At 40.5% G+C, this 72,089-nt stretch overlaps 1 protein-coding gene across 1 annotated transcript; it reads left to right on the forward strand.

Annotated features, from left to right (window-relative positions):
• The first annotated feature begins 10,364 nt into the window (after nucleotides 1-10,364).
• NEIL3 (nei like DNA glycosylase 3) lies at nucleotides 10,365-46,483 on the forward strand. The gene is made up of 10 exons (XM_073340082.1): nucleotides 10,365-10,521; nucleotides 15,318-15,442; nucleotides 22,762-22,896; nucleotides 26,066-26,279; nucleotides 30,028-30,102; nucleotides 31,211-31,377; nucleotides 37,713-37,882; nucleotides 39,826-40,252; nucleotides 44,341-44,515; nucleotides 46,003-46,483. Exons 1-10 carry the CDS (start codon nucleotides 10,381-10,383, stop codon nucleotides 46,183-46,185), a joined length of 1,812 nt encoding a protein of 603 aa, XP_073196183.1. The 5' UTR covers nucleotides 10,365-10,380; the 3' UTR covers nucleotides 46,186-46,483.
• The last annotated feature ends 25,606 nt before the right edge of the window (nucleotides 46,484-72,089 follow it).

Raw genomic sequence — 72,089 nt, forward strand, 5'->3', positions numbered from 1 at the left:
ATATTAATATATATCTATTAAAATTTTGTCCAGAAACAGCGTTTGTTGTTCTTACCTGACAATTCTCCCAGATTGATTCTCATGCTGCTCTTTCTAATCAGAAAATGTAACAGTTTAGGAGTACTCCTTAATAAAAGTAAAATATGATTTTAAAAAGACAAAAGTTACCACAGAAGCAACTGAAACAATCAGAAAAGGCTGGGAGGGTGGAAGGGGAATACTTTCTTTTGATCTCAGGATTACAACCCTGTGTTGAAAGAAAATTAATATCCAAATGCCTCTAGCAACAAGTGGTAGTGCTGTACAATGTTTATTTTTAGAATTTCCCAGGTAATATAGGAACACTCATTTTGTTTATACTAGAGAAATAACACATTATGTAGTCTGGATAAAAGTGGGATTTACCAGGTCAACTGACCTATTCCAATAAAGCTCCTGGAAGGCCCCGGCGCCAGACCATTTAACTACTGAAAGAGCTATATTGAGAATTACAACCCTGGTATAGAGAGACTCTTCGAGTGTGGTTTAAATAGGGAAATGTCAATATCCTGATTCAAATAAAATTAAGTTGACATAAGATTTGATTATATTTATGAAAGGTGGCTTATGAGGCCCTTACTTATACCCAAGCAAGTTTTAAGTTTATTTCTGAACGAGCAAGTCTTGTCAATTATCAGTTTCAAACAAGATGCATACAGATATTCTGTCTGAGTGTTTTCCTAATGAAATCTAAAATGGTAAGGATACAATCAAGCCAGGTTTCAGATCTAATATCTAAAAAGCACTCAGTCTCTTGGGGTTCACACATAACCAAAGCGTGCCAGACTGAATGAACATCAGTTCAGATATCCTAGTTCAGCAAGGGGACAAAGGAGGTTTACATAGCACAGAGGTCCTTTAGGAAATAAGTACGATTCTCAGTGTTTGAAAGATAATTCACTGCTAATTATGCCAGTTTTATATGCTAAGGTTACCATACTGAGAACTAACTTGTGAAACAAGAATTGATAAGGATTGCCAGGATGGTTATTGATTTAGTAAAGAAAAGACAGAAGCTGAGGTAGAAACATGACTTATACCTATAAATATGATTAACCCTTTACTTAATATAATAAATTAACATTCCATTACTGACATGTCAATATTTAGGGGTCTGAACAATGTACTCACTACTGGTGAATAAGAAGATCTTTCCATGCAAGTGCGGTAGCTCTATCCCTGCAAAATTTCTGCAAAATTTAAGATTACACTTTTTAAAAAAAGTCCCTGGTTCTCATAATTGACTCATCCATTGGGCCCTCCCAAATTCACGGCCATGAAAAACGCATCACGGACTGTGAAATCTGGTGTCCCCCGATGAAATCTGGTCTTTTGTGTCCTTTTACCCTATACTATACCAATTTCCCAGGCAAGACCAGCATTTCTCAAATTGGGGGTCCTGACCCAAAAAGGAGTTGCAGGGTGGGTCGCAAGGTTATTTTAGGGGGATCATGGTATTGCCACCCTTACTTCTGCACTGCTACCTTCAGAGTTGGGCGGCCAGAGAGCGGCGGCTGCTGACTGAGGGCCCAGCTCTTCAAGCAGTAGTGCAGAAGTACAGTGGCAATACCATAACATGCCATCCTTATTTCTGCATTGCTGCTGGCAGCGACTTTGCCTTCAGAGCTGAACTCCCGGCCAGCAGTCACCACTCTCCAGCTGCCCTGCTCTGAAGGAAGCACCGTCACCAGCAAAGTGCAGAAGTAAGGGTAACAGTATCACAACCCGCCCCCCTCCAATAACCTTGTAACCCCCAAAAAACTCCTTTTTGGGTCAGAACCCCTACAATTACAACACTGTGAAATTTCTAATTTAAATAGCTGAAATCATGGAATTTGATTTTTTAAATCCTATGGCCATGAAATGGACAGTGAATTTGGTGGGCCCTACTCATCCGCATCTCTTCTTCTCCTGCATTTCTTCCTAAAATCGTATATGTCACTATAAAAGACAATACACACAATTTTTATAAATAAATCTTTTCAAAGTGCTTTAGTGGACACATTAGATTTTGGTGTTATTTAACATGTAAAGTTTGATATGTTGCAATCAACCTTTTTTAAAAGATGGAAGAATATAGTTAGTAAGAATTTTTTTAAAACTTTCATTTTTAAGCATAAAAATAATTTGAATAATATTTGCTCGGAGGGTTCAAAAAACTAAAAATTCTTCTGTACTATAATAAATGTGTTCAGAAAATATTTTGGTTAAAAACATTTTTTTAGTGCAGCTATCAGGGGTATGAAGACAGAGTCTGTCATAAAACTGGAGCTGCAATATGAACAATGGAGCCGTTACTGAGTGGTTCCATAATCAGGGTAATTTTTGGTCACCTGTAATTCAGCAACAGTTTGACCAGTTTTCTATATATATAAAGAAACAGTAGGTGCCTTTCTGTAATTAATCTAGTGCTAAAAATTAAAAGAAAAACAGCACCATTGCTAAATAAACCATACTGCCCTGTACAGTTGTGACTAGAATCTTGAGCTGCTGGCTTCAAAACAAGACATTAAGATATGAGCTATTGTTTATTATTTCTTTTACCATAGTGCCCATGAATACCAGCCGTGGACCAGAATCCCATTGTGCTATCATCATCAGGGACGTAACTTCCTTGCAGTTCAAGCACCATCCAGTTTGATCTTTATCTGTATATCTATCATTGGCAATCTTATTGTGTCACCAAACCTGTGTGATTGCCGACCATTTGGGGACATTCCTTCGTAAATGCTCTTTCATAATTAGTTGGTCTTCCATCTTAATAATATATTCAAACCAAGAAAGCCACTGAAACCAAACCACTGCTGATGGAGGTTGCTGGTGAGTTCATCTACAAATATCCTCATTGCTGATATTATCCTGGTACTTAATATGAAGCAGCTGATGAAGATGACAAGCATTGAAAAGGTCAGTCCAGTGCTTTTTAGCCTTCCTCAGTGTCCACATTTTACTGCCATACAATAGAGCTGTTGTAACTGTAATCTAGCTTTGTAGTAAGCTTGATGTCCTGATGCATTCACAGAGCCTGCTGAAGGGCCCAGAACATGGTTCTGGCTGCTGCTAAAACAGCGTCCACATCTTTTGAATATTGTGCTAGGCACTGTGCAAATGAGTTATCCTATCAGTTATAGCAGGACCAAAAGTAGGTTTTGTTAAAACTCTTTGAATGAAACCCTGGCTTCACTGAATTCAATAACAAAACTCATATAGACTTCAATGGAGCCAGGATTTCACCCTAGATATTTAGTAATAATATCAAACCCTTACATATACTGTTTTACTTCTTCAAAGAACTGTACAAACATAAACTAATTAATACTCTTTAAGGAAGGTAAACAAATATTATCCCCATGTTACACATGGGGACTTCAACAGGGAAAAGATTTTACCTAAAGAGCAATAATGACTTGACAAGGCCACACAAGGAATCACTAGCAGCTGGGATTAGTCCTGCACTGCATCTCAAGTGTTATATTGTTAATCATGAGCCCATAGCTCAAGGAGGTGGTTATGACAACCACAAAATAGGAATAACTTTGTATTACATAACTGAATGCATATTTATGTTGTATGGGTTTCCCTGTGGGCCCTTGATCAGGGTGGATATATAAACCGTGACTTTTAAAATTAAAAAAGAAAGCTCTTGTCTTTACTATATCAATTAGAATCCTAAAATTATGTTAATCTGGGGCCAGATATTCAGCAGGTGTAAATTGTGATAACTCCAGTGACTTTAGATTATCGCTGTTGTTTATAATCCATTGATGCAAATGAGTTTTATTACTATCAGTGTAAAGTCATATTGAATAATCAGATGATGATATCATGTCAGTTACAGTTACATTTTCTCTCGACTGCAACATTTAAAAAATACAGACTAGCCCACACTCAACTTGAAAATCACAACAGAGTTAAATTCTCTATTTCAGCTATAGAGATTTTACTGTAGTTTACTAGGAACCTCCTATCTCCACTTTTTAAAAAAAATTATTTTACAATAACAACTGTATTAGCCTTCAACAACAGAGTAAGTCAGAATAGTATAGTTTCTGTAATAGAATTAAAATGGCTTTCCACGAACACGGGTTCATACCATACATGCTGTCATTTATATTATGGGCTAATAACCAAAGAGTGATTTAACTTTGCATCTCTGTGGACTGTACATAACCTTCAGCCAAGCAGGGCAGGTTCATGGCTCCATGAGCAGGGTAAACTGCTTTAACACCACAACTTTGGATTAATTGCATTAACAGACTTCATTTAGAAGGATTTGGGAATGTTTTTACAAGGTTTAGAAAGGATTTCAGTAGGATTACATGGTATGAAATGTTGTGTGTGTTTCACCCCTCTCATAAGCTCCCTAGGCAACCATGTAATGGATCATGTCAGCCTTGCTTATGCATTCTTATCCAACATTTTTTTTTTCACCCACATGAATGCCTGGTTTCACTATATACTTTCACCATCCCAGAAGAAAAAAAAGTTATGGCCATATGAAGGATCTCACTGTTAAAATTGCCTTTATGACTGTTAGGTTTGGAAAAGTCAGTTCTGTGTGTGTTGTTTTCAGAGAAATAGAAGTGATTATAAATTATTTTTAAATTATATTAATTTAGATTTGTTTGTTTCAACACATGTCCCTTTGCTTCTCACTACTTCTTTTTAAACTTTTGATAAATTGTACTTTTTATGGATTTTTAATTGTTTTGTTCTTAGGACATTGATGAACTCGAGAGATTCAAAGTAAGACAGTGGAAATTATTCCAAGGTTAGAGGAATTATCTGGCTTTATTCTCCACTATGTTACATGAGTTTTATGCCCGTGCTACATCAACATAAAACTTGTACAACAGAGTGGAGAATCAGGCCTCATATATAAATCTTGGGAAACAGACAACAAAAAGGGATACATACATTTTCTATATAAGCCTGGGAAACATGATTTTAAAAAAGAAAAATTGTGTTTTTTTCCCCAGTGAGCTCATAAATGGGATAACATACTCAAGGTTTGTTTTCAAAAACCACATGTATGCAATTGTGTGTACAAAAATGTTTGTGCAGTGTATGCCTAATTTCTGCATGCAATTATTACAAATGCCTACACAAATTAAGTAAGTGCATCCAATTTCCTGTTAGATACATAAATGAGTATTTGCACAGTTGCACAATTTTCACACACAGTTACAATAATTGTGTAGAATTGTATGCACATTTGTGGAATTCCTCACTTGCAGATTTAAAAAAGTAAGTCCTAAATTTTTGCTGAAATAGTAAATATTTAGATTTGCCACCAGTTTCCACATCTGTTATCACAGTACCTCTGAATGATGTGGTCCTGCTGATATAAGAGCAGAAAGGAAGGATAGCGTTATGTGAAATGGCCAAACAATTAAACTTGTTATTTAAATTCTGCAAGTAGACTTACCCTTGGGAAGGGCTTTTTCTTTTTTCCACTGGATTTTGCAGAGCCAAAATACAGTGCCCTGTCTCTATTCACAACAATATTCTACATTTTAACAATGGACCACAGAAAAAGTTGTCAAAGATGTTTTATTTGTATGTTGTGTTCTGATAATACTAACAATCTGATAATACTAACAATCCCCCTCTGTAGCCCAAGTAAATGGCAAGTACATGGTTAACACTTGAGGACCACAATTTTGAATTTCCTAATGTTCAAAAGTATTGCAGTTATCACAGCAGCTAGGATGATTCTACTTCTCACCCTGTAAAACACAATTTTACATGTTTGATCTTCACTACACCTCCAACGTAATTAAAAAACTGTATGACTAGTATTTTTGCTCAGCTGCTGTTTATAAAACTGCTGTCATTGATGTACTTGTACTTTTCACCGTGGAACAAAAACACAGAGATTTACGAAGTTCAATATTTAGCATTTGTTTTAAACCCAGCGTCTGTTGCAGTGCTTTTTATTACATCCCTTTCATTTAAGGTATTTGTATCCTTAAATGTTTCTCTTAATGAGAACAAACTCCAGACTGTTTACAAAGTATCACCAAATAATATAATACTCACTAATAATGGTTTGGATACATCTAGAGTTCAATTAGAAAGGGAATTAAAGTATATGTGAAGGGAGGGTCACTACAGATCACCTTGTTAAAATAAAATTAATTAGTGTATGTGAGAAGAGTAAGAAAGTAAAGATATCCTTATTAAATGGTTTTTATTGAAGCCCTGGGTACACCTACTTCCCCTGTAATTGGATGTGACAGTTAAAACCTGATCTGTTGTAACATGTCACAACAGGATAGTTAGTGCCATTTATAAAATGTCCAATTATAAACTATTTTTTCAGGGTGGGGGGAATTACATTTTGATTAGCAAGTAAATGGGAGCTGCTGGTCTCAATACTTTTTAAGATGCTTAAATATGAATTTAGGAGCCTAACTTTTTTTTTTTTGGTAAATCTTGGCTGGAGCCCCAAAGTAGGGTGCAGGGAAAGCAGAGGTGGGGGGGGGGAGGGCGGGAGGGAGGGAGGAAGGGGCCTGAGATTCACACATTGAACATTGGTGGTTGCTTCCTCTGGCTAGTGAGTTTAATTCTTTGGCCAATAATTGTCAGTTCGTCAAGCCTTGTTTTTTCAATTAGTAATTAATCTCAATAACTTCTGAATTAGCATGTTTATTAAACAACCAACGATATATGTACATAGCTATGCATACCACATCATACACTTTTTAATTTTCTGGGCAACATGTTGTATGATTTATTTATAGGGGATATTTTTTATATTTAGTTGGGCTTTGTATAATATCTGGCTATGATATAATGCTGCCTACAATGGCTACATAACTTTGAAGTAAAAGAAAACAGACAGCATAACAAAGTTATCCATATGCTATCTTTTCTGACCTGCTTCTTTTGCAAAGTACTGTACTTAGCAATTTATTCAAGCATCCTTAGAAAATTATAGGTATATGCATGGGTGTGGAGAGGGTCAGCAAGTCTCCTAAGGTATGCACAAATGCATGAGCAGTGTTGCCTTGTGTTTAGCATAGAGGACTAGAAATCAGAATTCTTTAGTTCTGTTCCCAGTTCTTGTGCCAGGTCACATACAGTCCAAATCATGTTAATAGTTTCTAAAGTATATTTTCCCTTAGTGATTATTAAAACATATGTGGGATGCTCCTGAGATTGCCAGGGATTTTTTTTTTTTAAATACACATTTAAAGTTTGCCTGTCAACACTCTTGATTTGGCTATGAAATTTGCCTTTCCATGCAGGTGTCTCATCTTCTTTTCAGAGGGCCCGGAGATTGTGTGGATAAATATGTGCAATAGCAGTGCTTATGTAACCATTCAGGGATTCGTGTGATAATATCCGGGAATCATTATTTAGGATACACCATTACAATGAAAATAGGAAAGAATTCATGAGAGAGCCACAGGATTGGGGGGAGAGGGGGAAGAAATGATGTGTTAGGTCAGTAGCTCCAGTCCTTTTTTCTGGAAGCTTTCATTGTGACAGATCAGCAAATGGCTGAATGAATGTGCCTTCCTCACCATGTCCCACTACAGTTTCCACCTTTTCTCATACTGATGGGGGCCAAGACCCAAAAGCTGGATGCTGGCTGACATGGAGTTCTGGTGATGGGAAATTCAGATCCTGCATTTTGGTTTGTACTTTTACAGAGACAGGGAGCATTTAAGACATTTGGACGCTGGCCTAGATTCCAGCTGGGGCTGAGGGTGTGCAGACTGGGTTAGGCGCAGGTTTGGGGTTGAAGCCTATTAGGCCCCTTCATGGGTGATAGGGATGGAGGGATAGGGATCCCATTTGGTCCCTGTGCTCAGATCCAGGGTAGGAAACCATTTTTGACCATTGCACAAAGATTAGGGTTGCCAGGTGTCCGGTTTTAGACTGGCATGCCCATTCAAAAAGGGACCCTGGTGGCTCCAATCAGCACCACTGACCAGGCGGTTAAAAGTCCGGTCAGCGGCGCAGCAGGGTGAAAGAAGGCTCCCTGCCTGCCATTGCTCCACGTTTCTCCCGGAAGCAGCAGCATGTCGCCCCTCCAGCTCCTATGCATAGTAGTAACCAAAGGGCTCTGCACGCTGCCCCTCCCCAAGCACTGGCTCTGCAGTTCCCATTGTCTGGGAACCATGGCCAATGGGAGCTGCGGGGGTGGTGTCTGTGGATGGGGCAGCACGCAGAGCCACCTGACTATGCCTTCACGTAGGAGCCAGAAGGGGACATGCCGCTGCTTCCAGTAATCGCCACCTGTAGCCTGCACCCCTGACCCCCTCCTCATGCCCAACCCGCGCTACCCCAGCTCTGATCCCCCTCCCACCCTCTGAGCCCCTCAGTCCCAGCCAGGAGCATCCTTCTGAACCCCAAACCGCTCATCCTCAGCCCCACCCCAGAGCGTGCACACCCAGCTGGAGCCCTCACCCCCCTGCCCCAGACCTGATCCCCCTCCTGCCATCTGAACCCCTCGGCTCTAGACTGGAGCCCCCTCCTGCATTCCATCCCCCTCATCCCCCTGCACCCCAACCCCCTCCTACACCCAAACGCCTCATCCTCAGCTCCACCCTAGAGTCCACACCCCAAGCTAGAGCCCTCACCTACCCTAGCACCCCAATACCCTGCCCCATGAAAATCAGTATTGGGTTTACCCTGGTGCCAGAAGGGGCCATGGCCAGCCCAATCCCCCGGCAGGAAAGCTGCCCCTGCCCCTGTGCCGCCCCCCGCCCCTCATTCCCACCCCTGCTCCTCCAAGCCTGGGGAGGAGGTGGAGCAGTGGGGAAGGGGCATGTGATGGGGAAGAGAGGGGGGAAGCAGGGGCAGGGGGGAAGCTGGAGCCCAGCATGTAGCATCCCCTTGGCAGAAGCTGGGGCTCTCGTTAAGCAGGCCCATTGAACCCTCACTCTGACAAGCCCCACCTCCCCTGCATCTGTACCACCTCGATAAGCCCCCCCAGACACTCTCTCCACTGAGCCCCAACCACCTGCACCCCACCACCCAAATGAACCCCACCTTCCCTGCACTGTCCTAGACCCCTCCTGCTGAGCCCAAAACACCTTCACCTGGATTCCTTGCAGAGTCCCATTGCCCCTGCACCTGAAACCCCTGCAATGAGCTTCTGTGCATCCAGATCTCCCACTGAGCCACCTGCATCCAGATTGCCCCACAGAGAACTCTCTTACCCCGACCTGGATCCCCCCACACTAAGTCCCTCTGTACTTGGATCTTGCTGCCAGCCTGAGCCTGCTCACCCACACCTGGTGCACCTGGCACAGGGGGACAGGGCCCCAGGGTGTTTCTGGGGCAGGCCTGGCCCTTGCACTGTGTCAGGGGCAGGTGTAGCCTCACTGCCAAATCCCTGTCCCAGGGTGGGGTGGGGGGAGGCTGCAGGGTAATCTCCCACCTCCATGCAACCAGTAGCCTGTGCTCCCCACAGCTATGTTGCAGCCTCCACATTTATTTATTGACAAATAAAATTTGCAGAATTTTAAAATATTGTGCACAGAATTTTTAATTTTTTGGTGCAGAGCCCCCCTCAGGAATATGGGGTGCTGTGCGGCTGTGATGGTGGGACTGTGAGGAAGGTGGTGGGCGGTGGGAGGGTCTATGGGTGGGGGGTGCTAGGCGAGCGGTGTGGTGTGCAGGGTGCTGTGCAGTTGTGGTGGGAGGCCAGTGGCGGGGAGGTCTCTGGGAGGGGTGTGGGCTGGGCATAGAGCTCTGTGGTGGAAGTCTCTGTGCCAGGGGGCGCTGGGCATAAGGATGGGGCACTGGGCGGGGGAGCAGTGTGGGTGCTTGCCCGTCCTCAAGGGGAAGGGGCCTGCTGGCAGCACAGGGATGGGCAGGCCAGTGGGTGTCTGGCAGCTGCTGGTTTGTAAACAGTGCCCTCCTGCTGGGCTGCCCAGAGCAGGGCTGTTCCTGCCATGCCCTTGCCTCTTTGCCCCCCAGCCCGCCCTCCACGCTGGAGACTGACCATCCTACCCCTTGGGGGCCCACAGATGTGTTTAATGCTAGGTCCACAAAAAGTTAACCCTGCCCTGATGAAAATGAGTGAGGGGCAGGGAGGGGTGAGAGCAGGTGGGGGGGGGGTTATGGAGTGAGCAGGGGGTGGCGACTCGGAGGAGGGGCGGGGCAAGGGTGTTTGGCCTGGGGCAAGTAGAAAGTTGGGAAATTCCCTGACAGAGATAGGGGATGCGGCTGCGTGTGTCCCATCTAGAGGGATCAGGCGGGCGTCCAGCTTGGCCCCACCCCAGTCCTAGGCCGCGGCCCTCCTCCTCCTCCTCCTCCTGCAGGGCGCTGCGGAGACAGGGGCGGGGCAGCCACTGAGCGGGAGATTTGAGCGGCTCCGGGATGGTGGAAGGTCCTGGCTGCGCCCTGCACGGGGAGAGGATCCGGGCCCGGGTGCGCCAGGGCCAAGCAGTGCGGGCCGTGCGGGGCAACGCGCTGCTGCCAGCCCGGCCTGCGGCCCTGGGCCCCGCCGCCTGCACCGGGGTGAGCAGCGGCTGTGGCGGGAGCAGCTCGGGCGGCGTGCGCCAGACGGTAACAGCTGCCCCAGAGCGGGGGGCGGCACAGCACAGCTGCTCGGCCCCCCAGGAGGGAGGCGGCAGCCACACGCCAGGTTGCAAAGGGGGCTGGTGGGGGCGACCCCCGGCTGAGCCCCGCATTGTGGGAGCAACTAAAAGGGGGAGCGACGCGATGTTTATAGACGCGGGGGGAGCTCCTGCCAATCCCTCTGGCCCCCTATGTAAATAAAGTACAGCGGGAGAGGCTGTCCCTTGCTGCACTTGTGCATGGCTCTGGCGCTTTTCAGTGTCCTCATTGACTTCCTTTGACTCTTTCAAGGGCCGAGCCCAAGCGCTGGGCATTTTACGACACCAAACATACACAACCTTACACAAGTTTGTGAATGTTTTCATGGAATGCTGAGCCTTGTTCCAAGGTCTCAGGACGTGCTGCTCCCTGGCACTTGAGGAGAATCTATGGTGCTTATGCAAGAAAGCCTGATTTCATCCCCCAAGTGTAAATCTTCTCTATGGCTCCTCCAAACAGGCATTGTTTTAATAGCGCCCTCCATCTGTCTTTGGGCACAGAAAAGAAAAAGCATTGTAATCTTTCAAGTAGGCTGATACAAAGACTAATGCTTTCGCTGCTTCCCCACTAAATACAGTCAGGGTAAAAAGAAAAGGAGTACTTGTGGCACCTTAGAGACTAACCAATTTATTTGAGCATAAGCTTTCGTGAGCTACAGCTTACTCCATTGGATGCATACTGTGGAAAATACAGAAGATGTTTTTATACACAGAGACCATGAAAAAAATGGGTATTTATCGCCTCAAAAGGTTTTCTCTCCCCCCACCCCACTCTCCTGCTGGTAATAGCTTATCTAAAGTGATCACTCTCCTTATTAGTCTCTAAGGTGCCACAAGTACTCCTTTTCTTTTTGCGAATACAGACTAACATGGCTGTTACTCTGAAACCAGTCAGGGTAAAGTTTTCAAAAGTACATGTTCATTTTCAAAAGAGATTTAGGCACTTAAAGGGCCAGATTCTTAAAAGAATTTGGGCACCTGAAGATGCAGAGAGGTATCTAGTGGGGTTTTTAAAAGTGTCTGTACCCCTGATGGACCATTAAAATTATTTCAGTGGGAATTTGTACATTCCTAGGTGTTTTTTGAAAATTCCACTGGGTGCCTATCTGCATCTTTAGGTACCTAAATACTTTTCAAAATCTTGCCCTATGTGCCTAAATCCTTTAAAAATGACGGTCAGGCTCCTAAGCCACTTAGTCACTTTTGAAAACTTTACCTTCTCTGTTTATTGCTAGGAAACCAGATTAAGTGGACTTAATTTTAAATAAATGTTGAGAAGGCATTTGTTGCAATACTGTGCTGTATCTGATATAAAGGTTTTACACCAATACAAGTGATGCAGATGACATTCCTTTTAAGCTTTGAAAGAATGCAAGAGAGCTTTACTAGATTTGTAAAAATTCTCTTATAGTTTTGGGGATGATAAAATGTGCCTGACTGATCTGAACTTCAAGCAAGATCATTAGTGTAGCTGACATACTTGCTTCTGCAAAAATCATTGCAGAGTTAACTACAGCAGAGGTTTCTGGCAGTTGTTTGAGATTTTTCACTTTTTTTTTTAAAATCAGTGTACCATAATATATTCTTGTCATCGATATAATAAATCAGCCACAGCAAATCTGATGAATTTGAAGAGAGAGAGCAGGAGAAACATGAACCCGTGTAGGAAATAATGAAGGAAATCTTTTCAAGTCACTTTTTTGTCTAATCAAAAAGATGGCAATTGTTTTAATATCATTTGCGTTCAGGAAACCTACAAGGAAAATTGTAGAAGTTGTTGCTGACCATTGGTTGCTTTTTAATTATATAGGGTTCAGAAGTGTACAATAAAAAGTCTAGAAGGAGAATGATACGCATTAGTCCACAGAAAAGGAATTTTTACTTAGTTTTTTAAAAAACTAATATATATATACATACTCGTTCATTAGTCTGTTCGTTTATAAGCCGACCCCCCACGATAGGTAAAAATAGCAAAAACTGTATGACCCTTTCATAAGCTGACCCTATATTTCAGGGGTTGGCAAACTTTGGCTCCTGGCCCGTTAGGGTAAGTTACTGGTGGGTCGGGACATTATGAAGTGGTGCACTTCCCACAGTTCCCATTGGCTGGGAATGGTGAACGGCGGCCACAGGGAGCGGAGGGGCTCCATGCCTGCAGACGCTCCAGGTAAACAAAATGACAGTGTATTAGATATTAGTTTAAAATGATTAAATTTTGGTGTAGATCTGTTTATAAGCCAACCCCTGCTCTTTGATGCGTCATTTTTTACCAAAAATATTCGGCTTATGAATGAGCATATACGGTATTTAACCAAATAAAGAATGGGGTATCTGCTTTCCACTTACTCAGTATGTAATATCTCTGCTAATTTTTACCCATTTTTGTTGCCAATATAAAACTATTCAATGGCATACAAGTTGTGGGGTGTTTGGGATCTTTTGGAGAAAACCCCCACAAGTTGTATGCTGTTGAATCTTATTCTATAAAAAGATGTTAAAATATACATGAGCAGGTCTGGTTAATGAGATGTGAAGATTCAGTACTCCATTCCTGATTGCTGAGTTGGCTTTTTTTTTGTCATTTCTGCACAAGTGTGGGAAACTTGGTGCTTCCCTTATGTTCTGAGCAATGGTAAAGTCACAGAAGGATTTTTTTCATATGTTTGATATGTAAGCCTACACACAGATTAATGTTCTGTATTGAGGTTCCACAGCAGTGCTCTTGCCCACAACTTTAAAAAGAATGTAGTGCAGGAGATCATGTAATCAATTAATTCTTATCACCTTCTGGTTTCAGGACTTAAATAGTATTTTCACTTTTTCAATAAATTATGCTCTCATGAGTTTAGCAAAGGGGAAAAATAGTAACAGTCATATTCTCAGCTGGTGAAATTCATCTCAGGGTGAATTTTCTCTCTGGGCAGAGGACCATCACAAGGTCTGTTCTCCACTTAGTCCTTGTGATGGTCCTCTGCTTCGTGGCCCATGCAAGGACTTAAGTGGGGCATAAAGGGCCTCTGCTTTGGGAAGAATGGAAGGCCTTATCTAAACACAGAAGTTGAAATAGTTTAATTTAAATCCTTTAAAAAACCCATTTAATTGAACCTCTTTTGTGAGTGGAAACTCTTGTTCTGGTTAAACTGATTGCTAATTGACTTAAGATAAACTATAATGAACTTTGCATATCTCTAAATAAGTGTCTATACAGGGATTTGCGTAGGCTTAAATATATTGTTTTAAAAATTACACCTTGAGACTGATTCATTTTCTTTTTTACTTTTCCCTTTGTCGACAGGCAAAGTGATATTGAATACAATAAACAATGGGCTATCCAACTTATTTTGATTGAATAGGTACTTTTATAATTATCGTTAGGAATACTAAGTTACAGTTATTTATTTCACAAAGCTATTTAAAAAGAAAACATAGAGTGAGAAATAACAGTCTTGGTCCTGTTAATAACTCATAATTTTGACACTTCTGTACATATCTCAAAAATAGAGAAATTATTTTAAAATAGTATGGCAAATGAATTGACTAAAAATATCAGCATGGAATTGCTTTAACAGAATAGTTTTTTTGTTAATAAGGAGCAATTGTACCAGACTGACAAAATAGCTGGTCATCTAAGGCAGCAAAATGTAGGTCTAATTGTGTATTCTTTATACAGACTTGAAGTTTTGCCTCAGACCTGCGTCATAACTGTTCACTTGGGCTCCTGTCTGTTAGGAGTGGAAAAATGTTAATTTTTTCATAGTAGCACTGTCTTTAGAGATTTTGCAACAATGATGATAGAAGACCTGGATACTTGTGAATTACAAATGTGGCTTTGAAACTAGTCTGATTATGGTAATGCTTGATCCATACACCAAAACATAAACTCTAGAATGCTGTCACTAAAAAGTAGTTCCCTGGGCCAAATTAATTGTTAGTGTAAGTACTTATGACTCCATTTGAATAAATGGAGTAACACTTACTGTGTGAGTAGTTTCAGAGTAACAGCCATGTTAATTTTTTACTCAGATCTTTAAAATGATCCATTCCCTTCATTCCTTCACCAGTGTCCCCTTCCCAACACCCTTTTTTCCTAGCTGTTGAAAACCTGATCTTTGAAAAGAAACGTACTCCTGTGGGGCTATATGCAGATTTTTGCTGGACAACAAGAGGTCTCATCTAGTACACAGAACATATATCAGCACTGTCAGTGGCTCCAGTCAGAGGCATTTTGAAAAGGTTTTTGCATTTAAAATACCAAAAAATGGTATCACACACTTTCTCCAACAAAATACCCTTGTCAGAACTTCTGAATGGCATTGATCTGGCAGGACACTCTGTAAGTGTCTGTAAGAGATTTAAGGTGACATCTGTCAAATTATGTTTTTATACAAATAATCAATTACTTATCTTTTTTCTAGGATAATATTTTCTGGAAACCAACAGGTCAGAGTAAAATGGGCCAGTGTTTGATGGCCTTGGTTACACTGAATAGCAGCTTACTTTGCAAGTAGTTCCATTGATTTCAGTTGGATGGTTGGAGGAATAAGGTTGTACTCAGTATGATTAAGGGTGGCAGATTTTGTCTGTATAGTTGGGTGTTAACTGATGACTGCAAAATTTTGATATTGACTTTAGGACTGTTTCTTTCCTAAACATGTTTTGTGTGTGTGTGTGTGTGTGTATGTGTGAATTTATTTTCAGAATGCTGTGACTGGGAATAAAACCTCCTGTCAGGATTTCCTGAGATTGCTGAAAGGATGTGTGTACACTGGTGTAGAAACTCTGGGGAAGGAGCTTTTTATGTATTTTGGACAGAAAGCATTGAGGTAAGAGAAATTACAGTATTCCCTCTGTATGTATTCTCTAACCATGTACATTTTCAGGGTTTTTTTCTCAGTACTATCATTTTCAATTATGTGAAAGTTAATTAGTATTGTAGAGAAACTTCTCTATGCAGTTTGTATCTAGGTGCTGGATATACTAGACAGTGTGATTCTGCTTTTCCGTCGTGAAAGGAGGTGATAATGATAACATCACAACCTACTGCTTTATTCTCCTGAAAGCAGAGGGTAAGTGCCACTTTATTTCATGAATTGTGTTAGGTATTTCTTAAATAAAATATTCTTAATGAAACTGCAGTTTGTTGTAGGCAGAGCTGGTAGCAGTGTCTAGAGTTACAGCTGCCTAACACTTTCATTATTAGCCCCATTTTCAGTTGCTTATAACGCCCAAACTTTAACTGTTTGGGCTGCAATTGTGCATTCTAGGTGTCTGTCTCAGGCTGATGTTTTTCTGAAAAGTTTAAGTGAAAACAATTCAGTCATTTCTGAGAATGAGGTTAGGGAGAAATAGGTAGCTTCACTAATGTTAAAGACACTTTTTTAAAGAGCTCTAACATTTCCTTGTTGTGGTGTTAGGACTTGAACTTTGGCAGGGGAGGTCTTGTGGTCAGAAAAGTGTCTTGCTGTTCTCATAAAAATCCATCCTGATTTGGCTGAGTTATATTGCTCTAAAAAAATGACCATTTGTAGACCCTCAGTTGAGCTTGTTAGAGGCTTGCTGATAAAATCTTAGAACATTCCATGTGCAGTGCTGATGCTCTGCCGCACAGAGCTCTCTTCAAGCCAATTGTACTGAGCAGGCCGCACGCCTTCTACATGGTAGGCTCAGAGCTAGAACTGTGGATGGGAACAGGCATTCAATAACAATGCCACTGTTCAGTCTAGGGGAAATTACTAGAAGGAGATTATTAGCTCTAGGCTCAGCTCTTCCGCTAACTGGAATGTTTAATTCTGTGCACTTCACAACCCTTATTACTGAGCCAGACCTCAGGCAGGCAAGTATTGTTTCCTAATTTTATAAATGAAGGAACTGAGGTTGTACAAGGTCACTTCTGGCAGTGCTAGGAATAGAACCCAGGGCTCATCCACTTAGCCATACTTTCTTTAAGAATGAATGCATCAAATATATGTGCCTGCCTGTGATATCTAAGCATTAGACCATACTCCCTGCCAGCCACAAGACTAGAATTAGGATTTCCGATTCATAAGAAAATAAGAATGACCATATTGCTTCATCTACCCAATATCCTGTCTTCCAGCAGTGGCCAATGCCAGGTGCCTCAGAGGGAATGAACAGAACAGGTAATCATCAAGTGATCCATTCCCTGTCACCCATTCCCAGCTTCTGGCAAACAGAGGCTCGAGACACCATCCCTGCCTATCCTGGCTATTAGCCATTGATGGTTGGACCTATCCTCCATGAACTTACCTAGTTTTCTTTTTTTTAACCCTATTATAGTCTTGGCCTTTACAACATCCTCTGGCAAGGAGTTCCACAGGTTGACTGTGCGTTGTGTGAAGAAATACTTCCTTTTGATGTTTTAAACCTGCTGCCTATTAATATCATTTCTCCACACCAGTCATGATTTGATTGATCTCTATCATATCTCTCCTTCGTCATTTCTTTTCTAAGCTGAAAAGTCCCAGTTTTATTAATCTCTCCTTGTACGGAAGCCATTCCATACCCCTAATCATTTTTGTTGCCCTTTTCTGAACCTTTTCCAATTCCAGTATATCTTTTTTGAGATGGGGCGACCACATCTGCATACAGTATTCAAGATGTGGGCATACCATGGATTTATGTAAAGGCAATATGATATTTTCTGTTTTATTATCCATCTCTTTCTTAATGATTACCAACATTCTGTTCGCTTTTTGAACTGCTATGCACACTGAGTGGATGCTATCAAAGAACTATCCCCAATGACTCCAATATCTATTTCTTGAGAGTTGTAACAGCTAATTTAGTCCCCATCAATTTATATGTATAGTTGGGATTATGTTTTCCAATGTGCATTACTTTGCATTTATCAACATTGAATTTCTTCTGCCATTTTGTTGCCCAGTCATCCAGTTTTGTGAGATCCTTTTGTAGCTCTTTGCAGTCTGCTTGGGACTTAACTATCTTGAGTAGTTTTGTATCATGTGCAAATTTTGCCACCTCACTGTTTACCCCTTTTTCCAGATAATCTATGAATATGTTGAATAGGACTGGTCCCAGTACAGACCCCTGGGAGACACCACTATTTACCTCTCTCCATCCTGAAAACTGACCATTTATTCCTATTCTCTGTTCCCTATGTTTAACCAGTTACCAGTCCAAGAGAGGACCTTTGCTTTTATTCCATGACAGCTTAGCTTGCTTAAGAGTCTTTGGTGAGAGACCTTGTCAAAGGCTTTCTGATAATCTAAGTACGCTATATCCAATGGACATTGTCCACATGCTTGTTGACTCCATCAAAGAATTCTAGTAGATTGGTGAGGCATGATTTCCTTTTACAAAAACCATGTTGACTCTTCCCCAACAAATTATGTTCATGTATGTGTCTGACAATTTTGTTCTTTACTATAGTTTCAACTAGTTTGCGCGGTACTGAAGGCAGGCTTACCAGCCTGTAATTGCTGGGATCACCTCTGGAGCCCTTTTTAAAAATTGCTGTCACATTAGCTATCCAACACTTCTAGTCATTGGCAAAGCATGTCACATTCCCTTCTAGTGGCTGGTCCACATACAAGGGAACAGCATACTGTTGTTCCAACTTCTCTTTTACCTCAAGTGGTTGAGTTCTGTGCTGTGAATCTAAAGGTCTTGGGTTCCACCCATACTGATCACTGATAGAATTTCTGTTGATTCAGTTTGCTTTAAAAAAAAAAATCACACACCTAGAAAATGACATACAAAAACATTAAAAGAATATTAAGGTGGTAGAGTAAAGCACTCAAAAGTTAGGAAATAAATGACAGAATTGTGATTGTCCATATAAACTGGACAGTGATGAGGCAGAGGGTTGTAAGAAGAGAGAGAATATTTTCTTGTGGCAAAGTCTGAGAGTTGGCAAAGCTGGGTTCTAGTCCTTGCTTTGCTCCAGACTTTCTATTTGATGTTAGGCAAGACTGGATGATATTACACATGCACAAGGAGGTCAAATCAAGCTCTCATAATCAATATTAATTCTGGTACTTCTTAAATAAGTGTTTGGCTTTGCATGCTTAACATTCATTTTGTGTGTAATAAACAAATACACTATAGTATTCCCACGGGATGGTAACCAAAATGAGCCCACCCAATTTTTTAAAAAAAGTCTTCCACAGACTTCACAGCACAAAAGTAAGACTTCTAAAATTGGTAACACTTACATGACATTTGTTGTAATTTTCTAAACTTTAATGGTTTGCTCATAATCAATATACTAAAGAGTCTAAAAATACTTATGTAGGTAACTCCCAATGATTTCCATTCAAATAGTGGCTACTCAGCACCTCTGAAAATTGGGCTCATACTGTCTAAGGATCTAATTATAGTTCTCCCTGTTTCCAGTGTGGTATGCGATATGTGTATTGCAAATGTCTACTGCAATGCACGTGAAATGTGTCAAACCTAAACTAAAACGTTTGGGGTGACTCTTTTGAAAAACGAGCATAAAACCTAGTTTATATGGTCTGTAGTGTAATATAAACAACTAGAGTTCTCAGATATTTAACATGAATATGAAACTTGCATTAACTAAAATTTTCTTTATCAACAATACCATTTTGCAAAAGTTATTTTCATTGTATGTCCATTTAAAAAAAAAAGAGAGTACGTGCCCCCATTGTAGTATAAGAATACAATCCTATGGCACTGCAGGACTGTAAGTAATCTTAATTTTTAAACTACCTTTTAAAATTAGTTACTGAAAGTATGTGATCAAAGCTTTAAGTATAACAACAATTAAAATTATGTAGATGCTTCATTTAACCCTATCTGTTACTTTTGAATCCTGGTCTGAAAATTAAAGGATGTCTAACACTGGAAACTGATGTCCCTTGTTGTTGTTGTTTTTTAAGTGTTGGTCCACTCAATCACATCACTAACTGCTCTGGACTGCCTTTATAAATTGCACCTATGAAATTCATCCTGAAGCTAGCGGGCAGACATTCTTTATTACCATGAAAAAATTACCTTAAAATTGTTCTCTTAAAGCTGGACTAGGTACAGCTCTAACACAAGTGAGTGTGCAAGGGAGGAGCTGGGAAGGGCCCAAGGAAACACTTGCTCTTTGGCCAAGAGCCAAACACTGTAGATTTCTGTCTCCCTCACTTCAGGGAAAAGGAAGATCTGGCCATGAAATCCTCTATGCCGATTGAATGACTTATAGATGAACAAGGTACATCATGGATAACAATTAGCACATGAGGGAAATTCATGTTTTGTTGAATTTGTGATCCACCTATTACTGATAAATGGGACAGTACAATCCACTTCCTGATTGATGAACAATAATGTAGGGAATAAGTCTTTTGAGGAATTTCTTTAGTCTGAGAACAAGCATCCAACAGTAGTAGTAATAGAACAGGTGCAGTGAATTCACCAAAGGCCACAGTGTAAGCAGAATTTGAACTTATCTCCTACGTTTTCCCTGATTTTGTTTTTCCTCTCAGTTGATTTTTGAGGATTACCATTAGATATTTTTGTGTTTATGGTAGTGTCTTTTAAAAGTAAGAAATAAATTAATCAGTTAAAACCTGAAGAGGTGAGTGGTGGGGAATCTTGTAAATTAGCACAGTTTGTAGATGCATTTTACCAGTGACTAGAGACTAATTTGCTCTAGAGTAAAGAAAATGGCATTTAGGGTTGTGAGAGATACTATACAAAAGATGTTCCAACAATCTGTTTTCTTCAGAATAACCCTTGGACCTCACCTGAATAAGTCCATCTGGAAATCTTCAAGAACCTATAAAAATACAGATATTTTTATTTTCTTTAGAAAAGGCAAAACCTAGACACACTCCCATATGGAAAGGATTCTGATTTGTAGAGCCCAAATAAAATGCCATTAAAAGCAGTGGAAAGATTCCCATTGATTTCATTGGGAGTTAGATCCAGGACTTTAATGCACCCTTCTAATAAAATTCTGTTACCAGTTTTTTTCTTGCCCAGTAACAGCACAAACTATGTTATAGGCACAACTATTTTCTAGGAACTAATGAGAGCTTTGCAATTAGAAAACAAACAAACAAAACCTCCAAGAACTTAAGTCTTGCACACAACTGAACAGTTACAACAGCTCAGTTTTTTCTATTAAAAAATATTGAGCTTTTTAACACTAGCTGTCATCAGACAGCAGAACCAAGATTTCAATTAAGGTAGGTCCATCCTACTTTCTCCTTAATTAAAATGACAAAAATGCTATTTTTCATGGTTTCAGCACATCAGGGATAATGAGGCACACTGGGGTAGAATTTGTAAAGTTCTTAAGGCTTTAAATAGAAAAGAAATTTATGCATAGAAGTGATTGTGAAATATTTTATTACTGTAGCTATAACTGAGAAGTAGTTATGACAGCTAATCGTTGTGACAGTAGTGTACCTTTAAACAGGGCCTCCATAAGTGAGACACTTAATTACAAACATGCACATTATTTTTTTTCTTATCAAGAACTTTTGGGAAATGTTAAATGCATTTATGATTGATAACACAACACAGAGTTTAAAGCCTACATTGAAAAAAATCCCCAAAACTGCTTAATCTTGTGTAATGCTATAATATCTCCCCGGAGAATTAGAAGCATATAGCAGTAACAACTACTTCCAAAATAGTTATATTTATTAACTTAACTCAACTGAACGGGAAGAAAAAGCTTCTGAAAGGCACAATATACTTCTTGAGAATCAGTTTACAATACTGCTCTTCTTTTGGATTTGTAATCAATTACTAACAACGTAGTTTGTCAATATTTATTAATTGATACACTGTCACCTTTAAGTTAACTGTAAATATTTTTTTAAAACCATCCTTCCAGTACTTATGGAAAAATAAGAGTAAACAGATGTGTGGCATTACAGGGGACGGATTAAAAACAAATAGATGTTTGCGATGTTGTCTTTGTTCCAAGCCTCTCCTTCTCTTCTCCCCCCCCCCCCCCCCCCCGTCTGTTGTTCACCTCCTTTTAAACCACAAAATAATTAACCTTCCTCTGGGAAAAAAAAATGTTGTTTTTAAAGGAGAAGCTTAGAAATAAGACTTTCCTTTTGAGGTCATGGGGCATATACGATATGTTTGGATTAACTTGTGAAGGAATACTTTAATCAGGGCTGCAAATCAGATTTACTTGTCCTTTGCTCAATACACTGATACCAAGTAGAATATTGCATCAAATTCAAGATCTCTGTCCTCATTTTAAAAGCATTGAATGATCTGCACTTGTGGTACCTAAAAGATACTAAACTCCACTCCTTTGGCATGTTGCTTCAAGAGTAAAACTCACCAGTGAAGGAGGCAGATCTTTCTGTGTGCTGGCTTAAGACTGGAATTTCTGCAGTGTCTAACAACCACCTCAAACGTCTTCACTTCATACTTTTTGTGCCTTCAGTCTTCAACCTCACCTTAACTAATAAACACCAGCACTTATTTTTAAATAATAATTTTTAAGTATTTTAAAAACCTAAACAATCTTTGCCCTGGCGAGAGGTGGGAAAAAGAGAGAACCACCTACACACAGGACAGATGCTAGTCATATTGTTTTGAGAACAACTGGAAGGTGCTTGATATGGTGAAAGTTGTGGTAGTGAAATAGCTGGCAATTTTGTCTTCTATATTGGATCATTATACTTGGCAGAAGAAGAGCTGATAGAATATTCTTTGAGAAGAACACTGTTCTTGTTTTAGTGAGTCTTAATTTTAAAATGAGTCAGCAAGAAAGAAAACAAGTGTATTTTTTTCCCATTGTCCCCGGAGGAGCCTGCCAGGGGCTGTAAGAGTGCAGAAGTACAGGTGAAGAAACTCCCAGGATGCTGCACTGTATTATGGTTGCACAAATGTGTTTCAAATTTAAATCATTAACTGAATGATTGGTTATATAAAGATCTAATAAAGTCACTATATACTTGAGTGCTTCTTAGTTGCTAGTAAACACAGTCCTGTGTGAGAGGAAAGAGAGACCATGTAGACAAGCACTTCATGTCACCCTATTGCTGCTAATGATCAGAATTATTTTATATACTTAGTGAATTTAATTGCCAAGCTAGAAAATAGACTACTAACATGCCTGAGAGTGTTGTTAAGATGCAGATTTTTTTTTTTCAGAAATGTGTTTGTCGCCTAGGGTTCACTTTGGCATGAACGGTTCCATGTGTATTAATCCAACTGCAAGCAAAGACCGAAATGGAGCACCACCAATTCTGGAAATACAGCTTACTGATGATATGGTTTGTTTCTTTGACGCAACAGTAGAGCTTAGGTAAAGTAAAAATTAAAGCATTTCTTCAGTGTTCAATCTGTGTTTTTTTTATAAAAATAAGGTTTTCACCATATAGTTGAGAAAAGATTATTTTGCTTTTATATAGTGGTTTTCATCTGAGAATTTCAAAGCACTTCATAAAAATTAATTAAATATGCCTCCCAGCTTTAAGGAAGGTAAGTATACCTCATTAAAGCTCCCAATGTCCTTACTGGGTATGTAAGTAATTTTAATTACTTTGTGAATACATAACTGAGGTACAGAAAGTGACTTGCTTAAAGCCATCTAGGGAGTCAACAGCAGATTGGGATTCAAACCCATGACTCCTGATTCTGCTCCCTGGTCTAACAACTGAATGTGCCACCGGTATTTTGCCCTTTAAACTCTCGCTTCTGCAATCAGATTTAGACAGGTGGACTTTTGCTTCCGCATGGATCTGATTGCAAGGAGAGGGTCTGGGCCTTTAATGGTTACTGTATATTTCCTATACTTAGAAGTACATGGTATGTTTTATCTTGTGCTTCAATATTTCAGAATCTATCTATCCCAAAAAAATGTAGGCAGGTATTTTTTAGCAGTGCTTGTGACACATGTTTTGGGGCATATTCCCAGCCATTGGCGCTGTTCTTCTCACCTGTGTGGAAGCTGTAGAGGAATAGCATCTTTGTGAGGTTTTTCTGTAAAGCACTGTGAAGCTTTCAGATGAAAGGCGCTGTATAAATTCAAGGTGATTTTAATATATATATTTTCTATTCTAGAATAGGCCTTAAATATAAATATGTGTAAATCTGGGCTTTCTTGCATCTATTACTAAGTTTGTGGGGGTTTTTCCTTTAATTTATGGATAAACTTTATTTTAACATGTAAATGTTTATCACAATAAGGTGCTGGTCTCCTTCTGAGCATTCACAGTGTAATGTGGTGTTGATATCTTAATCCAATAGCTTTCACTTCTGGACACTGAATTCTTTTATTGTTTTATTTATTATTCTATTCAGTATCAGCTGCCCTCTTTGTAAGTAAAACTTTAAAAAGGTATTTTTATTTTTATTTTTTTTTACACTTTGGCTAGAATGAAAAACAAAAATCCTGTCTCAGAACATCAGGAATATTTGCATTTGGAATGACACACACAGTTTTTAAATGGTGCCATACAGATATGTTTGTTCATAAGAATGGTGGGCATTCAAATCTGATTTAGGTCATGAATGAAATGAATCTGATGGTTCCTCTATATCCCAAAACTGTTTTGGAGAACCTGTTCATGAAACAAATTGCACTTCAACGAACTGTGTTTTGTGCTGGAGCTGCATGTTTCCATGAGAGATTTGGGGCAAATTTCCCTAATGCAGATATCTAATCTATCATTCATATTTCTCCCCTGTCACCACAGTATCTGAGCATAGAAACTCAGTCTTTAATTTATTTATCCTCACAACACCCTGTGATGTGGGGCAGCACTAGTATCCCTGTTCTACAAGGGGGGAACTCAGACACCCAGAAAATAAGGGCTAGACTCACAAAGGGAGTTGAGCATTGTGACACTGAGAGTTGCAGTGCCTAACTTTTAGGTCCCTAGCAAATCACAGGAATAACACTGCCCTTCTCAAAGCCTGAGTTAATTGCTTGGGCTCTTTATACAATGAACAGGGAGAGACAGGCATCTTAGACTGCCATTGCCAAAAAACAGCACTCTAAGCGACTTCCTGCCTAAGCTAGTGAATGGGAGATGCCAGTGACATGGGTGTGTCCGAAGTTTCGCCCTTCTCACAGAGACAGTGCTCTTCTCTAGATTGTATTTAGGTGCCTATCTCTGCTTGTGATTCTCAGTTATGAAACCTCTTCTAGAGTTAGGTGCCTAAGACATTTCCTGCAAGAAGCTGGGGGAGGAAGAGCTCCCTCATAACCAGAGGTTAAATTACTCACCTGGGATGTGGGCGATCCTCAGTTCAAGTCTCCCCTGTGCCTAATGAGAAGACGGGATTTGAACAGGGATCTGCCACTCTCAGAGGGGTGTCCTAAACACTTAGCTGTAGGATATTCTGATGTGTGTCTCCCTCAGTCTTGCCTGGAGGTGCTGTTCCACTTGTAAATAAATAAATATTAATTGGGCCAGAGAGAGAATGAGAGTGACTCTGTTGCCTGGTGCTTAGAACACTCACCTAGGAGGTGAGAGAGACAGAGTCCAGTCCTCTTACTCCAGTGGCTCTTTCTTTTATGATTTATCCACAATGGAACAGCTTCACTAGGAAAGACTGCGGGAGCCCTATCTCAGAATATCCCATGCACAATGCCCCTGAGAGGTGGCAGATCCCTGTTCCAATCCTCTTCAGGCAGAGGAGGGACTTGAACTGGTGTCTCCCACAACCCAGTGGTGAGTCAGTTAGGTGAGCACTCTAATCACTGGGCTAAAAGTTATGAGAGCACCTCCTCTTTTTCTTCTCTCCACCCCCCGCCCCCTGTGTTTTGTGAGGAGTTAGGTGGCCTCTGAACATGCCTACTGGATCGGGGCCCACATGTCAGTTAGGTAGATGAACAACTGTCTTCCCCTGGTTTGTGAATCATTTGGGGTTCAGGCAGGAGATAGGTGCCAGGATGCTTAGAGGCAGCAGTACATATGCTCAGAGGCAAAAGCTTAGGCACCTAGGGAACTTTTTAGTGTAAATGCTTAGGTACAGAGCGAGTTCAGGCTTCCCCAGGATTAGGCTGTGACTGAGAGAGAGTATCTTTCTGAATCTTGCTTAAAGGGTTTTGCCACACAGGAAGTTTGTGGTATAGAAAGGGATTGAAACCAAGTCCCAGGCTTGTGCCCTACCCACTGGACCATCCTCCCCTATAGTTAGTTACAACTGAGAGTCTCTGCTTAGGAAATGCATTTAACACTGTAAATGCTCGGCACGGACTGATAATTATTCTTAGAGCTGACTTGAACAAGGATGGGATGCTTGCCTATGCACATGGCCTGGCACTAGTGTATTCTATGTATGTGTTATTAAACCACCATATTTTTGAAAAAGGGTAAGACTTCTGTGTTTTTCTATGCATGTCACGAGTATCTGCGTGGCTTTTTGATCTCTGTGTAATGTGCTAGGGCACTCATAAATACTACACATTGTGTAAGTACTGTCTAGTTACAATGAAAGATAGATTATTTTGTCTTGTCTTGCAGGAATGCTGCTGAAAGTGAACAGAAAGTAAGAATGATGGAAGACTTAGATGTATGCTCTCCAAAATTTAGTTTCTTAAGAGCAGAAAGTGAGATTAAGCAGCAGAAAGGTCGCATGTTATGTGATGTGTTGTTGGATCAGGCAGTGTTACCTGGAGTGGGAAATATCATAAAAAATGAAGCACTCTTTGACAGTGGTCTCCATCCAGCTGTTAAAGTAGGTGAAATATTTTCATGGATTCCCTTCTGTACCAATTGCAAGCAGCTATTAAGACCATAAACATGTATCTACAAGATATTTTGGTCTAGTTTAGATTTTTGTAGGGAGGACCTTGTAAGGTCTTAACAATCTTCTCCACCCTCCATTTCCCCTAATTAATGCCACCCTGGATTCCAGTGATCTCCCAGACTCTACTGTCATGCTTGACCATCCTGCCCTAGGAGGGTTAGTGTGGCACTCTCTGGAGCCTGTCAACACTGCTCATGGGTTGGATGGGAGAGTTGCTGCAGCAGACATGCTATCTCTTTAACTCACATCCCTTCTTGACCAGAAATTAATTTAATTTTCAAACTTTGACCTGCTGTCTTGAATCATGTTGTGCTACCATGAAATTGCCATGCCAGTCCATTATAAAATAGATTGTTCTCATTTTGCTTGATAAATTCAAACACACAAATCTCTGGACTCTAGATAGTTTAAATTACAACATTTTCTTCATCATATTCAGTTACTTTAGTCCCTCAGACTCTGCTCTCAAGCTTTTCCCATGCAGTGCATTCACCATACCTCATGAGACTCTATATGATTTGAGGCTCCAGACCTTCCTCAGATTGTGTAGGCCTTGTCTTTCATGACAGGTATGAATAAATATCCTCAAAACAATCTAAGACCACCTGGATTCTTAGCTAAAACAAGGTTGATCAGAGTGTTTGAGAGAAAATCGTGATAACTCAGTGGAATGAAAACATATCTAGCCTTAGACTGTATGAAATTTAAAAGGTGAGTTACAAATTTAGGCCTTGATCCTACAAAATGAACTCCTGAAGCTAGTGAGGGGATCTCTTGTTCTCTTCGCAGGACTTGGGCCTTTTTGGTTAAAGACTTAAGTATTCCTGTAGGAATGGGCTTTAGGCCTTGTCCTCACTGTGAAACATTACCCCAAAATTCCCACTGGTTCTGTCACTGGCTCATCTCAACCAAGATTAAAACCAGTGGGAACAAGTCTCCAGAAGTTGGAATCAATTTTACCACTGTTTCAGTTAGAGCAAATTTAACTAAAATGGTGGTTAAAAACTGTTTAACTACCAGAGCCTTGTCTACACTCCAGTTCCTGTTGGTTTAACACTGGTTCAACTGAACTGGTGGGCGGAATCTTTTCATATGCTTCCCCAGTGTAGACACAGTTCTAGAGTTCAGGTATTCCTGTCCATTTCTCAGGTACTTTTGTTTACTCCATTGTTAGTTTTGCTCAGGGTTTGAGCCTTGGTGCCCCATGCAGCTTCCACATGATAACTCTGTTCACCAGCTAATGACAGTCACATTCAGAATTGGAAACCCTTTGCCCCTCTCTTCACTTGCTCCCTATGGGTACATCTATACAGGGATAAAAAACCTGTGGCATGGCCATGGCTGGCCTGGATCAGCTGACCAAGGCTAGCGGGGCTCCAGCTCCAGCGCTGAAAAATCGCTATGTAGACTGTCTGGCTTGGGCTGGAGCCTGAGTTCTGAGACCCTTCACGCTCACAAGGTCCAGCTCAAGCCAGACAGTCTACATAGCGATTTTTCAGCCCTGGAGCCGGAGCCCCGCTAGCCTCAGTCAGCTGACCCAGGCCTCCCATGTGTGGGTTTTTTTTTTTTTTTATCTCTCTGTAGTCCCACCCTAAGTTACAGGGGAAACAGAAGTGCTGTGGGGTGTGTCCTGGGAGTTAATAAATCCGGGCTCTGGGGGAGAAGTGCATTTCAAAGTTCAGCGACCCATAACAGAAAATGTGTGGCTCTAGGCACTCTCCTGATTAAACTGAGGAGCCTTTAACTCAAGTGTGTCCGTAGAGATATGCACTGTTGTTGTAGCTGCGTTGGTCCTGGGATATTAGAGAGACAAACTGGGTGAGATCATATCTTTTATGGGACCAACTTCTGTTGGTGAGAGAAATTTTCAAGCTTACACAGAGCTCTTCTTCAGGTCTGGGAAATGTACTCCGTGTCACAGCGGAGTACAAGGTAAACAGATTGTTTAGCATGAGTAGTTAACATGCAGTTCAAGGCACCTTTCAAAGTGAAGGGCCTGATTACACTTCTCCTAGCCATAGAAGGGGGGGAAAAAAGCTTATGGGGGAGGGGGAAGGTTTAAATGGATTACAGATTGTTGTAATAAGCCATAAATCCAGTGTCTCGATTCAGTCCATGATTTTTAGTATCTAGCAAGTTATGAATTTAAGGTGCCAGGCTTGTCTTTTGAAGTTGTCTTGCGGGATTCCTTTGAGGATGAGGACCGAGAGGACATACGTAGAGTAATCGCCTTGTCAAAAGTGTTCACCCACAGGTGATACAATGTTTTTGTCTTTTATCATTTTTCTGTGTGAGTTCATCTGAGAGCATAGTGATTGTCTCACCACATAGTTGTTATTGGTTATTGGTGGCATTTAGTGTACTGGATGAGGTATACCACATGTAGTGATAGGCACAAGTAGCACCCATGGATCTTGAAGTGTGTGTTGTAGGGGTGCTGATCATCATAGCAGTGGAGATAGATCTACAGGTTTTGCATCTGTTCTGGCAGCATCTGGTGCCACTTTGGTTGGTGTGTCCTGGTCTGTAGGGAGCTTGCTTCTAATTAGGAGGCTGGAGAGATTGGGGGGTTGTTTGAAGGCCAGAAGTGGGAGTTCAGAAAATATTTCTTTGAAAATGGGGTCCCCATCAAGTATGGCTTGTAATTGTTTGATGATACCCCATAGGGGTTCTAGTGTGGGGTGGTAGGTGATAACTAAGGCTACGATTTAGTCACAGGTATTTTTAGTAAAAGCCATGGACAGGTCATGGGCAATAAACAAAAATTCATGGCTGTGACATATACATGACTTTTTAGTACAAATACCCGACTAAATCTTGGGGGCTGCTGCTGCGGTGGGGGTAGGGGGGGCATGCATTGGGGGGCTGCTGCTGCGGGGGGGGCGTGCATTTGGGGGCCGCTGCTGTGGTCTGCCTGCTGCTGGGGGGGGCCGGGGCCAGTGGCTGCTCCGGCCGCCCCGGGGACCGCTGCCCACCCGAGCAGTGGCCAGTGTGGCTGGCTGTGGGGCCACTCCAACAGCAGCCGGTGTGGCTGTTCCCAGGGCCACCTGAACAGCTGGCCGTAGAGCCAGCTGCTTGGGCAGCCCTGGGGTCAGCCACACTGGCTGCTGCAGAAGTCATGGAGGTCACCAAAAGTCACGGAATCCGTGATTTCCACGACCTCTGTGACAGACCCGAAGCCCTAGTGATAACTAGGGGTATGCAGTTGGAAGGGGTTTTATTTCCATATTGAAGCAGGTGGCGGAGATGTCACACACGAGAATTAAATTCTCTAATACAGGATTCTAAATCACTGAGGTGTTGGTGTTAACCTATAAACTCCAGCAAGAAACCAAGAGGCAGCAAGTGCAGATTACTACATGAAACTGAAACCCATACTGGAGACCAATAGGTCAACACTGAAGTAAAACACTGACAATTTGTAGCTGTTTTGGGGGCAGCAGCACAAAGTCAGACACTGTAGAATAGTAAATAAGCATATTTGTGTATGTAAATATACAGCAGAGGAGGCAAAAAAGTATGAGAATATATGAGACCAAGTAGCTGTGTAATACCATGTTTGTTGGGGGTATCCATAGAGACACTCTCTAATTATAAATCTCTTTACTGTAGTTGCTCCAGTGTATTATAGTTGTATAAATCTATTTTTTTTTAAACATTTTTGCCTTTTTCACAGGCTTGTCAATTGACAGATGAACAGACACATCACTTGGTGAAAATGACCCTTGATTTTACTCTTCTCTTTTATAAGGTGAGGGCGATAAGTTCTAAGAGAGAAAATGCACTGAAACTTTGCACCAAAATGTGTAAGCTGTATGTAGCCATCTAGTGGAAACAGTAAAAAGATGCAATAAGTCATCATGCTGGAAGTGGGAAGGACTTTTTGGTTCAGCCACTATTAACTGTTTGAGAAAAAGCAAGCAAATAATGTGAGATATTTGAGAGTAATTGGATCCTCACTGCTTTGTTCATAAAGTTTGAAATAAGATGTATGGTGTTATTTAAATACAAAGAGTAGATTTAACCTAGCTTTTTAGATTTTAACTTACATTTTGTAGAAATTCAACAAGGCAGTCTTCTCATTCACCCAGGGATGAGTGGGGCTTTAAAACCCTGAATCCATTGAAACCAGCAAGAGAGAGGTAGTCTTGTGGTTAAGAGACAGAACTGGGAGCTAGGAGATGTGGATTCTGTTCCTAGCTATGCCAGTGATTTTTTGCATGACATTGGCCAAGTAGCTTACCCTTTCTGTAGCTTGGTTTCTCAATCTTTAAAATGGGTGTAATATTCTGAATTTATACAGCATTTGCTGTTGAAGGACCTCAAAGAGCTTTTAAAGAATGAAGTAAGCCCCTAAATCCTCTCTAAGATAGCTCCGGAGCTAACCCATTTTGCAGTGTTATGAGTAAGAGTAGTAACATTTTATCATTGTTTCTAAAATGGTAAATACTGTGGTGTATACAAATTCCAGTTAAACTTTACATGATGCAAATATTTTGGGTCTTGTTTTGTGAACACAAACATTATTGGGCATTCTTAAAACCATACTGAAATAGGAAGAAATGCAAGTATTTAAACAAATGTTACAAATTACAGAAAGAATTGGCTGGTAATGAGAACATAACTCTAAATGCAGAACAGAAATCCAAGAAGAATTGAATTATGAATATTTGAATAAAGTGGTATTCATATTTGAATCTGATGCAAAGACAATCGAAGAGTATTATCTGTGTAATTTTTTTAGCTGCAAAGTTCTCAGTTCGTGTGTGTGCGCTCTCTCTCTTTATATTGGAAGATACAGAAGTCTTGCATTGGATCAAATCTCTTTCTAATCGCATTATAAAAATGTTCTATTTCAGTGCCGCAAAACAGGATCAGCTCTCTACAAACATTACAAGGTGTACAAACGCCCTAACTGTGGTCAGTGCAGTGGAAAGATCACGGTTTGTCGTTTAGGAGAGAATAACAGGATGACATACTTCTGTCCTCAGTGTCAAAAGGATAAACCTCAGCTTGTTGATGTTAGGTATGGCATTTGCTTTATCACTCTTTAAAGCGTGGCCCTACTCTGAAAAGTGCTGAATAGAACTGCTCCCTGTGTGTATTCAAAACTCTGTATGCTGCCTTTACTGACAAAAAGGGGCTTTTATTGTTTGTTTGTTTTCTTGTGAGCACAGCAGCACTAGTTCAGCTAAGAGAGTGAGCTAAATTCAATTCCTATTTGTACATCAGCATAGTTGTTGACTAAATTCCACACCTTTTCAATTATTGGCTAAATTCCGATTCGAAATACCTTATTCAAACTTTTTAAAATTATTTGAACCATCAATTGTTAGCCTACATAATGTGAATTTACATAACTATGTGAATATATAAGTTATCGTTGCTCTCGCTCTAGTTGTCAGTCAATCATCTTTTACTCATTTGTGTCATCTTATCTTAAATTAGATCCAGATCCTACAAATACATAAGCAGGTGCTTAACTTTATACCTATAAGTCCTGTTGATCCCGCTGGGGTTACTTGTGTAAAGTTAAGCACTTCTGTAAGTCTATGTCGATCAGGATCTTAGATCATAAAATCTTCAGGACAGGGACCATGCCTTTCTATATACAATGCCTAGTACGCTGGGGCCCTGGTCCTGACTGAGTCCTTTGGACACTACCACAGCATAAATAACTAATAATCCATTGAAGGCAATGGGACTTCCCAAATGTCACTAAGAACAGATTTTGAAGTCAGTAAGGTTTCACGGTTTGGCTTACAAAATCCTTAACTAATGCTGATGTATATGAAAGAAAGAACCCTACTTGACTCTGACCCCAGGTGTATCTACTGGGGTCACAGTTAAGGGGAAAATAGTTTTACTTCTAAACTAAGCCATTTGATATAGAAGCTGTTAAAAGATAATAGTATAATTCTGCAATAATGGTGGAAGCTCACAGTGCTTTTCAGAACAGAATCACACTTCAGCATTTGAGGAATTTTTAATTAATACATTATTTTATTTAAATAAACTCATTAACCTTTTCGTGTCTTTTTAAATAGATGTTTTTATAACTTACGGTTGAAAGATTTGGGTATAGTAATTTTTTTTTATTTTCAAAAATGTGAGTATAACTGACATACTATACAAATGTACAGTAAAAGTATTTAACAAAGAATTTTATGTAAGATTCAGGTTTCACAGCTGAAATATATTTGAAGTGAGGAAATGGAAAACGTTAGAGAAGATGCTTACAGAAAGTTCCCCCTGCCACAATGTACATATGTAGTGTTTTCTCTTCCTGTTTTTCTTAAAGAGCAAATCTTGCTGTCCTTAGTCAGATGAGTTGTTGCATTGAAGTAAATAGTTGGTTACATGAGTAAGGTGAGCAAGACCTGGCTTAACTGTTCCTTAATATATTATTGTTTGAGCCCAATCCTGTTCCCATTGATATTAAGGGGGAGCAGTGCCGAGCCCACTGTTTAAACAGATTTCACAAAGTACCCAAGATATGTAATGTGGCTGAGTCAATGTGGTGGTAGAAATCTTAACTTCTGTGCTTTCATACCTTTTTATTAAAACTGTGCAGCCTCTTTTACTATGACATAGGTTTTACATTAAATTTCTTTTGTTTTGTTCCTTTGTTTGTTTGCCAAACTTGACATTTTACAGAGGCTAGATTTCTAGGAAATGCGGAGCATCTACCCTCTGCAATTTGGGCCCTTTTTAAACTGAATCAAGTTGGGCACCCAAAGCTCATCTTAACTAATTCGCCTCTCACAGTTTGTATGGTAACTTCCAACTTGTGTATGTGTATATCTTACTATATGTTCCATTCTATGCATCCGATGAAGTGAGCTGTAGCTCACGAAAGCTTATGCTCAAATAGATTTGTTACTCTAAGGTGCCACAAGTACTCCTGTTCTTTTTGCGGATAAAAACTAACACGGCTGCTACTCTGAAATCCTCAATTTTGAAAATCTTGGTCCGTCTTCTTACTGTTACCAGCTAAATGTTCCTAGTTAGCCTTTGCCATTTACATGCTGTTGAGTTGAACAGGATAGGGAGGGAATGAATTCACATCGTTGATGTTCCTATTGGTTGGCTGTGATATATAAAAGTGAATGAACTGGGCAGCAGTATGTTATGTAATTTGTTTCGGCTTTATAGTTATAATGAATAAAATTATAGAAACTTATTTTTTAAATGAAAACTTTGAATGTACAACATATTATGATGGAGCAAAATTTTGCAGTCCTTGTCAAATCATGGGAATCTACAACTCTTTATTTTAATCATGCTTGTGATTTTCCCTCATGAGTTTTGGGAGAATTTTACTCTGTGTGTGCCATTGAGACATTGTCAGGCTTAGACAATTGTGATAGCAGCAGTCTTTCTACTTGGAAAGGTGGGAAGGGAGAAAATACATTGATATCAAGAGGAGCAAGGGATACAATTTTCAAGTGCCTCATTTTCACTAAGCTTTCAGTTCCTTATAGTGCCTTTGAAAATTTTACCCAAGACTTCATTCAAATAAAAATTTTAGCTAAGATTAGAGAACATTTAAATCCCCACCACCATCACCACCTTCTCAGGCAATTATAACTCAAATAGCTGAAGGGATTTTGCTAAAGGTATGTTTGGGGTTTTTTTAAACCTTTGAGCACAGATCAAACAAAGAAAATTTCAGCCTATAAGATAAATATTTCACATGCTGATAACTTTCTGAAAATATGGGGGAAAAGAGTTATAATGAGAAGTGACTAGCAGCAGGTTGGGGTGAGAGTTGTGTTCTGTGGCATCAGGTAAACAGAGAATGATGCAGAAAAAAATCTGCTTTTTTTCTCATCGCCCTCCTAGAACAACTGATATGCTAGGACTCACAGACAACAATAAAAGTAAAGCTGTGCAATATTTTGCTTTTAAGGAAACAGTAAAAGAAAAGAAAGCAACAATACAATTTGTCATTTGAAAAAGCTATCTGGTAAAGGTAGCCATAGACCAAAATAATCTCCCTTTTCTCCCAATGCTATTGTTATTCAAGTGTCAGAGCACACTATATTCCATTGCTTTGTGTTTTCTATTAGACTTTCCCAGAATGAAAACACACTTATTTCAAGTGTCAAGGATTTTATGAAAAGGCTGATTTACTGCTCCAAGATGCTCTGATTTTTAAAGCCAGAAGGGAGCATTGTGCCTTGTTACAGGTGACAGTCTGATTAAAGTATCCTAAAGACTTAAAGGAATTCTTTTAAATGTTCTTTACCTTATCAAATCCAAGCAAGTCTTCAGTCTTTAAGATAATGAAATGACAAAATTCCAGTGAACTAAGAATAAAAATATTTTAGATTACTAAGCAGTCTTCACACCTAGAGCTGTCACAGATCCAGTTAAACACACATCTTGGCCACTCACCAGACTGCTATTAGGAAATCCAACCACTGAATCCCTGGGTGTTTTAAGCCTCAAGAGTCTGAAGAGAGTCCAGGCACTGCTCTTGTCTTGGGGTCCTTAGACATACTCTTGGGGTGCAGATCCTATGTCTAGTACCCACTTATGAGAGCCACAATCATACAGCCAGCTGCCCACTCCTGGAAGGATGCTGATGCTTCAGGCTTCCTCCTGTAGCTTAAACACATCTTCTTCCAGAGCTCCAACACCACGTGGGTGTTCTGGGCCCACAGTTTACCTCTTCAAGGGACACATGAATAGTGTAACATGTAACATTGCTCTTTACCTAATTGTACAAGAAATACACAGGTCCGTGCAAAAATAATAAGCCATCACCACTACCAGAATTGTTTTTTGTGAGAAAGCAATTAGGTAACTCCAGGAGAAGGTTCATGGCTGTAAATCCCATGAAGAGATAGGGACCTCCCTCCAGCCCAGACATAAGTGCATAAGACTCTTTTGAGGGGTGGGACTTAATACCTGCCCCTCTCCTTGGCATTTCCTGTTGGCTAGGTTAGGCAGCTCCACACTCATCTGGCTGGTTTTTTTGGATGCCATTCTTAGGCGCATGACTTTCTCAATGCATTGTACAGAGAGCATGTCTGCCTCAAGGCCGTGGATTCCACTAGTCAGTAGGGTGCCTAAATGTTAAATATTGCAATGTCAAATCTAAATCCCCTTTTTGGATCTAGCCCTTTGAGACTTCTCTTCCTAGCTTGCCCTCTCTGATTCATCCACTCCCTCTCACCTGGCCACACTTCCTGGAGGGGTCTCTGTCATCCTCCTATGAGTCCTTTTTAAAGTGAGCTGTAGCTCACAAAAGCTTATGCTCAAATAAATTTGTAGTCTCTAAGGTGCCACAAGTACTCCTTTTCTTAACACCACCTTGGTGTCTTTGTTCTGCAGCTGGTAATTTTTCAATCTCCAAATCCCTAGTCCCCAGCTGAGAGAAGTTATAGAGAACTGATTTCCCTAGGATGCAGTTACTCTTCTGGTCTCCCCAGAAGGAGGGGTGCTGATCATCCTTAACAATTGGCTATAGTCCCTGGGCTGGGAGGGACGGTTTTAAAGGCTTATCAGCAATGGTGGATACATAAATCTAGATGCATTCCGTGATGCAGCAGTTTTCATTGTAACAACTTCATAATATCAACCAGAATTCAGATTTTGTACAGACACATTCCTCAGATTGTCACTAGAGCTGTTCTTTTTTCCCTACAGACGATTTCAATTTTTGGTGAAAATTCAAAAACCAAAATTCTTCATCCAAAATCAAAAATAGTTTGATTTGGAAATGCTGCCATGGTAACTTACAGGAGTCGTAGTTAGGGTGCCTCATGCTTTCATTTTCCTCTATGAACCAGGCTCCCTGGTCTGACTACATGTCCCATGATGCAATATGGTCTCTCCCCTTGGAGAGGAGAGGTGATATACCAGGGAAGTCTCTGGCCATGGTGCATCATGGAAAATATAGTCTGGCCAGGGAACTGGACTAATGCAGTGGAAAGGGGCATGAAGCAGCTAACTAAAACTTCCATGAGGCATCTCAGTAGCATTTCCAAATTAAAAAATTTCTAATTTTAGATGAAATATTTGTTTTCTGATTAACCTATATTTCTGGTGGAAAGACACTTTTGCAAAAAACTTTTAGTCAAAAACCCAATTTTTTGTCAGTTTTGATGGATTTTTTTTTTACCAGCATTAATAAAACCTTTTAAAAAAATTAGTACCTATTGTATTATCTGCTGCTGAAGTGGCTTCCCAGAATCCACAAGGTAATATCAGGGGAAGAAAGAGAGGGTGAAGCTTTTTAAAAATAAATAATTCTTACCTCTCACAAAATTGATAAATTTATAAAATACAATCCTAGGCATGCTTAATATGGTAGCAGAGCTCAGAGGGGCTTGCTGCTTGTCACTAGCAAAGCATTGTGAGAGACAGCCCAGGTTGGACACTTAAGGGGACACAGCAGTCCCACAGTCCTGGGCTGCACCCCAGGGATCCCATCACAGATACCAATCCTTGAAATCCTGTTACTGTTTCACATCCACCACTATAGTACTGAAGTGTACCAACAAAAGAGGGAAGAGTATTGTTGCATGTCAGATTTCTGGAGATGAATTAAGATCTATGTACAACTTGGCACATCAATCAGGAGTCAGGAATGTGGTATCTGGATTTACAGCTATGACAAAAAAATAGTGGATTTGATTGTTTAATGCTCTGATTCTGAACAGGTTCCTAAATACTAAACCTATTTCAGCCGTATGCATAAAACTGATATTGTACAAGACTGATTTTTATATTTAATATTTTTGTTTCATTTTCAGTGAAAGGTAAGTAGATGCTTATGCTTCTTATTTGTAAGTGTTAGATTCCCATTTCAGTTTGCTGTTTTGAAAGTAGTGTGGTCTAGTGGCTACCCCAGGATAACGGAATAAAGAAATTAAGGTTGTATTCCTTACGCTAGTAAGGATTCACTGTATGATCTTGTTCAAATCTGCTGCTTTAATTTCCCCATTTGGTTAATTGTTGATGAATACTGTGGCGGGGGAAGGAGAACAAGAATTGGACTACTGGATACTGCCTCCCTACATGCTCTTTCTTATTGCTGCTGGTTGCAAGAGGCTATAGCATGATGATACAGTACATAGTGTATAATAATTAACGGCTGTTAAAGCACTTTGAGATCCTCTGAGATGCCATTTTAGTTTGACCTTTTTTTTTTTTATTGGCCTATTCAGCATTGAGCAGGATTTGTCCTTTGGGTAAAGGAGTTGTCTGTCTAATCCAAGCTATGATATGCAGCTGGAGCCCTGGGTACCACTTGTTCTCCAGCCCCACATCTCCCAATATATGCTGGATGCAATCAATTTGTGGAATAAACTTCACAAAAGGTTAACTCTGTTTTGTTTTGTTTCACAGCAAATTGCCAACTAGAAAAAGCTTAATTTGCTGGGCATATGGCAGGGGGTCATGTTCTAATGAACATGTAGCTCAGAAACCTGAAGAAGAGTGGACATGTACTCTCTGCACTCTAATAAACAAACCTTCTGCTAAGATCTGTGATGTTTGTTTGACTTCAAGGCCTGAAGGTAATGATGGCTTTTGTGTGCTGGTTTTGTATTCTGTTTACAGTATTATCATGTTGTAGAAAGTGGTATTTTACCAGTACATTGAGAATGTTTGTTGCAAACTCCAGTCTTAATTTTTAAACCAAACTTTAAGGCTAGATTTTCAGTGAATTTCAAACCAGAATATAACCTTGCAGGTTATTTTTACATGAGTAACTGCATATCTGATTATTACCTTGTTTGCATGGGTGTAGATTTTGCACAAGAACACAGAGGGGCAACTTATTTGACCCTTTGAATCCTGTAATATTTGCCCACTAATAGCCTAATTTTATGAAGTGCTGTGTATGCTTAACTCCACTCTGTTCAGAGTAGGGATGACTCTTGGCTCTGCTAGCTCCCTCTTGTAGGCAGGGTGGCTCCTACTACAGCCATGCTGCTTTTGACTAGATCTCCCTGAAACTGCTCAGTAGCAGTTGTGGATGAGACCCAGACAGTGTGGGGAAAAGAGCTCTGAAGTATATTACCTCCTGCCTGGATTAGTCTGGAAATCTGTGTACCAGGCAGGGATGGTGAGGTGGAGAGCAGATATCCCTGGGCTCCATCGCTTCCCAGGTCCAACTCTACTGCATAGGCCTGCATAGAGACATTATGTGGGACAGGGGAGCCCTTCCCAATTCTTCCATGTGAAAAGGAGATCTGTATACAAAGGGAACTCTGAAAAACAGCCTACGTTAAGAACCCAACTCAAAAATCCTTGGGTTGCTACATGTATTCTAAGAAGCTACATCATAAGACAAAATGTGTTTTTAAGGAAGACTGCTTACACCACAGTCGCATGTGCCTCTTTACCTCAAAAACACTTGCATCTGTTACTCTACACTATGCTTAAGCTTCCTATGTATATGTGCAAGAAATGTAAAGGGTAAAGAATCATATAGATTGTGGGACTTGTGTGTTAAAGTCCCCTAGTTGGTTTTGACAATGTGTTTAAATTGCTTAGTTGATTTGAAAATCTTAATCATAGTGCTGATGTTTGTTTCTACAATACTTTTTTTTTTTTTTTTTAACTGTGGCTATTAATTCATTCTGGGTGTCTTTTTGTAGTGGGGAGTAAGATGCTTTGACTCCTATGTCATGTTTCGCTGGCACAGATGTCTTTCCCCAGGCCAGGAATGAAGAAAAGTGTTTATCTCTGCAGCTAGCACAGATTTCTGTTGCCAGCAGAGGCTGAGCTTGCTGGTTCTTTTCCTCCAGAATCCCAGTGTGAGAAACCTGAAACCTGTCCGCAAACTCAGATTTGCCAATTAACTTTTTTTTTAATTTATACACCCAGCTGATTTTCTAAAACTTACAGCAGTCTCTCTGCAACAAAGGCATTGTAGCCTAAGGCTTTAGAACAAAGTCCTGATTATTCTGTTTCTTTTCCTCCACCTCTTCCCCATTCCAATCATGTAGCACTTACGATATTATCAAAGACTGAGGTCTGGAACTTGAGGATTTGGTTAATTCAGTGAAACATTTTTATCTACAAAATTTCAATTACATATTTTCTGTTTAAATCAAATTTTCCTCATGTTGCAGAAAGTAGTATGTAAAGTGGTTGTTTTTTTTTTTTTTTTTTTCCAGTGTAGGGCTTTATCATTTACCTGTCTTTATAGACATTAAGATTCTTGGTCCCTTTTTTTTTAATTTGTTCAATTTTATATAATTAATTTCTCCCTGGAGTTCCAGTTGTGAACAGTATTCTACACTTGTGTAGTACTGTTACCTGCTGTTAAACAGTTATCATGTTCGACTCCAAAAGTGGCTGAACTTCTGTGATGGAGGAAAATTAATCCTGTGTATATCTAATCTGTGAAGTAGTCTATATAAATGTATGGCAGATGTTAATACATGCAGTTTATAGATGACCTATAGACATACTTTCACACAAATGGCTGACCAAGAATTTTTTCTCCAAGTTTCAAAGGTAGAGAATGATAAAGATTCTACAGCCTCTAATAGCAGCTTAGTCAAGTACCCTTGTAACTGCTTTGGAAAGCCAAACACAGAAATAAAGGTCAATAGGAAAACCACATTTGGAATGACAACTCTAGTTTTGACAGATCTCAGCAGTAAATTCACTCCATTAAAAAATGACAGAAGTGATAGTCAAACGCCAGATGGGAATTCTCACTGTGACTCTCCAAGAAACTACAACTATTGCCAGAATAACACCTGCCAGAGGAGTGGAAAAAAGTATGAATTTCATTCAGCAAATTCACTCACTGCAGTAAATACAGCATCACCCTCCCACCATCAATCTGATTCTTCTAATCCAGTGCAGAAGAAACAGAAGATTGATCATTCAGCCTCAGATTTCAAAAGTAACGTGAGTTTGTCAAATAGGTATGTTATTTTCCAAAACTTAAACAAGCTTTTCATATAAAGTACATCAGTCTTGTATAAAAATAAACTTGCAAACTGGAAATTAATGTAAGTCTGTGTTTGGGGGAAAATTTGGTTTTGGCCTTTGATGTTTTACTTTAAGAACCTAAGCCAATTCACTTATTTCTCTTGTGCTGGTGTGATTGAGCAACACCAAAAGTACTTGCTGTAACTTCAGAAGGCTCCGAGGCAGAAGGGAGGAAAGCCCGGGGGGAAACATTGGCCTGGAGAGCACTGGAGATGGGGCAATGTATTCAGTGGAAATGAGGCAAGTCAGAGAGTTGAGTGAGAGTTCGGGGATTGGAGAGGGAGAGAACAAAGCCAAAATGGAAAAATTCACAGAAAAGGAATAAAATAAGAACAGATTAAAAAAACCAAAAGGAGACAGCAAAAGGAGATTAGGGTATGATGATGAAAGTGTACCCATCTATTACCACTAAAGGCTGGAAACCACTGATTTGGCGGATTCTGATACATTGATGTCAAAGCCTGACACAAACATGTTTCACTGTCTGCAACCCTGTCTCCAAAGAGCCAGGAATTAGTGGCAAGCATTGCAGGAACAATGTGATTGGATGCTTTGCTGGATGAACCAGTGCTTTCCACATCCAAGAGCCCAGTATGTGATCACACTGTAATGAGAGAACTTTGAACAGTATTTATTTAAGTATTGCTTCCATTCCATTGACATTTCCAGAAATGATAGTGATAGTAATTAAAAGAGATGGGATGAAATATCTTTAAATTTTTGGGGATTGAACTATGGGATACTATGATGTGGGTCTCTCTCGTTAGAGCCATTCCAGAACAATTAAATAATTAAACATTAACTGGGCCAGAAAGAAAAGCAATCACTATATAGTCCAGTAAAATGAGGAGATTCTTCCCAGTAAAATTGGAAAGAAATCTCCCTCTCTCACAAGGGTGTTTCTGGCACTTGGATATTATATAAAAGGACCCACACAGGTAAAAATGAATGTAGCTTACAAACACTGTGACTTTTTAAAAAAAAAAAAAAAAAACATATTCTTTTTCTAATTTTCAGATTAGGTACACTACATAGCGCTGCTAGATTCTGAGGTTAAGGAACATCTCTTCAATGCAGCCCCATTCTGATTAGCATGAGCATTCTACTGGGCACAATCAGAACACATGCATCCAATACAATAGATACTTCCAGTGGCACTTCCATTCAAGTGAACTGTATAAATTTCAAATTCCTTTGGTTTGGTTTGTTTCATTTTCCTTGGACTAGTCACAGTAATGTATCCTGAACAGCAACTGAAAATGGGCTACTCTAGAAACACTGGAACCAGTCATAAAACTAGCCACCAGTGCTCTTTTTCCCTGGTAATCTCTGGTCTCTGTGGTTAATTGGTCTCTGTAATTATATTATTCGGTGCAAACATCCACTGGGCCTTGGACCCTGACTTTTGCCTAAAATGAAAATATCCTTAATTGCCTTGGGGTGTAGGAATTCATTCATTCTTGATTATTAAAGTATAACGGTACCAATATTACTTAGATTAAAAAAAAACTAAAATGATCATTTAGGCAATGTTTTGTTTTAAAACGAGAATTTTATTGCGAAGATTAACAGGCCACTGCAAAAAGAAAAGGAGTACTTGTGGCACCTTAGAGACTAACCAATTTATTTGAGCATAAGCTTTCGTGAGCTACAGCTCACTTATTTTATTATATTTTGCACATTTAAAAGCCAGATTCTCAGTTCTAACTGGTTAGAGAAATCCATCCAGTGATGGGCATGGAGGGGCCTCTTGAGCGCCTTTGTTAAAATTCACTACCAAATTTAAGAGAAGGTTGGAGTGATAGTTCTGCTTCCCATGGAGTTATTCCATCTTTGGATCCCTGCCGGAGGTGTAAAAACAAAAAACTACTTCTGAAAACCTCTTTTTTCATTTTATTTTTTGGCTGCTGTTGCTGCTGCCACTACCTTGGGAATGGACAAAATTATACTATATTGCATTCACTTGCCAAAAAAAAAAAAAAATAAAATAAAAATGGTTCTACAAGGTCATAAACCCTGCTTCAAATTGCACAAGTTAAACATTGGCCTGTTCTGTCACACATATTCAGTTTAATTTTTCCTGGACAGCATAAAATAAATATCTTTCAGTACAGCTTCAAGGGATGCAGTCAATTTGAAAATCACACTTGTTTGAAAATTTGTGACCTACTCTAGTTAAGAGAAATATCTAAGATTACTAAAATGGAAATGAGTGAATGGGGAAAATATTTCTCTTCCTATTTGTTTACTTTGTGCATTTGACAGCACTTATGTCCAGACTTCAGAGGTGCTGAGCAACCCAGATTCCCATTGAAAAAAAATCAAGCTTTTAGCATCTGGTCAGTTTCATTGTAGCTTGATGATTATCTGAACTCAGCTGTGGTAAATCAGCATAGATGAGTCAGTGGAGCTATGCTGATTTACCTCAGCTGAGGATCAGTCCCATGATCTTCTGCACTAGCAATTTACTTCATTCACTTCACCTTGCTGAAAGATCTATAACACATCATCAGGAGGCAGAAAATTCATTACGAAAAGTCAAGTTGATAGAGTGCCTTTTATCTTGTTTGCCAGGTGGTGGTTCCTCCTTCCTTGGTTATCTTTGAGTATTTTTTTTTAAATGGGAAAACAAGTTAATGAAATAGACTCCTCCTATTTGCAAGTACATGTGCACTTAGTACATGGGGCTCATCACCCCCTAAAGGGAGAGGGAAGACATTTTTCATGGAACCTCATTAAAAAAATGACCAAATGACACTGAGTTATAGACCAAACACCAAAGGTAACTTCTGCCTTTTGCTTAAATATGTATATTCCCATTACCTTAATATTGCAAAATAATTGGCCAACAATCATATTTTAAATAGGATTAGGTCAGAGGTTCTTCTGTACTAATGTGATTGTATCCAAAGAGACCATTAGGCTCCTCAGTGATTTTCACCAGTCTTCCAAACCAGAGGTTCCAACATGAACCTCTGTTGGAAAATGAATGTTTGTAGATGTTCCCCACATGTACCCATTTAAAAATAAACATTGTGGGCTGAGCTCTGAACAAACACAGACCCTGATAAGACAAAATGCAACAGGTTGGAAGCAACTGAGGTGGTCAAGGCAGAGAAGGGAGACATGGTAATGGGAACACAAGGTTACTCAGATAACTTGTGTTGCGCATAATATGCCTGAAATTTCCTGGTCAGATTTTTGCTCTTTAAGATAGAGATGAATGAATCTTACATTTTCACCCCAGTTTACATCACTAGTGGAAGGCTGTTCCACTCCGTAAACATGACGTGTAACCTGTATCTGTTAAAACAGATTCCTTTTTTCTCTAAAATACTTTTAAAGAAAACTCACCTTATTTAAACTGTAGGTAACGAAGAAATATGCCCTTGTGTGTTGAATTCAGATATAATCTCCAACTATTCTTAATAATAACAGTAAGGGAGAACAAAGCTTCCCTACCAGCTTTACAAGAAAAGTTTCCGCTCAGTCAGCTAGACAGTTCCTTATTGGAATATGATTGGGATAATTACAGTAGTTTTTATCAAAGAGCGTGGAAAATTGTCTCTAAAGTGGACAAGTAGGTAAAGACCCTAATGGCCTTGTCTAAGCTATTTGTGATGATTTTCCATTGCATGAGAGACTGAGAGAAGATTGTAAATGTAAACATTCTTGCTGTTAAGACATCCTGAATTTCAAACTAGATAAAATCCCATTCATAGTGGAAAACTGGTATATATGTAAAAGCCCTGAGGTAAGACAGCTTCTAGATTTAGATTGGAATTTACTTCATTTTTTTAGAAGGTTAAATTTAGCATTCAACGTCAGGGAAATCCATCCATTTTATATATAAAGAACCAAAGGGGTGGATTAGAAAAATTCTATCCAGCTGTCACTCTGTGCAAAGATACATTATTGACAATTCTGTTTTACAAGCCAGTGTGTGTGTGTGGGGAGGGGAGGGGGGGTTTGGTGGTGTTAATCCCTTTAAATTATTTAATATTGTAATCTGTCATTACAGTGAACATCGAGTTAACATGACAGATGGTATTTGTACATTAAATGCGGGCAGTCCTCGCTGCAGTAAACACAACCGCCCCTGCAGTCTCAGAGTTGTGAGAAAGGAGGGAGAAAACAAGGGCAGACAATTTTATACTTGTCCTCTACCCAGAGGGACTCAGTGTGACTATTTTGAAGTAAGTACAAGACCTCGGGCCTTAGTTTTAAGCTTTCCAATGAAACAAATAAAACTATTATTCATCAGTCAAAACCCCCTTTTTTGCTTTAACTAAATCCTTTTGTTCCTCAAATATTTTTAAACATTTTAGAAAATATTATCAGCTTAATATCTAATGTACACAAGTTAATATAATTTCCTATTTATTAAATAGAAAAAAGTACCATGGAAAATGGATGAGATTCTGCCTAACAATTGTTTTGTTTTGTACCTGAGGAAGGTTGGATTGTTGTAGGTTTTAAAATTACTGTTATTCAAAAGTAATGTCTGAGGGAGATCCCACTTTGGCTACATCTATGCTATCTGCTAGGTGCGTGACTTCTCCTGCTTGCATACATATACTCATGCTGGCTCTCATCCAGTTAGTGCAAGTATAAATAGCAGTGTAGCCACAGTGGCAGCAGAGGGTATGTGCCTGGTCTGGTTAAGCCATACCTCCGCAGCCACCACCCATACCATCACAGCTACATTGCTATTTATACTTGTGATGGCTCAATGAGAGCAGGGGAATCACACCCCTAGCTCAGAGTGTAAACCTTGCCTGTACACAGTTCAGTAGTAATTGAAAAATTAAAAAAAAATTCCATTGTAGTAGCTTTGAAGAGTCAGAGTATGACTGTATACATATTTGCAATCTTCTATATCTGAGCACTATAGAAAAACGAAATTTTATCTTGGATACAATTTCAAAAGTACCCAAGTCCCACTAACTTTCAGTGCGACTTAGGCTACTAAGGGCCAGAATTTCAAAAGCATTTAGGTGAGGTGCAGGTAGTTACCTAATGGGATTTTCAAAAGTGTCTTAGCAGGGTAGGCATATAACTCCCAGTTCACATGCTTGGTTACTTGAGGCTATCGCTTGGGTAAAGCAAATGTGTGTACCACCTCCAGAGAGCGGTCAATTTAGACACATTGTTCTACTGCAGTTTGTACATGGGGTCGGGGGGGAGTGGTGCATTCAAGTCAGTGGCTTTAGGACCATGTGATCAAGAAAGATCCCTCTGAAATGTCCCATTAGTCTACTTAGTAACAGCACTTGCTTCCCTTCGTCATTCTTAGTAAAATGAGGAAATTGCAACGTAGACCTATTGGTCTATGCATGCGACTTATCAGACCACTGAGAAGAACTTATAACACAATAATTCATTTGAAACACTCATCATTCAGAAGAAAGGTGCATTTTAATACCAAGTTGAAGTTTTATGTGCATATAATTTATTTACTGTAAATTCAGTTATAGCTATGGAAGTCAAACTACCAGACTCTTAAGAAATTAAATAAGCGGTTTTAAGGGGAGCTTTTTTTTTTTTTGGTTGCCACTTGCATGGCGGAATCAAGTGGGAGGGCTTATCCTGTACATCTGAATTTTTGTCATTGGTCCATAAAAAGGAATTTGACCATTAGACACAGTAACACCCATGGTAAAGTAATAATTTCTCTTTACAGTGGGCAGACTCACAGTTTCCATTCTGCCATCATGGGAAACGCTGCATTATGAGGACAGTGTTGAAGATTGGGATTAATAATGGAAAGAATTTTTTTGTGTGTCCTTTTGGGAAGGATAAACAGTGTGATTTCTTTAAGTGGGCAGAAAATGGACCAGGAATGAAGATTATTCCAGGATGTTGAGATTTTCATCTATAGTGACATTGGTCTTTTCATACTGTGTGTACTATAGTTCTCTGCTCCAAAGGATATTATTTTAGGAGATTCATTCTCAGGTGACATTTCACAATAAAAAAATGTGCCTAGATTCTGTTTGGAAAGGAAAACTGTGAGGTGGGGTTAGAGAAAATTTTATTTTCTGTTCATTCCTTGTAGCTGTAGCTGTTTTATCTAACTGTAGGATCTTTCAGAATTAGCATTTAACATATCTGGCATTCTGAAAATTAAACAATGGTAACATATCATTAGCATGCTAGTTTCCTGGGAGAAGACCTAGTCTGAAGGGGGGGGGGGGGAAGGAAGGAAATAATGTATCTGTCATTAAGGTGTAGCTGTCGCAGTTCATGATGTATTGTAATATTCTGTCAGTGCAATATTTCTGGTTTTGATTGGAGTCTGTCTGTTCCTTATGTAGGCGTGGTGTTAATTTCTCAGCATTTCAGATGTTCAAATATTTATTGTTATATGTGATTTCTGAAAAATGTAACTCCTCTCAATATATTTTAAATAATTTGGTTTTAATATAACTTCTCATATAATGGAAGGTGAACATTTTGTGTTCAATAAAATTTAAGAAAAAAAATCACTATTTAATTTTATTTATACAGATCCATGTTTAATGGTTTGTTATGAGGATCAATGTATTTGTACACTCTAATCATATTTAATGAGTTCACTATTGTTGGCTAGACTTGTAGTAGAAGACACTAACATTTGTTTTATAATTTTACAAATCTCTCTAATGCATATTTTAATCTGTTTTAATGACTCGAGTGCCACTTAATAGATCCCCGAAAGGATGTTACTAGTGTGCTATTGTATAACAATACTAAGGACCATAATTCTGTTGTGATTCACAATCAGTGTAAATCTGTTAAGCAACAGTGCTATTTATTCTTAACAGCTTCTGGAAATTTATGTTTGCATATGATATGTCTTTGTGGCTGCTGTCCAGGATCATGGAAAAAAGAAGAAATGAAGAGGGGGAGGAGTGGTAACCAAAAAACCTTACATTTCCTTACTAAAATATGATCTGCTGAAAATAGTAAGCAAACTAAAAGCTAACTAAAGGCTCAATTATAAAACCTTGTGACCCCTATCCCATGAAGCACTAATGCATCTTTATAACAAAATGAAAATATTGAAATTACATAGAAAATAAGAACACGAGTACAAGGTTTATTTAGATGATAGACTACTAAAGGGATAATCTCTTCATTTTACAGAGTCTCCTTTACCCCTTACAACACTTCAGATTGTAAAACCTAAAGCCTTTACATGTTTTTCAAGCTTTGTTGTCAATTTTACTTTGTGCAACCTGACTGAAGTGCAAAATGAAAACAAGTCATTTGTCACTTTCTTGGTTCTCCTGCACAGTCATAATTCTGCAATGTTTGAGTTGTAAACACTTCAAGGAAATGACTAAATTCAAAATAAACATTTTTCAGATTTTTTTTAAATAGTTGCTTAAACTAGCTTATATTAAATTCCTTTAAAAAACCCAAAACACTACTTTTTGGCACTGTCCATCTTGCTAACAGGGTTGGCCTTGAAACTAGAGTATTCAAAAATTTAAAAAAATGATTAAATGAATTTTGACAAAAGGGCAAAATTTGGAAACTCTTGAATTCTTTTTAGCCAGTTGTTAAAGCCAAACAAGTTGTTAAATGCTAAGCTATACAAACTGAAACAAATGCATCTCGCCGTTTTTAGGTTACAGGATTATAGCTGTTTGTGCCTTTATTGCAGAGGTTTTTTTGTGCCCTATTCCAGCAATTTGGGAATCCATAGAGAAAAATATATCAGACTTGAAAGGCTAACAATCTGATCAAAGAGCAGTGAGCTATATAAGACAATCAAATATTAAATTACTTTTTAATCAGAATTCCCCATTGAAACAAGTGGTCAGTCCTGCGTAACCTCAGGGCATGATATGCAGCAGGCATAACATCAGCAGATCAGAAAAGGAGCTTCTACTCTTTAAAACGTCTGATTTTTAGGATATGATCCAACACCCAGTGAAGTCAATGAATGGACTCCTAATGATTTCAGTAGATTTTGGATTAGGCATTTAATACGCATTCACTGTTACTGCTATTTGGGCAACATTTGGAAAAAGTCTCTCGCTATAAATTGCAGAAAGCAATTTAGAAATCAGAGCAAGAAATACGTTAAACTAAATAGTTTTCATGGTTATTGGCTCATCTCTTTAATAAATTTTCACAAAGCCTGAATAATTTAAATGTATTAGAAATAAGTTACTGCATTAAAAAACTGCATTCTTTTAAAATGGTAAATGGTACATTTTGTATCAAAGCTTGCAGTTAATTTTTTTTATTATCATAAAAAAGCAAGCTCTGCTGAAAGCATATTTCCAGGACTTTCCTATTAGTAGGAAGCAGTGAGTATAACAATTAAACATATTAGCACATGAAAGCCTCATGCATAGACTCAAATGTAGCATCAAAGGGATGTCCTAGGATGGCCTACTAAGTAATCAGAAGTGACTGCAGATAAGTAGCTTGTGAACAGCTGCAGAAAATCAAGTTTTGTTTTAAATCTGAGACTTCACAACGACCAACTCTGTGTTTCTACTGAGGGACTTCAACACTTATGTACATAGGGGAACAATGGAGATACCTGGAGGGGAGTGATTGGGTGGTATGGCCTCCCTGGCTTGGACCCGAGAGGTGAGTTGTTATTGGATTTCTGTGCTAGTCGTGGATTGTCCATAACGACCACCATGTTAGAACACACAGTTGCTCATAAATGTACTTGGTACCAGCGCATCTTGGGCCAAAGATTGATGATCTTGTCAGACCTAAGGCCATATGTTCTGGACACTCGAATGAAGGGAGGCAGAGCTGGCAACTGATCTCCACTTGGTGGTGAGTTGGATTCAACTCATGGGACACCGGCTGGTTAGACACAGGAGGCCCAAACGATCAGTATGGGTCACCTGGGAATGTCTGGTGGAAGACCTTATGCGGAAAGACTTCAGTTCCCACTTCCGGAAGAACTTCTGCATTCCGGGGGAGGTCTTGCACATAGCGTCCGAGTGGACCATGTTCAGGGCCTCAATTGTTGAGGCAGCCATGAAAAGGTGTGACCTGAAGGCAGTTGGTGCCTGTCATGGTGGCAACCCTAGAACCTGCTAGTGGACTCTGACTTGAGAGCTTTCCTCACATATAAAGGAGGCCTTCCGAGCAGTGCTTGTGAACTGGACTCCTGATACGGTTGAGAGGTACCGGCTGACTAAGAGGGCTGCGGCTGTGGCAGTTGTTGAAGTGAAAGCCCAGGCTTGGGAGGCATTTGGAGAGACCCTGGAGAATGACTATTGGGTGGCCTCAAAGGTGTTCTAGCAAGCCATTTGTCACTTTAGGAGGGGTCGGCGGGATGTTTGACAGGTTGTACTCAGTAAGGGAGGTGAAATGCTGATCTTGACTGAGGAGATCGTCAAGAGGTAGAAGGAGCACTTTGAGGAACTCAACCCGATGGACATGCTCCCCTTCTAGGAGGCAGCACTGGAAACCTCCAGTGAGATCAGATCTATTTCTGATGCTGAGGTTGATACAGTGGAAAAGTGTCTTCATCATGGTAAAGCAGCAGGGGTGGACAAGATTCGCCCGGTGATGTTGAAAACCCTGGACAATGTTGGGGTGTCATGGTTAACACACTTTCATTGGTGCGTGGAAGGCAGGTGCAGTATCTCTGGACTGGCAAACTGGGGTGGTGGTCCCAATCTTTAAGAAAGGAGACCCTGTTCCAACTATAGGGGGATCACACGCAGCCTCCCCAGCAAAATCTATTCCAGGTTGCTGAAGAGGAGGTTATGCCCATTAGTTGAACCTCTGTTCCTCCTGAATCTATGTGGATTCTGTCACAGCTGTGGAACAAAGGACCAGCTCTTTGCTCTCTCGCAGATACTTGAGGGATCATGGGAGTTTGCTAATCCAGTCTACCTTTGTTTTGTAGACCTGGAGAACGCATATGACCGCATTCCCAGAGATGTCTTGTGGGAAATGCTGCAGGAGTTTGAGGTACTGGTGCTGCTTTTGCATACTATCCGGTCCCTCTAGTCTCTGAATGAGAGTTGCGTTCATATTCTTGGTGTTGTCAAGTTCATTCCAGGTGCGCCAAGTGCATGTCTTGTCCCCACTCCTGTTCATGATTTTCATCGACAGGATATCAAGGTGCACATGAGCTGTGGAATACATTCAGTGTGGGAACTTGGAGGTGGCATCTCTGCTGTTTGCAGATGATGATGTCCTTGCTTTTTCAGACTGTGATCTCCGATGGGCACTCAAACATTTCACTGCTCAGTGTGAAGCGGCTGAGATGAGAATCAGCACCTCCAAATCAGAGGTTGTGATCCTTTCCCGGAAGAAAGTGGACTGCTCTTCTTCGAGTGATTTGCTCATATTGATTCCAGTTAGGTGTGTGCATGCCACGTGCATGGCCGTCAGAAAGTTTTTCCCTAGCAGCATCTGTTGGGCCAGCAGTTGAACCCCCTGGAGTGGCACCTCCATGGCGCTCAATATACGACGCTGCTGACCCAGGGTCCTCCAGTTCCTTCTTACCGTCCATGATGGTCATTGGAACTGTGGCGTCTTGCTCAGCAAATTCTCCAAGTTTCCCTACCTTTAGTTAGATAGTAGTAGTTCTGGTTTTGTTGATAGTTCTTTCTTGTAGTTAGTGAAAGTTGGGTTGGGGGCAGGGGTTACCCTGCACCCCAACTATCTGTCTTTGGGGCTCTCATAGAATATCAGGGTTGGAAGGGACCTCAGGACGTCATCTAGTCCAACCCCCTGCTCAAAGCAGGACCAATCTCCAATTTTTGCCCCTGTCAAGTTCCTTCCCCACTCTGAACTCTAGGGTACAGATGTGGGGACCTGCATGAAAACCTCCTAGGCTTACTTTTACCAACTTAGGTTAAAACTTCCCCAAGGTACAAACTATTTTACCTTTTGCCCTTGGACTTCCGCTGCCACCACCAAACATCTTACCGGGTTTATTATTGGGAAAGAGCCGTTTGGAAATGTCTTTCCCCCCAAAATATTCACCAAAACCTTGCACCCCCCTCTTCCTGAGAAAGATTTGATAAAAATCCTCACCAATTTGCATAGGTGAACACAGACCCAATCCCTTGGATCTTGAGAACAATGAAAAGAAGCATTCAGTTTCTTACAAGAAGAATTTTAATATAAGAAAAAGTAAAAAAGAATCACCTCTGTAAAATCAGGATGGTAACTACCTTACAGGGTAATTAGATTCAAAACATAGAGAATTCCTCTAGGCAAAACCTTAAGTTACAAAAAGACACAAAGACAGGACTATCCATACCATTCAGCACATCTTATTTCCTCAGCCATTTAAAAAATCATAATTAATGCATATCTAGCTAGATTACTTACTAAGTTCTAAGACTCCATTCCTGTTCTGTCCCCGGCAAAAGCATCACACACACAGACAGGCTTTGTTTCTCCCTCCCCCTAGCTTTTAAAATATCTAGTCTCCTCATTGGTCATTTTGGTCAGGTGCCAGCGAGGTTATCCAAGCTTCTTAACCCTTTACAGGTGAAAGGATTTTTCCTCTGGCCAGGAGGGATTTTAAAGGTGTTTACCCTTCCCTTTTGTATTTATGACAGCCCCGATCCCTAAATGCCCTCCTCCAGAATTGAACACTCAACCTTGGGTTTAGCAGGCCAATGCACAAACCACTGAGCTATCCCCAAAGTCCCATGCCCAGGTCTCCGGGATTTAAGCCCTACAAGTCCTGCTCCAAGCCCATGCCAACAGGTGACCCCCAATACTCTTCTCTGAAGTGTCCAGGGGAGGCTCACCGAGCCGAGAAGTGCAGGATCTGCAAGGGATTTTGTCTTCTGACTAAGAAGGAGCAGAACTTTCACCTGAAGCAGCTCCTTATGGAGGCAGCTTTTAGACCCCAGCCTCCTTCGGCGCGGCAGAACCTGGCACCAAGCTCTCTGGTGTGCAGCATCCCAGTGACGGTGGTGGAAGTGGCACCGCAGATGGACTCTGGCCGAGACCCGCAGCACCGAAGCTGGCAACATCAACCCGGCACCGCTCCCACTCCCTGGCACCGAAGTGACACTGGCAGCCAGAGAAGGGTGGGGTCTCCTTTGCAGAGACCCACCCCCCTGGAGCTGGCCTCTGTAGTGCGTCCAGGGAAGGAGCGCCCAAGAGAGAAGGTTGTGGTTGCGGCACTGTTGTCTTTGGCCCTGCTGGGGGAGACATTGAGTACAGGGCCATTGGACTCCCCACTTCATGGCATTGTGGTAGTTCAGCTGCCGTCCACCCCAGACACCTTGGTTCTTCATCACCATGCAAGGTTCTTCATCACCATGACGGCACTAAGGTCTCCTCTGCTCCATGCCAAGTCTCTGGTGGCTCAGCAGATGGCACTGTCTTGAGGAAAGCTGGCGTTGATCCATCTGTTGGCTCCATTGGGCGAGCCTAGGTACCACCTCGAGGTCCCAGCACTGCTCCCCATCGCGGTGCAGGTTGTACTCGCGGCACCGTTCCAGATCACGTCAGCGCTCCCAATCATGGCACCGCTCCGCTTGCCAGTTGCCTTTGCGGAGCAGGTCCCAGACCTGGCACCGATCTAGGTCCTGGTACTGATCCAGGTCTTGGCACCGCTCCCCAGCCTTGCGGCACCGCTCATTGGTGGATATTACCTCGGTGCCGCCCTGGCCCTCGCAGTCCCGATCTCGTTCCTTGGGTTCGGAGACAGTCACGCTTTTCAGGTTGGGACTGCCACCAGTTGGACCGTAGCCACCCTGATGTGGGGGCAGGACCATGGCTGGTGCACGGACAGGGCTCCCCCCAGTGGCCCTTCTGGACCCCGTGAGTGTACCACCAGGCCCAGGGTGCACAGTCTGGAGCTTCCTGGTTGGCCACCTCTAAAACAAGGGTGCCGGAAGCCTTGGCCAGTCGGCCTGCTCCTTGGGGTGTGGAGGAGATGTCGTGCCCCCTCCCCACCTTGGAACCCCTTCCAACTCTGGAAAGCCCCCTTGGAATAGGGAGATCGGGATGACCCTCTCCCCCACTTGGCCTCTTTGTCCTCCTCCCCTGACTAGGCCATCGCAGGCACCTCCATTTCCGGGCCGCCCCACATAGACATCCGCATCCACCAAGACTACTGCGCAGTATACTGCGCAGTATCCCAGTGGAAACACTTCAAGCCCCAGCAGCCGCAGCAGTGCTTCTACCCTCCCCGGCCGAGGCAGGACTTTTACAGGCGATGGGGACGGAATGGCAGAAGGAAGCCCTCCAACCCCTCACCTGGACAAGGCCAGGGCCTGACCAAACAGTCATTGGGTTCCAAGCACGCCTTTTGAAGAGACGCCCGAGGACGGCGTACCAGACTTACCCCAGCCTCCGGCCCATTCTGGACAATTCAACAAATTCATGGTAAAGTTTAAGTTCCGCATGGTCTCCCTTGGCACCATTGTCCCTTCCTTGGATCCTGGAGACTGGTATGCTGCCCTTGACATGAAGGACAAATACTTCCACAGAGCAATTCATCTGGTGCATAGGCGCTTACTGCACTTCATGGTCAACCGCGAACATTACCAGTTTACAGTCCTTCCGTTCGGCCTTTTTAACAGCCCCCCGAGTGTTTACCATGCATGTTGGTCGTGGCTGCCTTCCTCTGTCAATGGCAGGTGCAATTGTATCCCTTCCTTAATGACTTGTTACTTTGGGGCTGCATCAGAGAACATGTGCAGTCCCAACTCCACCTGTTCAGGTGTACGTTCGAATGGCTGGGTCTCCTTCTCAATATGGAGAATTGACCCTGGAACCGACCCAGAGGATAGAATTCATCGGGGTGGTGCTGGACTCTATTCAGCCACAGGTCCTCCTACCGGACTCCTGCTTCCGGGCTATCACGGGCATCATTCAAGGCCTTCAGCAATTCCCGACCTCAACAGCATGAGGATGCATGAGTCTCCTCAGCCACATGGTTTAATGCACGTATGTGACTCGACACACCAGGCTCCGGCTCAGGCCGTTGCAGGCCTGGCTTGCCTCGGTCTACCGCCTGGAGTGCAACAGCTTAAATTCAGTGGTCACTGTAGTGGGGCAGGTCCTTGCCTCCCTCTGTTGGTGGCTTGAATCCCAAGTGGTGTGAGGGGGGATCCCCTTCCACTGCCCCCAGCCTTCCTTGTACCGGGTAACAGATGCATCAGCTCTAGGGTGTTGCTCATATCCATTCCAAACCTGCCCCCACTTCCTTTCTGTCGGAGTGGCTGGCAAGAAGGAACTGAAGGGGCGCTGGGTCGGCAGGGTCATATATTGAGTGCTATGGAGGCACCACTCCAGGGGCCTCCACTGCCAGCCCGACAGATCCTGCTCGGGGAAAAACTTTCCAATGGCCGTGCACACAGCGTGCGTGCACCTAATTGGAATGGATATGAGCAACACATCTCAAAGAACAAATTACAAAAGATGAATAACTGCTTTTTCCCTCCAGTTAATGGGGGAGTAGCTGCCCTTAGTGGATGAGTTCAAGTATCTAGGGGTCTTGTTCACAAGTGATGGCAAGCGGGAGTGTAAGATCAACTGGTGGATTGGTATGGCGGCAGCAGTGATGCGGCTGCTGTACCGATCCGTGGTGCTGAAGCGGGAGCTGAATTCAGACAAAGCTTTCTATTTACAGGTCACTCTCCATCCCTATCCTCACCTATGGTCATGAGCTTAGGGTAATGGCCGAAAGGAAGAGATCGTGGGTACAAGTGGCAGAAATGAGGTTTCTCCTTAGGGTTACTGGGCTTACTCTTTGAGATGAGGTGAGGGGCTCAGGTATTTGGGAGAGTCTTGGAGTAGAGCCGCTAGTCCTCCAGATTGAGAGGAGACAGTTGAGGTGGTTTGGGCACCTGATAAGGATGCGCCCTAGGAAGCTTCCATTGGAATTATACCAGGTATGTCCCACTGAGACCAAACCAGGACACTTTGGAGGGATTATATTTCCCAGCTGGCCTGGGAATACTGGGGAATCCCCCAGGAAGTGCTGGAACCTGTTGCAGAGGAAAAGGAGGTCTGATCCTCCCTACTTTACATGCTGCCACTGCAACCCTCACCAGGAAAAGCAGCATAAAGGAAAAAGAAGAGGGTGACTTCACATAAAAGGGAGATTTTATATAATATTTGATTTTTACTAGAAAAGGCTCAATAAAACAGGTAATTCCAAGCAAGTTAGCAAGAAATTTCAGAAGTCTTATGAACTAAAGTGATTTTTGATACAACACTGTTATTTGAGCCAAAGAGTTATCTGATAGAAAATGGAAATCTAGTTCAAGTAAAGCCAAACAAAAAGAAAAAAATGGGCTGGTAAAATGTATTATAGGTACTGTGAAGAGCAAATAGCCAAAGGCATAAAATAAGCTGTTTAGCTCAGAAGCAGAAAACCTGTGAGAAATGGGAGCAACTGAAGAAAATAGGCTATTAGAGATGCAAACTAAATGTATTTAGTCTTCAGTAAAAAGGATGCTACTGAGATACCTATTTTTCATTAATTCCTTATACAAAAGCTTCACTTAGAAATGACTTCCCCACTGCCTCCATAGACCGTTGAAAGTAATTAAATAAGGTGTGAGACACCCACCTCTTGACCCTATTCTAATGTTGACACAGCATGTTCCTACTGACAATTCTCTATCATCACAAGGAACTTCCTACTGTTCCCCTCATTGATAAGAAAACCTTACGCACAACACATTAATCTCTCTAAATAGAACCCCAGTCCTTAATTACAACCTCATGCTTGCCTCATAAAAATACCACACACTTAAGCTGTTTATACTTTAATTGACTAGTTGAAGTTTATAACTAAAGTTTCCAGAGCCTGTACTTGTTGGTGGAAATAGTGTTTTGGGGATTTGGGTAGTTATTTCCTTGCCTTTTAGGGGGTGTGTGGTGGGGGTGAGGTGTATCTTGGTGTAAATCACCTGAATCTCTTTTAAACAAAGTTTTGGTTCATGGAATTTCCTGGGTTTTTAAAATGGCAAGCACAGGAAGGTTTGAGGGGGTAATGGGGCAGGGATGTTGTCCTCCCCAACACCCTCCCAAGTATGTATTATGGCAAGTGGAGGGATTGAAGATGTTTGCAGTGTGAGGAAGGGGAAACTAGTACTAGGGCATGAATTCTAATCCCACCTACTCTTTTTCCAGTGCTGTTCATCCTTGTGTGTTTCACAGCCCTTATTACTCAACAATACTTAAAAGCCCCACCTTAGGAGGCAGTCAAGTATGGTGCACCCCTTTTTAACAAACAGGATATCTACCAGATTGCAGTCATTTTTAGCAGAGCTAGGAATTAAATGTAGGTGCATAATATAGTACACCCCAATTTCAGCCTCTCAGAAAACATTTTACATGCTTGACAATGCTCTCTGAAACCACTAAAGTGAGGCCTTCTAGGGTTCATACCCTGCTGACAGCTCGTTTGGGAGATTTTTATGTTTGCATTAGTGTGTTTCTGGTATTTAACCTGGTTTATTGTATTTCTTAAACAGGTTTTCACTATGAAACCTATTACTATGTCAGTCATGGCAAAACATGAAACAAAACAGTTTTTTTTAGATTTTAGTACTTTATCAGAAATTTTGATTGCTTATGTTACGTGCTGGTTTGAAGGTTGCAGAATATCATAGCAAAGCCTTGCGTGAAAGGGGAGCCATTTTTCCCAAGGGTAGCTTGTGACTTCAGTCCCACTGAAAACAATAAGAAAGGATAGCCATCTTTACTAGGAGTCCCTGAGGAATCTGTTTCAACCTGTATCTGTATACGGATAGGAAAAATGGGATATGCTGAAAATGGTGTATCAAGTTGTTATAACTATTAGCCCATTATATAAGATCCTCTAAATAAACACTTCCTTTTCAATGGATGGGATCTTCTATTGCAGTAATGCTGTAAACAGAAGTGTAACTAATTTTTTCAAATGATTTGACTGGCGGTGTCACTCTTAAAGGCCAGTCATTCAGCCTTGTGCAGGAAATATTACTTTTTCACATTTTAATAGCCACACAGATTTCCTTGTAAAGCAGTGTGAACTTTGCTAAGATGCTGGGTAAAATTGTTTGAGGATAAGAGCTAGGTCACATTGGAAATGAGAAGTAGAATGTTTAAACCCAGAAAATGCTAATGTCATACCCAATCCCTGTTTTATTTTAGCATGTTCTCTATTATTTCATGTTGAATTTACAGGGAAGTAAATCTTTGGCTTTGAAAGGAATACTTGTTTCCAGTGTATGACATACTGGACACATTTTATACTTTAGTCTCAGGCCTTTATCCTCTTATTTGGATAGAAAATAAATGGTAATAAAATCAAAGGGCCATGTACTGTTTCAGTCCATACACATAACTCCCATTTGATGTTAATAGGTATTCCACAACTGGATTGAGGGTACTGAATGGCCTTTAAATTCATAATTCATTAGAGGTAAGAGAGGCGACTCATAAGATACCCACAGTATATATTCAAAATTTAAGAAACTATTAAGGCATAATTGTGACAAAAGGTTTTTTTCCCCATTCTACTGCAGAGAGATTAAAGTTTGAGCTATATATTTTAAAAAATGACTTTGCATGCAAAATACAAGTAGCTCAATGTTTTTCTGTATCTAAAAAACGTACATGAGAACTCAGCATGTAAACCCAAGGATGAGAAAATTTGTGGGTGCAGTTTCAAGGCTTAAGACCCTTGAAAGAGGGCATGCTTTTATCTGTTAGCTGCCCATCCCCATTGTATCCAAGCACCTTTCAATTAAAATCAAAAGCGGGAGCGAAGTCCCTGTTTCACGTCATGGAGTCTCTGGCCCACCTCCCTTTTCCCAATTTTGATTTTATGTCTGTCACTTGCCTTACAATTAGAGGTGTTTTAAATAAAACCTTTGTGTAACTTGTTCTGTAGGAAGCAAGAGATAAAAACCATAAACCCAACAATACTACATCAAAAGCAATTTTAATATTTTCTACTGTTGGAAATATACTTACTTTGCTCTAAAAAAACAAAAGCAATTGACTGCTGCCATATTGTTGCTGATGACCTCTCCTATAACTTCCAAAACACTATCCCAAACAAGAATTACTGTGGCACCTTAGAGACTAACAAATTTATTTGGGCATAAGCTTTCGTGGGTGAAAACCCACTTCATCAGATGCATGCACTGGAAAATACAGTAGGAAGATATATATAGACACAGAGAACATGAAAAAATGGGTGCTGCCATATCAACTGTAATGAGATAATCAATTAAGGTGGGCTATTATCAGCAGGAGAAAAAAAAATCTTTTGTAGTGATAATCAGGATGGCCCATTTCAAACAGTTGACAAAAAGGTGTGAGTAACAGTAGGGGGAAAAATTAGCATGGGGAAATAGTTTTTACTATCCATCCACTCCCAGCCTTTATTCAAGCCTACTTTAATGGTGTCCAGTTTGCAAATTAATTCCAATTCTGCAGTTTGTTGTTGGAGTCTGTTTCTGAAGCTTTTTTGTTGGAGAATTGCAACTTTTAGGTCTGAAATTGAGTGACCAGGGAGGTTGAAGTGTTCTCCAACTGGTTTTTGAATGTTATAATTCTTGATGTCTGATTTGTATCCATTTATTCTTTTGCATAGAGTGTCCAGTTTGGCCAATATACGTGGCAGAGGGGTATTGTTGGCACATGATGGCATAGATCACATCGGTAGATGTGCAGGTGAATGAGCCTCTTATGGTGTGGCTGATGTGATTAGGTCCTATGATGGTGTCCCTTGAATAGATATGTGGACAGAGTTGGCAACGGGCTTTGTTGCAAGGATAGGTTCCTGGGTTACTGTTTTTGTTGTGTGGTTGCTGGAGAGTATTTGCTTCAGGTTGCGGGGGCTGTCTGTGAGGACTGGCCTGTCTCCCAAGATCTGTGAGAGTGAGGGATCATCCTTCAGGATAGTTGTAGATCCTTGATGATGCGCTGGAGAGGTTTTAGTTGGGGGCTGAAAGTGACGGCTAGTGGTGTTCTGTTACTTTCTTTGTTGGGCCTGTCCTGGAGTAGGTGACTTCTGGGTATTCTTCTGGATCTGTCAATCTGTTTCTTCACTTCAGCAGGTGGGTATTGTAGTTTTAAGAACGCTTGATAGAGATCGTGTAGGTGTTTGTCTCTGTCTGAGGGATTGGAGCAAATGTGGTTGTATCTTAGAGCTTGGCTGTAGACAATGGATCGTGTGGTGTGGTCTCAATGAAACACTAATCCAGGAACCTATCCTTGCAACAAAGCCCGTTGCCAACTCTGTCCACACATCTATTCAAGGGACACTCATTATCTAGACAATGAAATGGAGGGACTTCTATGCCCAGTGGTAAGAGGAGGGTAGGAGGAAGCTGTGTGAAGAAAAGAACCCAAGGCTGTAATACCTCATGGAAGGTTTGCTTTAACACAGCCTAAGGTAAAGAACAGGGAGGAAGGAGGCAGACTGCAAGTTATACACCATCTATGACTGATATATCTTTGCCTCCTACTCCCTAATAGATGGTGCTGTATTTCCTGCCAGGTACAACTGGAGAAAAGGGATGAACAACAAAACAAACTTGCATATACAGTAATTCATTTCACTGTACCGTGTACATAATGAGTACTTTTCCACCATCAAATAATGTCATTAAGTTATTTTAAAAGAACAATTAGGAAAACTATGATGTAAATTCAAACACAGTTTTTTGAATGAGACAGGAGTAAATCTTTTGCTCTTGCATATTAAAACTTATTTTTACATTATATCACACACATAAATGGAAATGATTGCTCACTGTGCTTTACAAGCAACATAAGCTGTAAAATACAACCTTACATTTTAAGTGACTTATTACTTTAACAATATGCTTTAGTCATTGTATAGACAGTGAAAAGTTAATTATTTCAAGTGGAATTTTGAAGGTAAAGGTGGTAGATTTCAACTTCTTATAGTACTTCCAGCTGAAACAGTCTTGAATGCAAAAGTATAATTTACTCTGATCAAAACCATAAAAAACTCCTTATGCATGTTCTGTGCTTAATCTATGAACAGTATATAAGTGATTTTTAAAATGCTGTACGCTTATTGCAAGACTGTTTTGAAGTCATGTTCATGTTACTTGAGATACTTCAAAAGAAAGTATAGAGTTTAGAGAGAGAACTGAAGCTTACTGGAAATAGGATGGAACACAGCCATACTTTTAAAACGTTTAGTATTTTTGTAGGATTCAGAAAAATATAATGCACATCTTGTATTTTCTCATCATTGTTCATTACAGTGTATTCATGTGTAAACAGTATCTTTTCCCTTCTATTCTCCACCTGCTTACATTTTCCTCTTCTCTTTTTTCAAATTACTTGGTGAAGATCCAGTGTTTTGACACTGCAGCTCTTCACCATAGAAGCACTTGTATCAAGCACTGCACTTTTGTTTGACTAGGATGGGGTAGAACATAACCTCAAGGAGGGTTTTGTTTTGTTTTTTAATACTGTTACTTAATATGACTTTGCCATCAGAATAGACAGGAATAAGTTATGTTTAAGATCATGGTTGTATGCTACCACAACTTAATTTTCTAGTGAAAAGAATCATGCAGGAAGATAAAAGTAGCTAATCCAAAAAAAAAAAAATTGTTTACTTCTATGTTTTGTGGATAAACAGCAGTGGGAAACATAGCAAGTCCAGAATAGCTCATTCAGGTTGTAGGAAAATGTCATTTTTAAAAGTTTATCCATGTGTGATGTTTTAAACACAATTACCACAAGTCAAAAAGAAACTAAAAATGTAAAACCTAGAAGGTTATGAGGTGCTCAGATAGTATGGTGTAGATAAGCACATAGGAAGAACATGGAACTTTTAAAATTAGTATGACATGTTCGTATTTTCATTGTTCTGCTTATGTCAGTGTACCCTGAGTTTAGAAGACTGTCGTTCCTTTGGTGTAGTACAGCTCTAAAAGACATGTAATAAGCAACTTTTCTTTTCAAATTCTTCACTGAAAGTCTTTTGACCTTTATATACATATTAATCCAATGTAAAGCCTGTGATGTATCGCATGGGGTAGATTACCTTATTTTTAATTGATTTCATGAGATTCTTTGCTTATTTTTATATTCAATTGGTATTTATTACACATACTACTTTAAATCAATTAAAAGGCATATTTTACATACATCCATTTTCGCTGTAACTACCTTCAGTGAAACTCTCTTAAAAATGGAGAATGCAGCACTGACAGCTTTTCAGATAGAGATTTGTCATCAGAGATCAGTCCCTGTGAGAGCACTATTAATCCAGCAAAACTAAGTTGCTTTGACCAAAATAATAGTCACAGGGTTCATGGCAATGTTTCAGTGACTACCCTTAAGCAGGCTCTGATAGGGAAGAATCTTTGAATGACAATTTGAGTGAGTATAATCCCTGTTTACTGACAGTGTAAACCCACTGACTGAAGAATTTTTGATGAGGAATGTCAAGGTTTCTTCCCCACTCTGAACTCTAGGGTACAGATGTGGGGACCTGCATGGAAGACCCTGTAAGCTTTTTTTTTTTTACCAGCTTAGGTTAAAAAATTCCCCAAGGTACAAACTTTGCCTTGTCCTTGAACCCTATGCTGCCACCACCAAGCGTGTTAAACAAAGAACAGGGAAAGAGCCCACTTGGAGATGTCATTCCCCAAAATATCCCCCCAAGCTCTACACCCCCTTTCCTGGGGAAGGCTTGATAAGAATTCTTACCAATTTGTACAGGTGACACAGACAGACTAACCCTCTGTTTCTCCCCCCCACCCCCTTCAGACTTGAAAGTATCTTGTCCTCTTATTGGTCATTTTGGTCAGGTGCCAGCTAGGTTACCTTAGCTTCTTAACCCTTTACAGGTGAAAGGGTTTTGCCTCTGGCCAGGAGGGATTTTATAGCATTGTATACAGAAAGGTGGTTACCCTTTCCTTTATATTTATTTCAAGGAACTGTCAGTTAAAGGTGAGATTCTTCACTGGGAATTGTAATGCCAATGGCCTCAAATAGCTCACTGCCCTCAGGGTTCCCATCCCTCTGCTACCTGTTTTTTAGTGTGCTAGAGCCTTAGCAACCAATGGAAACTCATTGTGAGCACACTTGTATTTAATGAGTTAGGCAGAGCCTGACCATACTCAGTGTTCAGGTGCCTAAATGGCAGGTTTAGCTGCACCTCTTTTGAAAATCCCATTTGCTGCATAAACCCTTGGCCACAGCTGCAACACGTAAAAAATGTGTATCCAGAAATCTCCAGTTACACCTAGAGCCCTTGCCCTGTTTTTGAAAATAGCATAGATATTGACTCCGTGGATGCTCCAGGACAAGAGCACTCATGGAAAAAAAAAAGTTAGGGGTTGCTTAGAACTCACCAGCAGCCAGCTCCTCCCCATCCCTCCCCCCGTCCCAAGCTTCCTGCCCACCACCATCAGCTGTTCCATGGTGTGCTGCTGGTGTTGGGGAGAGGGAGAGAAGGTGGGTTGGGCTCCAGGGAGGACGTGGAACTGAGTGGGAAGAAGTGGGACAGAGCGGGGACCTTGGAGGAGGGATGGAGTGGAGGCCTGGAACAGAGCAGGGGTTGAGCACCCCTGGGGAAAGGAAGAAGCTGGCGCCGGTGGTATAAAGTCACATTACAATGGGCTTGATCTCACAATTAGTGGAAAATCCAGCTCTGGACAGCAGGCTTATTCTCCTTCCCCAACCCTGCAGGAAATATGAGAATTATATGCATGTAAAATATACCATTCTTATTTACCATTCTAAATATTTCTATCTCATTGGGGTCATTTATATATAGTTTATGTAGAAGCGATTAAAGGGAGAGACAATACAGCTCAGTTGAAAGGATGAACCTGCTTGTGGCCTTTTAGACCCCAACATTTGCCAACCTTGTTCCAGGACAATTTCATGGGGGTGGGAGGGAGAGAAAACTACCAGCTGGTCCTAAAGCCCTGCTCTGACAAAGGAGCAATTAAGTCAAGCTATTTTTCCTCTATCTTCTTCCTGAACTGGAGATATGAAAGGCCTTTTTTACTTAATACATTTTATTGAGTGTCCCCCAGTACTAGTGAGATTTGTGGTGTTCTTAGCTCACCAGATTTAAATCACATTAACAATGCAAAGACAGTATTTATTCAAAGATTATAAAAGAGGAAGTAAATAGGTAAAAACATTTAAAGGACATTTGTTCCCTATGATAGAGGTTAGTGAATCTACCTCTGCTAGGGGAAAAAAAATACATCAGGACATCTACAAATCTCCCACTCCCTCTAGTCCCTCACCACTTTCCTCCAGCCCACAGCCGATGCAGTCTCTGACCCACAGCAAATATTGTCTTTACTGTAGTTTAGAGATGTCTGATTTGACAGCTACTTGTATTTCCTTTTCATCTACAATACTTCAAAAAACAGTGATTCTGGCTAAGAGTAGACAGCAATGGCGAATTCTGGATCAGACACACAATAGGTCCACTAACAACACTAGTTCTTTGAAATGTGTAGTTACACTTCAACTGAAATGCCACCACCAATATGGGCTAGACACATCACCTAAAATAAAGACTGTAGCCCAGATCCTCAAAAAGGTACTTAGGTTCTTAAGTTCCATTGATTTTAATGGAATTTAGTAAGCTAAATACCTTTGAGAATCTGGGCCTCTGTACCTGCCAACCTCTTCCCTGTGGAAAGGGTGGCCCTCTGCTCTGGTACTCCATCTACCCAGGGATGAGCATTCAAATAGTGTGTGTCTTATACCAGACTTAGACTTGAAATAGTTGCTTAATTTTCCACCACTTCTTACAAGCACTGCAGGAGTCTTCATACATAGCTTTTGTAATTGCAGTTATCTTATTTGGAACTCCATATGATTTTGCCAGTTTTCATTGGCTTCATGAAGGCATTTGATTTCAGTTTGGATGAAAGCATTATGGAAACAGCCAACATCTTTATTCTCCATTCTGGTTTTCTCTCGCCCACTACCCCCCACCCCCAAATCAACCATCAGAGTGTAAATATCTGACCAATGCAACTTCAGCTTGCTCTAAAGCTGCACTGTTCCTTGCCTACTACTTCCTTTAAAACTGGCCTTAATCTGTTACTTACTTTCATCATGATTTTTCCCAATACTGACAAAAAGCTTATGCCTCTAATTATTTAGATCAGCAGGATTTCCTTTCAAGATTGGTACAACTATTGCCTTTAGACAGTCATCTGGTACCTCCTCTTGCTCCCATACCTTCTTATATAAATTTTTATAATACTTTGATAGTGGTTGGCTCCTGGTGTTTAGCAGCTCAGCTGTTACACTCTGTTCCTGCAGCTTTCCTATTTTTTTAAACTGCTTCACTGCTCTTTCAGTCTCTTTTGATGGTGGTTCAGTGCTGATACCCATTCTGCTTTGCAAGGTGCCTTATTTATCTACCATGTCTAAAATGCTTGCATTTGGACAAATACAGGGTTCAACGCCTTGGCAACATGCTCTTTCCATACTTCTGCCACCTCTTCTTCATTTGCTGTCAGTTTACCAATAGCATCTGTTTCCAGTTGCATCATTGACCTGATATTAAGTTGTGTGGAAACAATCTTTTGGTATATAATTTTCTGACCTTTTTTTTTAAAAAGGTGTTGAGCCTTTCCTTTTCAAAACTTTCTCAGCTAGTGTTTGTGATTTCTTCATACCTTTACATAATGCTTTTACTTCTTAAGCTATCCCAGCAATCTTAGTTTTACTCTTTTTCTATAGTGTTGTTTGCCCTGCTTTTCCTTGGTTGCTTATGCTTCCCACTAATTTCCTCGACTATGTTTTATATCACTTCCTTGAATATTTCCTTTCTGGTCTTTAGTGATATTTCTTCATCACCACAAATTAAAGGCCTGAAACACTTTCCAAGTGTCACCTTGCATACCTCCCTCACACAGCTATTCTTGAATTTATCAAGATCTAATCTGACTCCAATTGCACCCATCTTTTTCATGGACTTTAAGTTAATCTTTTCTATTAATAGTTCATGATCACTGTCCCATTAAGCAATTCTGTAGATTTGAACATCTATGCACCTAGGATTTTTATACAAGATCAAAGTTTAACTTTCAGTCTCAGTTTTGAAAATGATTTCATTCTTACAAGTATGAAACACTACAGCAACCTAACAGAAAAGCAATGAGTGCTATAAACTATTGAAATAATAAAAATTGTCACAAGACTTGTTTGGAACTGAAAATGTAAGACCTTCCATGCTGACAAGTTCATATTAATTGCAAATAATTAAATTCAAATAGCATTATAGTTCATTGACACCACTGTGTATTAACAAATCCCAGACTTCACTTCATGCACCTAAGAATTACTCCAAACTTTCATAATTACAAATGCTGAATTCTATTGTAACATTTCAGGTTATTTTCATGAGTAGAGCAGATATCACCCAGTTATAGTTATACCAGTGTGTTGCTAGGTATTGACTTTTAATACTTAAATTTCATTGTGTTCTTTATTGTGAACCTTTATTACAAGTATTTCTTTAGAGACTGGTCATCCAGCCATTACACGAGGAAAACTTCTAACAGCATATAGAGAAAGGATTGTCTTATTTTCACACCATTCTGCTAAAACAAAAGATTAATCATTTTCTTTAGAAAGTGTCAGATTGTACAATTCTTTGGTGATCACAAAGACTGACATTTTACTGTTGTTTAACGATAGGTATTTGTTTTCTGTATAGCTGACCTCTGATTGTTCCCTAGTCTGTATATTTTTTATTGCATCACTGCAGGATTGTCTACTTAATTGTAATAATGGCTGGCAGAGCAGTAGGAAACTCTGCTAGAGACAAAGCATTCTTGGCAGAAAATGCATGACAAAAAGAAACTTGTCAATTCTATATTGCTTCTCAGTGTTACAAAAATGACTGTTGCAGATAGAAGTGTTTAGATAGGGAAAGTTTTTGTTTGTTCAAGCTACAGTATATATCCACCTGCCAAGCTGAGATGCATTTCTCAGAGGCTATCTACGATAATTTGCTTTGAAATTTTTCCCATTAGAGTGGAATAGCCAGGAACAAGACTAAGCCAGCTGTGTACTGTTGTAGTTTAAAAAGAGCACATCAAACATAAAGGGAAGGGTAACCACCTTTCTGTCCAGAGTGCTGTCCTGGCCAGAGGCAAAACCCTTTCACCTGTAAAGGGTTAAGAAGCTAAGAACCTCGCTGGCACCTGACCCAAATGACCAATGAAGAGACAAGATACTTTCAAAGCTGGGGGCGGGGAAAGAGACGCGTCGACAAAGGGTCTCTGTCTGTGTGATGCTTTTGCCAGGAACGGATCAGGAATGCAGCTCAGAACTCCTGTAAAAAGTTAGTAAGTAATCTAGCTAGAAATGCATTAGATTTTTGTTTAATGGCTGGTAAAATAGCTGTGCTGAATGGAATGTATATTCCTGTTTTTGTGTCTTTTTGTAACTTAAGGTTTTGCCTAGAGGGATTCTCTGTTTTGAAACTGATTACCCTGTAGGTATTTACCATCCTGATTTTACAGAGGTGATTCTTTTACCTTTAATTAAAATTTTTAAGAACCTGATTGTCTTAAGATCCAAGGGTTTGGGTTTGTGTTCACCTGTACAAATTGGTAAGGATTTTTATCAAGCCCCCCAGGAAAGGGGGTGTAGGGCTTGGGGGGATATTTTGGGGGAAGACGTCTCCAAGTGGGCTCTTTCCCTGTTCTTTGTTTAACACGCTTGGTGGTGGCAGCATAGGGTTCAAAGACAAGGCAATGTTTGTACCTTGAGGAAGTTTAACCTAAGCTGGTAAGAATAAGCTTGGGGGGGGTCTTTCATGCAGGTCCCCACATCTGTACCCTAGAGTTCAGAGTGGGGAAGGAACCTTGACATAGCACCTTCTTGTCAGTCTATTTTTTGGGATGACAGCACAACTATTTGAAACTAGAACAGCAGTTTTGTTTTCAAGTAGTGTACCACACACTGTAACAACCACCATACAAACAAAACATATGTTATAAACAATACGCATGACATTGCCAAGTTAAAGTAAATCTATATAGGCAAGTGGAGTATTGCTTCTAACAAGTCAAAATATACACCAGAACAATGTAGCTGTATGACCAATTGCACCCCATATTCATGCGCTACACATGGTTGTAATAATCTTTGTACAAAATATGCAATACAAGGTGTCACTTGAAAACAACTTGCTGGTCAATAATATCATGGTGAAATGTGTAGCAAGATTATATGTAAATGTATGAATATAAGCTGAAATCATGACTGTAATGTGTTCACCAGGCAAGTCTGGGAAGTGAGAAAGCCTGTCTCTCAAAGACAAAAGGACAAGCTGATGCCTCTAGCTAACTTTCAGAGTTGATGGGCTATCATCTATCAAGTGGCTGTTCTTTGGAAAGGAACTTAGCAAACAAGAGCGTGGCCTCTTTCACCACCAAACTCCTTGTCTCTATCCTCACAGTGGGCATGAAGGTTATCTAGGGGTAATCCTCGGGGGAAAAAAATGCATTTAAAAAGATGACAACTATAAAAATGAGGGAAAACATCCTAAGTTCTCTCCTTATCGAAGATTACTCCTGGGGGAATTCTGCACCAAAAATTTAAAAATTCTACAAAAATTTTGCATCTTTTATTTGTTAAAATAATGCAATATAATCACACTGGTTTCAATTATTTTGGTAATTTATTTAAACTACAATACAATGGATGGAGAGACATCTGTCTAATAGCAATGAAGCTAGTATTGACCCTTTACTTCTAGTTATTAATCAATGAATATATGCAGCCATATGCCCAATGTTACATCATAGGCAACTGCAGAGCAAGCAAGGGCTGGGAATTCAAACTCCCAGTTTATATTGGCTACTAACCACCTCCAGAAAGGTCAGCAGCAAACAGCTCACAGAGCACATTTTGATTTTTTTCAGTCCAAAAATTTACACCAGTTCTAATCAGTAAAGCACCATAAGACCACACTGTCCTTTACAATAAGACTCCTTTACAGCACTTTGGCAATGCATAGGAGCCTTAAAATTCTTACACCTGTTTTATACTCCTGGGGGAATTCACTAAGAACAATGGGAACAATTCACTAAGCAGGCACAAGCTGCTACATTCTGCTCTGCCTGAGGGGACAGATCCTGCCTCACACGTACCTCCACAGAATTCCGCCCCCTTGCCCTTCCATGTTGAGCATGCTGCAGTAGCGAGCAAGAGGGACAGTGTGTCTCTCTCACACACTCAACTGCCCAACCCACCCCTCCATGGGTGATTTGTCTCTACCAGCTGCTCTGGGTGCCCAAAGCACCTCTCCCCAGCTGTGCAGGCAGGTTGGATGACTGCTCTTGTCGCTTCCCCATCAGAAGTCATTTTTCTGTGTGGAAACAAAGAAATCGGCAGGGGCCATGAATTCTGCACACATGCAGTGGCATACAATTCCCCCAGGAGTAAAAGATAAAAGAAACAGCTGTTGGACTTTAGGAGTGGATCCTGACCTGATAATTTGGTCAGCAATGTTACTGGGACCATGAGGTAAGGGACTTCACCTAGAACCAAGGTAATGTTTGTAAAGTTTTAGTACTGGGAAACAGTTCATCTTTATTTCTCTTGTAACTATTTCTGACTTTAAATGTCTTAGATTGTAAAGGAGTACAATTATATCTCCTTGTTGCTAAACAGACTTTACAATACTGAATTAGTTTTTGATTAAAGACTAAACTGCGTGGGTAACTTAATTTATGGTAGCAAACTGTTGTATACTGATCCCCTTCGAGGGGCAATGGACCGAATACATCTGGACTGTCCAGGAGAGGGCTGAACACACGTTGTGGGTGGAAATTGGGGACTGGGAGTGGTTTGGGGTCACCCTGCAAGTGGTAGCCAAGGTTTGTGGAAGCTACAGTGTGACTGATGTCTAGCTAGCAGGCTACAGCTATACCCTCAAGGTGTTACTTGCATGCTGGAAGGCTCTTTGTGAGCAGTCCAGGTCGGAGCTACAGCAGCAAAGCATCATGCGGCACCCAAGTTCGGAGGGCAGGGGTGACACAGCCCCTCTTGGCTGGATTGCACCCCAGAAATGTTAAACTGCTATAGCCAACTGGTTTTAAATCATCATAACTTGTAATATTATATATCAGATGTCCATTCTACATATTTGGAAACAAATTACTAGAGAACAAGGTGGGAAGCATGTTTCAGTAGCATACAGTTAACACCCCAAAAGCAAAATGACATAACTCACTTTGTATTAGCTAGAATCCTAACATGGAGAAAATCATCTTTAGGACACTCTGAAGAATGTGCAAAGGTAGAATTAAAGGCAACAGTATGTGACGGAATTTTAGAATGGGGAAGGTTTGACATATTTGTTTTTGCCCTATGAAACTATCATTCGTGTCCAAATTTAGTACTAAGTAATGTACAGGCAGTCTGCTGTACCCACAGAAATTCCCACCGACTTCAGTGGGGCTCTAGCTAGGTACAGCAGTCTGCTCGCATGTTACACAATGCCATATCTGGACCTTAGCTTATGCAGATATTGTACAACTAGCAGACATGTTTAATGATGAATGCTTTGATACCTTAAAAAAATAAGTGTAGATGACTTGGACTTATAGTAAATGTCAAGAAGATGAAGTGGTTACATCTTGGAAAAGGAACAACAGATAAAGTTTTGAAATACAGCAGCTGTGAAGTTGTAGAACAAGTAAAATATTGTACCTTGGAAGCTTGATCAGTGCTGACTATTCCATCAACAAGGGAATAATAAAAGTTATCTATGTCACAGAGTTTCTTGTGAGATTAAATTCCTAAATGCTTGTAGAGGTCTGATATCTTCAGATAGAAGGTGATAGGTAAATGCAAAGTGTAACCATAAAATACAATAAAACTTTCAAACTACATTAAAGTGGCCATTTATAATTCCATTTTTTATGCTTTACCTATGCACTCTGACCAATCAAAATCTATTTTTCAAAGAAGCTTCTTCAATAATATAATTGAACAAAATGCAAACACTCAATGAAATGTAATTTGCTGCCAACCTGGAAAAGAACACTGTTCAAGCATCAAAAAGAAAAACTTCCAGTTCAATTCATGCAGTATATTACATGGATCATTTCTAACGAACGAAACTTGACATTTCACAGTAATGTATTTGCAAAAGTCTACCTGGACAAGGGGGGAGGGGGGGGAAGTCTACCTGGAGAGGAATTTTTTTTTTTTTCAAAAGCTTTCTCCCTATGTTGTTTCAAACAACCCATTAAGAATCAACACCTCACAGGAATTACCTGAACAAGTGCAATACTTACAAGTTGCCATAGCTTTTATTTCACATACCACCACCTGTCATTGTAAACATAATAGCTATACACTACAAGAGAGTGTTGCAGTAGCAGGTGTAGTTAGCTACGTTGATTCCATCTGTCTGGGGGGGCGATGAAAACCCAGCAAATACTCTTAAATGCACAAACATCTAAAATGTTTACCACCTGACTCAGCATCACAAACAATAATGACAAAACTAGGTCATAAAAATCAGAGATTCTGCCACATCTGCTGCATGGACGTTTCCGTAATGTTCTTTCGCTGTAAATTTAATGGGAGTTACATGGAGGAGAGAACAGACCTCCTAGTGAGGACATTTGTGATGCAGTGCTTAATTTACAAACATACCCTCTTACACTCTAGTTAGTCAGAGTAAAATTAACCATGTCACTGACATTTCTATCCCACTAGCTCCAATTGTTAGTAATTAAATCCAGTGCAGTGCCTACTCCTTGCTTGCATCTTGTTTTGAGTTGGAGGTAAATAACTATGTACACATAATCACTAGTATCAGATAGATTAAGTGTTTATAGGTAATCCAGAAATTTGGGCTTTTCAGGCAGCAGCACAGATTTTGCTATTTAAAAGAATCAGATTTAAACACAATTACCATTACTCAATTTCTGTCTTACAGAGTAACCTTCCAACCTTCAGAAGATCTGAACTGATTCTCCCTAATGCAGTGTCATTGAGGGATAGGGTGACCAGATGTTCCAATTTTATAGGGACAGTCCTGATATTTGGGATTTTGTCTTATAAAGGTGCCTATTACCCTCCCACCCCCGACACACACTCCACCTAGATTTTTCACACTTGCTATCCGGTCACCCCACTGATGGAAGATACCCAGCTAAATACAGTGATGTGATGCATCATAACACCATGGCTATCTATCCTAACATCGCTCTCCCGCTGATACGCTGAACTGCTGCAACATTCCGCGAAGCTCAGCGAATCTAGGAAAAACAGATGTCTTCCTATTCACCAAGACCTTGACAACGCCGCCCCCCCGAACAACATCTTAAGACCCGCAAGCCTTTCTGGAAACATTCGTTTGGCTTCATGCAATCAGGCTATGATCTTGGATTTGACCTCCCACCGTCATCTTGGTCCACTCTGAACCAAACCATGGTAGATGTGGATATCTATTGCACAAACGGAAAAATCAAGGTCTCCCAGGTGTGCGAATGTGGCTCCCCACAACATATCACTACCTACTGCCCAATTTATAAATATGAATGAGGCATTACTGCAATAAATTCTGCTACTTCCTTCTGAGGTAGTCATTTGGATCATACAACTTCAGGTGAAATTGTAGTTGTTGCTCTACACCAGCCCTACAAAAGAAGGCAACGACTGATGGATGAAAAATGTCTTAAAGATACATAGGCAGCCACAATGAAGCACAGTTAAATATTTCCAAGGACTAACAGAACTAACAAAATAGCAGTTCAATGCCATGTAAAAGCAAGCTGCACCATATTTTTCCATCAGTTAGACCCA

This window comes from Lepidochelys kempii, chromosome 4, assembly GCF_965140265.1.
Source record: "Lepidochelys kempii isolate rLepKem1 chromosome 4, rLepKem1.hap2, whole genome shotgun sequence".
Classification (NCBI taxonomy): Eukaryota; Metazoa; Chordata; order Testudines; family Cheloniidae; genus Lepidochelys; species Lepidochelys kempii.

Coding starts and splice junctions, on each gene's coding strand:
- NEIL3 (XM_073340082.1), top strand. CDS start 10,381: ATGGTGGAAGGTCCTGGCTGCGCCCTGCACGGGGAGAGGATCCGGGCC. Junction 26,280..30,027: donor GTCTCCATCCAGCTGTTAAA/GTAGGTGAAATA, acceptor CCTTTTTCACAG/GCTTGTCAATTGACAGATGA. Junction 31,378..37,712: donor CCTCAGCTTGTTGATGTTAG/GTATGGCATTTG, acceptor TTTGTTTCACAG/CAAATTGCCAACTAGAAAAA.